The following is a 72089-nucleotide window of genomic DNA, read 5'->3' as shown; positions in this document are numbered from 1 at the left end:
GATTGAAGAGCGTTTAGTGATTGCAATGTGGATTTACAAATAACCACATACTGGATAAATAATTGCATAAATAATTACCAACATTCAGGTGTGTTTTCGAAAGGGCCACGGTCCAAGACAACATTAATGGTCTCGGAAGGGAAGACCTGTAAGACAGGAACCGTGTAGGATGGATCTCAGACTGGGAGACGATGGGGAATTTTGGAAACACGTAATGATGTTGAAAAATTAATAATGCGATCTCCAGTCAAGTCAACTCGTAAGCGTGCTACCGAATTGGATTTGTCCTTCGACCGTAAGAAATCACATGCAAAAGTATATGATAAGCCCCATCGTCCATGGCTAGTGAATGTGCTATCAGACGTTGTTTAACGGGGAGGAAGGAAGCAAGCATATAAATTGATTTATCTCTATTTTCTCCGCTTTTGTCATAGCCACTCGAAAACAAGATATCACCACGCAAGACAATTCTCTTTGAGGATTAATAAAGCAGGATGACCGCAACAGGCTCTGCGTTTCAAACTCTGAGTTCAAGACTGCAGTACGCATTGCCGTCACGATTGTGATGTCACAAGTGCTACAGAAATAGAGAAGATGGACTTGAAGTCGCATCCGTCTGTCCAGGGACCATGGAGGAGTCCATACGGATTAACATGAGTAGATAAAAATAAGTCCATACGGATGTTTTGTATTCATGTTAGTCAAGACAAATAATTTTAAACCTATCTTTTTTTTTTAGTTGGCTATTTGACGACGTTACATCAACTACTAGGTTATTTAGCGTCGATGAGATTGGTGATGGCGAATGATATTTGGCGAGATGAGGCCGAGGATTCGCCTGAGATTACTTTGTATTCACATTACGATTGGGGAAAACCTTCGAAAAAACTCAACCAGGTAATCAGCCCAAGCGGAGATCGAACCCGCGCCCGAACACAACTTCAGACCGGCAGGCAATCGCCTTAACCGACTGAGCCACGCCGGTGGCTTAAACCTAGCTTGATGACGGGTTTTAACAGTAATTAACCTCAACCTCAATGGTTCTCAAATATATGATTCTTCAAAATATGGCAGCAGGGATATACAATGGCATATTCTCCTTATACAAACCCATCGAAAAACATAGAACAGCCTTCGATGGAGAAATTGAGGATATTAGCACAGTATGAAATAAACTCCTATTGTAACTCGAAACGTTTTTCAAGGTTGCCATTCTAAATGATTCAAGTTCCGCTATAGAAGCTATTAGTTAAATATAAACCTCTACATCAAATTTATGACTTTCCAAAGAACTGAGCAAATGCAATGTCTAACAAGGAAGAAATATACGACTTTCCAAAAACCTGAGCAAATGCAATGTCTAACAAGGAAGAAATATACGACTTTCCAAAGACCTGAGCAAATTCAATGTCTAACAAGGAAGAAATATACGACTTTCCAAAGACCTGAGCAAATGCAATGTCTAACAAGGAAGAAATATACGACTACCAAAGATCTGAGCAAATGCAATGTCTAACAAGGAAGAAATATACGACTTTCCAAAGACCTGAGCAAATGCAAAATCTAACAAGGAAGAAATATACGACTTTCCAAAAACTTGAGCAAATGCAATGTCTAACAAGGAAGAAATATACGATTTTCCAAAGACTTGAGCAAATGCAATGTCTAACAAGGAAGAAATCTAGGCCTTCCAAAGACCTGAGCAAATGCAATATGTAACAAAGAAAGTCATAATCCAATGGATTCCTGGTCATTGCAAAATTTTGGGAAATGGGCAAGCCAATATATTAGCAAAGAAAGGTACAATGCTCACGAACTGTCATAGAACAGAAACCTATTATCATTCGTCAAAATTATACACTAAAATAGCAGAAGAAAGAATTATTTGGAGAGTTGGAATTCAAGAATATAGAGAAATCTTGGAAGATTTCCGTGCATAAAGTACCAGACAGGACGAGAAGAGAAGCTATTGTTTATATAAGTCACAATATTCTCGCCAAACATGAGTCTTTCTATCACTCTTCATATACCCACCAGTAAGCTCTGTGATCTCCATGCAGGCATGCATAGAGGCAGCATAGGCATAATACACTGTCCGGCTCTACGCACTATATTCGAGTCTAGCTAGAAGTCATGGACTAAAAGATGAATTGACTTCTTCATGTTAATGTTCTTCAGACATTGGAGAAATGAACAAAAATTATTGACAACGATATACAGAATTCTTGCCCACTCACCGACTTTTAGGCGTAATATATAAATTTTTGTTGAAAGCTAATATTGTTTACTTGTCGTTTGGTAAATTTTTTGTGCTGAAAGTGGAATGATGTTAGGGAGATATAACTATTGCACCTAAAATCACATTTCTCTTGCAGATATTTATGGACGAACACTCAGATGCACACCTACGTGGAATTATGTCCGTGCACATATTTGTAACCTATGTGGTGGGCGTTCTAATAATAACTGGAATAGGGACAGAGCTGGATTGGAGGGCTACTGCTGGTGTAGCTACAATCTTCCCCATCGTCGTGTTTCTCGCTACCTGGGTGGTGCCAGAGAGTCCAATATGGCTTGTCAAAAACGGAAAGACACACACGGCTAGGAGCGTGCTAGAAAAAGCATGGGGAAAGCACCAGAACGATCAGGTAAATGTGAACATTTTCATGAAATTCCTATCTCTGCAAGGTATCTATGACCATAGGTGAACGTTCGTACCAAAACAGTATATTTCAGTTGAGTACAGCGAGGAGAGGAGTATAGAGGTCGCCTGCGCCTCGCCCTGCTCCCGCTCGCTACAGACGACAACAGTATGTTCATATAAACAACGCATAGTACCATTCTGTAGAGCTGTGTAGCGTCGTGAATAGTTTGTAGAATATTGTTAATTTATATCAATAACAAAGTGAACTGTTCTGTTATTATTGTGTTATTTACAAAATCATAATAGGATTATGTATGATTAAAAAAAACTCATCTGTTATTAAATAATTATTAAAACAGAGAGTGGGTAACACGTTTATTTTTTCCCGGATTATTCTTCGTTAAATGTTGAAGTCTCATGCTGCTATGCATTCAGCTGGATCACAGTCCTAGTTCAACATCGAAATTACGATAAGAATTTCCTATAATACATTATATTTTAATTTTAGTAGGTTATTTTCTGACGCTTTATCAACATCTTAGGTTATTTAGCGTCCGAATGATATGAAGGTGATAATGCCGGTGAAATGAGTCTGGGGTGCAGTACCGATAGTCAGCCTACCTAACATCTGCTCATATTCGGTTGAGGGAAACCCCCGGATAAAAACCCTAACCAGGTAACCTTCCCCAACCGGGAATCGAACCCGGGCCATCTGGCTTTGCAGACGCACTAACTGTTACTCCACAGGTGTGGACCCTACAATACATGGTCATTACAATAAAAATAAAAAATTGACGTGAAAACAATTATTTATTTAATATTATGTGCCACATACGAGATACACTATCAGATTCAGAATGTTGTTGTTCACGTGATGATAGTAAAATATACTATATCATATTTAAAATTTCCTCCAGTAACTACTTGTGACGTAGAACGAATATTTTCAGAATACAAATATCGTTTCATTTTCTGAACATAAAAGGAGTATTTCTTTTGATATAATGAAAACGTTCATTGCTACTTGTTCTAATGAGGCTAAAATCATAATTATATACTTTGTATGATGTTTTTATATGTATGGATAAATTATTTTAGTTTTGAAGTTACGAAGTTTATAATTACAAATTATTGTTTTTTTATATTATTCGTTTATTATTTTCTTCTAAGGCTGTGAAAGATTGGAGAACAAGTTTGGTTACCAGCGGATTGTACATGTTGGTCGTTATGGTTCACTGACGCTGAGAGTTGCGCTACTACTTTTCATTTGGTGGAGATATATTCCAAGTTCACACAACTTAACAGTTTTGGTACCATCTTCCTAGCTCTGTAATGATAATCGCCTGACGAACTACGGAAAATATTTACTTCGTTGCCAAGTACCAGAAAAAAGTTCGTCCTCTAAACCGCCTAAGAACTCCTGTGTAGAAATAGATACTTTTTCTTTCTTCTTTCTGGATTACTTTTTAACTAACATTTTTATTTTGCAGGCAAGGCGAGAGCTTGGAATCATGGTAAATCGCTGCAAGAAGGATGGTGATGTGCTGTTAAAAATGTTCCTTCGACCTCACGTAATAAAATCGTTCGTCATTGCCTTCTTACTGATCACGATACAAGTCTTCACTGGCACACACATCTTCGTATTCTACACGGTTGATATCGTTTCCCGGGCCCGGGACGGTAGTCAAGACCTTTTAGATGAGTACTCTGTCACCAACATTGGAGGATTCCTTCGCCTTGCTGGAATTATTGTAATGGCCTGGGTTTCCCTTCGAGTTAAAAGACGTACGATCATCCTGAGTACTGCCATTGTCAGTGCCATCTGCTTATTATCACTAGGAACTGCGATTGCAATAAACTCAACAAGCAAAATTCTATCTGAACGTGCTCAAAGTTGGCTATTATTGTCATTAATATTCGTGTATATTTTTGTGAGCTCTAGCGGTATATTTACAATGCCATCTATCCTAGTTGGTGAGTTGCTACCGTCCAAAATACGAGGTCTGTCCAGTGGAGTTGTATTTTCTGTGAACGAGGTAATCTTGGGAGGCGTGATAAAGAGTTATCCCTTGATGTGGAAGACAATGGGAATTCACGGAATGTTCTGGTTATTTGGTTCCTTCTGCCTGTTATTTTCTCTCTTCGTGTTTCTCTTCGTACCAGAGACTCATAATCGCACGCTTATTGAAGTGGAAGAATATTTCCAAGGATATAACATCCTGTGGCAAAAGAGGCCGAAGGTATTCACAGAACAGGAGTCACTTCAACAGGAGATGAAAAGTCCAGATGTGTTAGACAGCAATAACATTTATACGAAGTTGAGAGAAACAGAAGTCTCTGAAAGTCAATGTTGATATTTCGCAATAAAAATAGTCCATTTTCAGTAATAAAATCCGTAGGATGTTGTGCATGACCTCTGCAAGTGTCGAAGTATTTCTATTTTATAATGCTAATTTTGAAGGGAAATTTAATGATAGGGAATGTAGTTATCACTGTTTCATTTATTTTTAAACATATATTTAAATTTCTAAGTACTATGAGTAGGCTTCGTAATTCAGCTACCTATAGGCTGGAAAGAAGTTGTTTGATTCGAAGTATATGTGACGTCACAGCGCAGGCACAGGTACGTTCGTATACGAAATAGTTTTGCACGCTCTGCTTCCCGCTTTAATAAGTCGAAGCCGGGACGCAGTCATAGTGAGTAGTCTCATCGATCACTGCTCTTATTAGTCGTATTATTTAAATAACTACATCTTTGTGGCTGATTGAAGGTTCATTGCAGTGGTAAAATGTCTTAGGTAAAACGCTCAAGCGTGTAATATTGCAGGGCGTAGTTGAAGATATTTGAACTAATATTTTCACTTCAAATATAGACAACATTACATATACATTGTTTAAAATAAACTTAAAAGTGACAAAAACAGTGCATTGAAGGACATTGTAATACCAAAAGGTCCAGAATGTGTGTTGAACTTAATCCAAAAGAACCAGTACCATCAAAATCTGAAAATTATGAAGATATTAACTCCACGTTTAGCATATACTTGTGTAGCCTACCATAATGTCCAGTGCCAACATCCCAATTAATAAATTTCATAGTCTATATTTCAGGGAAGTTTTAGAAAAGTACATAGAAAATTAGTGGGTTTTCAATAATGAGCGACATATGCAATATTCTAATGAAACGCAAAAAAATATCAGATAATAGGAATATCTTGTACTACATCAAGCACCAATAACTTCATGTGCTATTGAAAGAATTTCTTGCAATATAGGCCTAAAATTATTTTAAGTTACATCCGCATATGTTGAAGTTCCGTAACTTACAAATGCACGTTATTATGAACTCCAAAGATCACGACGAAAATGAACATCACGGCTCAAGCTTGTGTTTACTAGTACAGCTTCAGAATGTTGGGAACACGAACCGAAGACCTGTTTTCCTATATCCTTATCCGCCGAATTAGGCCTACCTGTGTTCGACGTCCTATATACCCAATGTGTCTTTAACTTCAGTCTTTTGGTAGCTGGAATACGAAGCCTAACTATGAGAATATAAAATTTCAAAATGACAGTGTTAATATTATGAATAATAATAACCCTAGAGCACAGATGAATACACAGAAAAAAGAAATACAGTGTTCACAGCAATTCCCTCACAAACATGGACTTAATGTTGAATAAGTATATCGGAATACAACAGCAATACATCCACAATTATTGCTCCAATATGGTTACGCATTTGATAAAAAGAATGACTGAATCCGTGTACTGTGTTGCAATTTTTGAGTGTACATTCAAAGAGGATTGTATGTTCGAAATTGTTTTAAAGTGTATAGAATTAGTTTTCCAATATATTTGAGTTCATTATTATACTAGTAGTTGAATTTATTAAGAAACAAATCATCTGAACCTATATCAGGATTCAGAAAGTCAATGTTCTATATACATTGTGAATATACGTATAATTGAATTGTGAACAATTTAAAATACAAAGGAAATGTTTACAACTTCAAATTAAATAAATTATTGAGACACGATATCAGGATGCGGTTTTCTCCATGTTAATCAGAAACTGTCAAAGTTTTTATGGGAATTTTGTTGGACTGCTGAATGAGTTTCTTAGGTTACAGGTGTGAATTTTGGTGAAATCTGAAATCTGACAGTGAAGGAAATGTAAACACCTCAGGAGATGCCACAATGTGTATCCTGGTTTAGAGACACGATCAAATACATAGATACAACATCACGTCCGGGCCCAATATGGAAGAGAACCGCCATCACGGCCAAAAATCCAGGAGTGTCATCGAAAATGAAGAGTCTGGGAGTGTGCTTCGGAAAACGGGCATTGGGCGGCAAAGCACAAGTGTGGAGGACATTGAACGTGTGCAAGGCGTACTTGTCCTAGCAGGAATCCTTCCTCAGCGTCAATACTAGCCAGCATGTGCTGTGCGGTGTGGATGATTATCTGACTCAAGGGATTGCACTAACTGAACTTTGTATGTGTGTAACCTCAGATTCTTGTGAAGGACTTTGTGGGCAGTCGAATGCGGCAAGTTCAATTCCCTGGCGGTACTGGGAATGGACTCACTAGGCTTACTGATAGTGTCTCGATAAACCAGGATACTCATTGTGTCACCTCCTGAGATGTCCACATCTCCTTCACTGATTTCACCAAAATTCACACCTGCATTCGAAAAACGCATTTCAGCAATCAACCAAATTCCCATAAAATTAGATAGTTTGTTATTTACATCTGAAGTTGTAAAGGTTTTGTGTGAACACCCTGTATAAATGGAATTCGAACTGAATCCTTTAATATTTTAATGACAATTTTATTTATGGTAGCAAACCTTAAGGGGACAAGGTAGTCTAGGTGTTTTCATAGTGTGCAATGCCGATTTTAAGTGGTTATTTCTCCCAAAGTATAAAAGGTATTATTTTCAAACTAGCCGTACCCGTGCGCTCCGCTGCACCCGTTAGAAATAAATATAAAGTAATTACTTAATTAAAATAGAACATTTGATCCAGGGAACATTCGTGTTTGATAGAAGAATAAATAGCTTAATATCTTACATAATTTAAGTTGTATTAAAAAATTAAGATGCGATCATTTTGATCCAGAGACCACTCATTTGGTGGAATGACAATTCCTTTAAAATGTTTCTTATTTGTTATTACATGCAACCATAGTTTAATGAAGATTGACATATCTTTTAGTTTTAATGTGTATGCTTCATATTACTTGCTATATATTTCCACTGAATTATGGTAATAACTTAATTTTAACCCTTGTTTTCTACGTCTTCAGTAAATGGCGCTTGGCCCACTATGGTTCTGAACCCTTCAAATAACTTAAATAGTGATACAGCATATATAGTGATATGTAATTATATTTCTTTCTTTCGAAAATGTAAGAATTCACGATCTCCTATGTACCATTGCCATGGAATGAATAAATGTGTTTTTTCTTCCTACTCAAAAATTTTATATTTTGCACATAGGAGTTACTGCAGGAACAACAACGCTATAATCTGAGGCGTCGGCAAAAATGTATTGTATTGTTATTTAATAGAATAAAACTTATCGGAAATCATTTTTAAAGAAAATTTTGTTATGTAAAATTTTTCACAAAAAGCAATAATAAGCGAGATATTTCGATTTATTTAATTCAGGCCCCCTTATAATCCCCTTTTAAATAACGTATTTTGAATGCGAGATAGCCTAAAATCTAAGTTACAACGAACTTAATTTCTATTCCAATTTTAATCGAAATCCGTTCAGCCATTATCGCGTGAAAACGTAACAAACATTCAGACAGGCAGACAGGCAGACAGACAGACAGACAGACAGACAGACAAACAAATATTTCAAAAAAGCGATTTTCGGTTTCAGGATGGTTAATTATACAATATGTTGACACCAATTATTTTTGGAAAATCGGAAATAACCAGAAAAATTTTGGCTACAGTTTTATTATTAGCATAGATTTTTACATGTTACCCTATATGCTTTCAGGATTATATTGGTGGTTAGTTTGTTATATTAAGTGCTATAATTGAGTTTAAAAAGATGTATTCAAATGAAAGGAAAAAAAAGTTAAATTCATGCATTTTTCTCTTTTAAACTGGTTAATGTACAGTAATGGCAAAAAAAAACCGGACCGACTGAATAATCGAAGTCTCCGAAATGAGCCACTGCGCATGCCAAGCCCGCATTCACAAGATAGCGAGAATTCTATTGAAATTGTTGTAGTTTCGACTGCTGACGTAGCCCATTCCGAAAGCCATTAGAAAATAAGCTGGTAAAATTCATGTTATGGGAATAATAAGTTAATTAAGTAGTAAAATATCACTGCAATCGATAAGTATTGGGAATAAATTTGAATAAGGAACAAAAAAAAAAAGTTTCCTTCCCAGGCAGGATTCGAACCACGAAAGTCTTAGTTACCAGTCTATCGTGGCTCTGGAGTGAACAAGGCTCTAAAATCAGCTACAAGGGTTGTTCCAGTTTTTTTGCCACTACTGTACATGGGTAAAATTTTTCACAGATATTTGCAATATACTTATCTACGTTCACTAGCAAAATTATAGAGCTACAAATTCAGGAGTTTATTAATACAAGCACGTTTGTTATCAATGAAAGCAAAGTACACTTTTGACTAAATTGCATGTACTGAAGTGTTTATAAAATTAAAAAAAAAATACAGCAGGCTTAAAATGAAGCAACAACACAGCATCCTACTTCGAATCACTACCAGTTTTGTGTGCATCATTTGTTTCTGGCAATTTTATAGAAGTTACGGCACTAAGAAGATTTCGCATTTGAAACCCAAACCTCTAACAGGTCATTTTTGTTTAGTAATGCTAATTTTTGCCTCTCAATCCATGCTTGTTGGAGATTTATGGAATTAATGTGTCTTGCGCGTTTAAGATAGTTGATATAAACTTCCCTCTACGTACATTGTATCATCATCATATACCATACCTGTCTTGCAGAAAAAAGTCCCACTTTCAACATTTTTATTTCAATCCACTTACCTTATCACCGTCTAAATTCACTGCAAAGTTTTTTTTTTTTTCAAGTCTCCATATCTATACTTTTTAAGATTTAAAATGTCGTCAACCTCTATTTTATTTAAATTGTAAGGTTTTCCTGTTTTCGTACTGAGTTTTACTACTGGCACCCACTAATTAGGTCTTACTTACTTACATACTTACTTACTTACTTACTTACTGGCTTTTAAGGAACCCGAAGGTTCATTGCCGCCCTCACATAAGCCCGCCATAGGTCCCTATCCTGAGCAAGATCAATCCAGTCTCTATCGTCATATCCCATCTCCCTCAAATCCATTATAATATTATCTTGCCATCTACGTCTCGACCTCCTCAAAGGTCTTTTTCCCTCCGGCCTCCCAACAAACACTCTATATGCATTTCTGGATTCGCCCATACGTGCTACATGTCGTGCCCATCTCAAACGTCTGGATTTAATGTTCCTAATTTTGTCAGGTGAATTAGGTCTATGCGCATGAAATATTGGCATACTTTTAAGAACATCCTATAAATAATTAAACAATAATCTCGTTCCTGTTTTGTGAATCGATCATAATACTTCTGCCGACGTCTGGCACAACACTACACTAACCGCCCTCTTAGGGATTACTTTTCTTCTCTTGGAAACTGAAGAGTGATCAGTTATTTCTTTGCATCTTCCTTTCCTTCCAGTCGTCTATCCTTCTTTGTCGCTACCTTGACCTACGAACTTCATACGATGTAAGAGTAATGGAACGGAGAAAAAATTCTCTCCGGCGCCGGGATTTGAACCCGGGTTTTCAGCTCTACGTGCTGATGCTTTATCCACTAAGCCACACCGGATACCACCCCGGCGTCGGACAGAATCGTCTCAGATTAAGCTCCGACTCTTGGGTTCCCTCTAGTGGCCGCCCTCTGCACTACGTCATAGATGTCTATGAACGTAGGACCGAAGTCCACAGTTGTGCTGAGGTGCACTCGTTATGAGTGACTAGTTGGCCGGGATCCGACGGAATAAGCGCCGTCTTAAATCACGAAGTGATTTACGCATATCATATATATTATTTAAATATACCGAAGTACATATGATATTTCCATGCAGATATTCTGCGTCATCACATGGTGTAAGATCGTATGATGACGCAGAATATCTGCATGGAAATATCATATGTACTTCGGTATATTAAAATTATATATATATATATATATATATATACAACTGAATATATATATATATATATATATATATATATATATATATATTCAGTTTAATTCAGTGTGACTAATGACGAATTCAGTGGTGGGACATTCGGTATTAATTCTCTGTCATTATAGTGAACAGACGCTGAGGCATCTACTTCAGACTTGCTTCGAAATGTAAATAAAATTACTTTTAATTTTTCATTAGTAAATCTTCGATTATTTGTCGAAAATCGGAAACGAATCGAAAAATTCGAAAGAGAATTGGGAGGATAAATTTAAAAGGTACGCAAAACGCGTCCTTGCAAGGGGTTGGGGGCTGTTCAAAACTAAATATGTGAGCTCCAAGCCTGTTGGCCACTAGTCTCACTCCGGGTTACGCTGCTCCTCTGAAGGAGCTCTAGAAAATTTTGAAGGGGAAGCCGAAATTGGACGTAACCTCTTAGGTACCACATACGCGAGGGGGACTGAGATTTGATCAAGTGATCACGGAACGGGGCGAGGAGGAGATGGCTGGTGTTTGCCGTTAGGATGGCGAGACGCTGTCATCATCATTATTTATCTTACTTTATTTTACAATATTTTTTTATGAATAGGAAGATATAATATAGTCTAATTTTCTACGAAAAAGCACATCAAAACTACTAATTTCAAAACAAGAAAGTAGTAAGATTGAAAACGGTAGTAAGTAAAACGAGTTCAGTGTTTCCCTATTGAGTATACAAACTCATGTCTGGGAGAATTAGAATGAAAATGTGAAATTCCAAAATGGAAGAAGATAGAAAATGATGAAGAACTGAAGTAGGTAGTAGTCAACACAAAAGTTGTTTCAACACTTACATTCTGGATGCTCACACTGATTTCCTCTTTGTTGTCAGCTTCATATTCATGTTCGTGTTGATCGCACCGCATCTGCTCCAATCTGATGTGAATAACCCACTCACACAGAGCGTGGACCGGTGTGACATGCCGTATAACCACCTCGACCCTGCGATCTTAATTGAACTAATTTATTTCCAATTAATTCAATTAATTTTAAATTACTCTTAATTTATTGCAATGTAATCTATTTAGATTAATTAATTTTATACAGAAAACCTGTAATATAACTGTTTTATAAATTAATTTTTCAGGTAAGTGTATAATCGTATAAGATAATATTAAAATGCATCCTAGACCTTTCAAGTTACAGGTGAAAAACCATAAAGTCACAAAACATCGTCAATTTGCAAGGCACGAATTTGTTAATTAAATGGAACTTAAGAATACTGCGTAGTAACTTATGTCTTTATTGCATTATTGATTTTATTATTTTCGGTGCGAAGAATATCTTTTTTATTTATTTATTTACCTTTTTACTATCAATAAAAACGTGTTTTATTGTAATTATTTTAAGTGGCAGTCTTTGTATGTAAGTAGCCTACTTACATCGTATTCTGAAGTATAGCTAATTGATTGCAGTGAAACATTATTTTCGAATCCGTAATAATTTACATTTCTACTCTGAATCTTGATCTCACCTTTGCGCATAAAGCAATATTGAAAAAATAAACGTTACGTACAACGAAAGCAATGAGCAAGCACAATTACATCAATATCACTTTAGAATCTCCAGCCTCCACTCAGCGTTGCCAAACCTACCCACATGCTCCGGCTTGTAACTAAAGAAGGCTCTGGCAGCGTTCGTTCTCTAACACAGTTTAAATACAAAAATTAAACGGTATATCGCACACTTAATAATGTTGTAACTACCAAAAGAGAGTTTAGAGTAAATGTAAGATAAACATTTTCAAAGTCTATGAAAAAACAGGATTAACATAATATATCAATATGAGTCCTGCAGACTTTGCCTTTGAATTTATTGTTCTACTGTTTGATAGGGGATTAAGCAAAGATTACAAAACCGCTTCTAACTTAAAATTCAATTTTTGAGAGTTACGAAGAGTATTATTCTAGGGGTGCGATACCTGTATTTTTTCTTACGACTTTAAACACGGTGTACAATGAGAGACATATTAGATGAGCGACTCGGGTTTCCTCTAAGTCAAAGAATCCCACACTGCGCACGCTGTGAGCCGTAAGTTTTCAGCCACATGTTGAGCAGGTATTCGCTTCGCTTTTCTGTTTAAATATTACATGCTGAAAAAAAAATTATTTAAAACTATAGGGCCATATCCATAGACAATCTTAGCTCGGGCTTCCGGTGGATGATCTGCGAACTAACGTTTTTCGTATTCATAAACCAGTGTTAGCGTTATGATATGATATGAATCCTGTACAAGTAATCCGTCGATAGCCGGGGCTAGTTTAGCACGCTCGTAGCGCGGGCTAGCGAACTGTCTATGCATAGCACCCATAGCGTCTTATGAATCGCGCTACAGATATTGAAACATTCTCGCCTCGCTGTACAGTAGCGTGCAAATTAATCCGAACAACGTAATTACCAGGGAAAGGATTTATATGTAAATACATATTTACTTATAAAGCTAATATAATTTATATTTTGCATTATCTTTATGTTTCACAATGTGTAGGGTTGAAAAATCCTACTTTTATTTTCCATATTTTTCCATATTTTAGAGTTTAGTACATATTTTCGTTAATTTCCATATATTTTCCATATTTCATATAAAACAGTCCATATTATATTAGGTTTAACAATAAAACAAAACAAAATTCCATTAACTTTTAAAAATACATTTCAACAATAGAGATTTAAACACATGTTCAGTAATCCCTTTAACATCAGAGTTATTTGAAAATTAGCAGTCCTATCAACAATGGGAAAGTAAGTTACAAAACTGTATTAATTTAATTTAAAATTTTTAACAGACTTCAGTTGTGCAGCTCAACAGTTAAATGCCAGTCAGAGTACACATAGGTTCAGTTTTGTAAATCATACTATAAAGACGGTAAATATGCCAAAAGTACGTCATTCAGTCAATTTAAAATCAAAACTAACAAGTTACATTTCAGAATTTAAAGAAGATGGTTTATCAACTGACAATAAAATATTATTTTGTAATTTGTGTCAGTGTGCAGTATCATCTACACAAAAGTTCCTGGTGCAACAACACATTACAACTAGTAAACATCAGGCCAACAAACAACTAAATTCCAAGCAGAGACAATTGTTTTTAACACAACCAACAACATCGAATGTAAGATCTGAGTTTAACATCGACCTGTGCCGTTCTCTCATCTCTGCTGATATTCCTCTCTACAAACTAAAGAATAAGGTCTTCAGGGAATTCCTTGAAAAATATACTCAACATACAATCCCGGATGAGTCAACACTTAGGAAGACGTATGCTCCATCCATCTACGATGAGACAATACAGAAGATAAGAGATGAAATTAAAGATAGTTCAATTTGGGTTTCCATTGATGAGACTCCCGACAAAGAAGGTAGACTTGTTGGTAATGTAGTTATCGGTTTGTTAAGTGAACAATATTCTGAACGAATTCTTTTACATTGTGATGTTCTAGAAAAGTGCAATAACAAAACTATAGTTAAACTGTTCAACGAAGCTATGGGTATCCTGTGGCCAAAGGGTATTATGTACGATAATGTGTTATTCTTTATTAGCGATGCTGCCCCTTATATGGTCAAAGCTGGACAAGCATTATCTGTTGTATATCCTAAATTGACTCATTTTACTTGTGTGGCGCATGCATTTCATCGTGTGGCAGAAGTGGTCAGAGACAATTTCCCTAAAGTAGATTTGTTGATTTCATCAGTGAAAAAAGTATTTCTCAAAGCTCCCAGTAGAGTTAACGTGTTGAAAGAAATGTACCCTGAAATTCCATTGCCACCAAAGCCAATTTTAACTAGATGGGGTACATGGCTAGAAGCAGTTGAATATTATGCCGAACATATAGACTCTATTAACAATGTTCTCCTTGCATTGGACTCTGAAGATGCAGTCTCAATTGATACTGCGAAAACAGTTACCTGTGACATAAGTGTGAAGAATGACTTAGCTCACATTCAGCATACATTTTCATGCATCATAAAAACGCTCAAAAGTCTCCAAAATAGGCACCTTTCACTATCTGAAAGTTTTGAAATTATAAATAGTACTGTGGAACAACTGAATCGTGGTAGAGGTAAAGTTGCAGATGCAGTAAGAGCTAAGGTGGACACTGTACTTTCAAAAAACCCTGGATATGAAGAACTACAAAAGGTTGTTGCTGTGATGAGTGGTGAATCAACAGTGAAGATTAACTTGGACTTATCCCCAGCAGACATTGTGAAATTGAATTATGTACCAGTTACTTCTTGTGACGTCGAACGCTCTTTTAGTCAGTATAAATCTATCCTCAGAGACAATAGAAGAAGATTCACTTTTCAGCACTTGAAAGAAATGTTTGTAACCTATTGTTATGGTAACAGACAATAAAAATTGTGTTTTGTTGAAACTACATTGGAAGATAAGGTACGTCCATTATATTTTTTGTTTAGTTTGATTAAAATGTACCAATATTTAACGTACATAGTCATTTTTTTATAATTTAAAGTCCATATTTAATTCCATATTTTGGTAAAAATCCATATTTAATTCCATATTTTGGTAAAAATAACTACATATATATTTACATATTTCATATATTTTTAGTCCATATAAATCCGTTCCCTGGTAATTACTTATGCAAAAACACTCAAACGGGATAAAACACTCAAATGGGACATACCTCAGTAATCTATGTGGCCTCCCTTGTTCCTAATAACAGCTCTGAGACGATTTGGCATGGATTCCACTAATTTACCACAAATATTCTTCATTTCTTCATCGCGAAACCATACACCAATGAGGGCAGAAATCATCTTCTCCTTTGTAGAACAATCCATTTTTTGCATTCTTCTTTTGCAAATTGACCATAAGTTCTCAATGAGGTTGATGTCTGGTGAGTTGCCTGGCCAGGGGAGTACCTGAATATTCTTCTTGCTGAAAAATTCTGTAGTTTTTCGAGACGTATTGCATGGTGCCAGGTCTTGTTGGAACACACCTCTGCCATCCGGAAATGATTTTTGCAGCTGGGGTACGATTCTGGTTTCCAATAAGTGAATATATTTGTCAGAATTTATCATTCCCTTGATAGGTATTAATGCTCCAGGCCCTTCATGTGTAAAACAACCCCAAAACATTACTTTAGGGGGGTATTTGGGTGCTTGTTGGAGATGAGCTGCTGTTACTTTCTCGGATCCTTTCCGTACGTAAGAAACACGGTGGCCGTGGACCTCGAAATGAGAATCATCGGAAAAACGTACATTCTTCATTGCCCTAACATTGAAATAGCTTTTTCAAGAACTGCCCACACTGTCCAGTGTTGATGTAATTTTGCCCACATTAAGCGTTTTTTGCACATAACAGGGGTTAGCAGTTGCTTCTTAATAGGCTTACGAGCGCTTCGTCCAGCTTCCAAAAGCCTACGCCGCACTGTTGTGAAGTGAATATTCGCCCCAGTGGTAGCCATTAACTCGCGGGTTAAGTCGACAGCAGTTAGTGTAGGATTTAATTTACTTTTGCTGACAATTAAACGATCATCTGCAGGTGAAGTCTTCCTTTTCCGGCCACAGTTTCCTTTTTTCTGGGGTGTGATGGATTCAGTCTCCCTGTATCGTTTTATGATCGAATTAACAGTAGCCAAACCGATGTGACATTCTGCAGCAATTTGCCTCTGTGTCATAGAAGAATGCCACTTCGGATTCTAGAATTAGTAATGCAATTTGGGTTGTAATTAATAATCTTAATATTATATAACTTAGAGATGGGCCTGTATTTCCTAATAAGGTTAATAGTAATAATTTTAGGCCGTTTTCGTGGAGTTGTATCCATTTGTGAAGACGACAGAATGTACACAGGATTGCAGTATTAAGTCTTCAACAAAACTGAAATGCTTATAAGTACAAAACGACAGGCAAAAGTCACATATTATAAAAAAATAATGACAGACCTTCAACAATGGAATTACACGTACTACAGATGTCAATTAAAGCGGTATGAGCAGCTGTGAGGCCAACAATGACAGAAAATGTAAAAATATGTCGTTTTCGGATTAATTTGCACGCTACTGTAGATGGCAATGACCTTCAAATTCCCTACTAAGAACAAGCCAGGTGAAGGGTTTGTGCAAAGCAACACAACCTGATGTGCACTCGTCACTAGCTACAGCGTTGCAAAATTTCATAATTTACAAATTTAAGTAAGTACTAAGTTTGATCTACGTCCTACGTTACTATAAAAACATATATTTGGATAGAATTCTCATCTCTAATTATTGTTGTTAATAATAATAATAATAATAATAATAATAATAATAATAATAATAATAATAATAATGGCTTTATTTAACCTGGCAGAGTTAAGGCCTTCTCTTACACTCAACCAGGATTAAAACTTGCTTACATAGTTGAACATAAAACTGGATCGGAATTAAGTAATTACATACTAATACAATTTAGGTACATACTGAGATTAAAAGAGGTAGTTACTTAAAAATTTACCTCATAAAATAAAAATAAACATAGTGGAATACATATTAATGTTGTTAGAATCAAATACGAATCACATAAAAACAGAAGCCGATAATTCAATAAAAAAATGTACACAGTAAAAATAAAAATAAACACATTAGTATACATATTAGTTAGAATTAGAATTAGCCACGAAATCCCATGAAGGGCAAGGGCCTCCTGACTATGCACGGTGGCTTGTCAAACAGTTCCCGGTTAGCCACTCCGGGAATGATAGTCACTTTTGTAATGTCATATCTGAAGGGTCCACTGTTCACTAGTCACTGTATACATATTAGTATTAGAGTACAATTAAGTAGGATTTACATAATTAAACCAGAAACTGACAATTGAATAAAATGTACACAAAGTAGATTAATAATAAAAAAAACAACACAGTGGGATACATATTGGCGTTAAGTGATAAATAAATACAATTTACATAATTACACAATAAAAATAAGAAATAAAAAAAAATAAAATAAAAAAATAAAAATAAATACAGTGAAACACATTCCATTAAATATTTGCAACGCGTTAGGCCTGGCAACTCATCATAAGATATTTTTATAATTTACATTTAAAGGAAATTGAAGTTCGGCAGCCCTTGACTTCAGGCGGCACAGAATTCCAGTGACGAGAAGTAGCAACAGTGAAAGATGAAGAATAAAGAGATGATGTGTGGAGTGGTATTTCTAGCGTGTTATCATATTGTGACCGAGTATTTAAGATATTATACTGAGAAAGTCTGTGGAATCGGACAGATAAGTAAGAGGGAGTAGAGGTGTGCAAAATTCGGTATAAGAGAGAAAAGGAATGTAACTTTCTCCTCTCATTTAACCTGAGCCACAATAATTTATCGAAAGAAGGCGAAATGTGATCGTAGTAGCGGACATTATAAATGAAACGAACACATGCATTATGAACACGTTGCAGTTTCTAGGATAAATCCACTCTGATATCACTGAATAAAGCGTCACAATAATCGAAATGAGGCATAGTAAGAGTCTGTACAAGCGTCTGCTTTAATTTAGCAGGATATTATTGTTATTGTTATTATTATTATTGTTATTATTATTATTATTATTATTATTATTATTATTATTATTATTACTTACTTACTGGCTTTTAAGGAACCCGGAGGTTCATTGCCGCCCTCACATAAGCCCGCCATTGGTCCCTATCCTGAGCAAGATTAATCCAGTCTCTACCATCATATCCCACCTCCCTCATATCCATTTTAATATTATCTTCCCATCTACGTCTCGGCCTCCCCAAAGGTCTTTTCCCCTCTGACCTCCCAACAAACACTCTATATGTATTTCTGGATTCGCCCATACGTGCTACATGCCCTGCCCATCTCAAACTTCTGGATTTAACGTTCCTAATTATGTCAGGTGAAGGATGCAATGCGTGCAGCTCTGCGTTGTGTAACTTATTATTATTATTATTGTTATTATTATTATTATTATTATTACTATTATTATTATTATTATTATTATTATTATTATTATTATCATTATTATGCTCAGTTGGAACTGATGAAACTTTTCTTTCTGCAAATAAATTTTACCATCCGATAAAATATATGCACATTTAAAGGACAACACTGAAATTCTTTCAATCGTTTATTATCATAGTTATTTCTTAAATTGACTGAGCATATTGGGAAATGAATAAATTAATTTTCCAAAATATGCTATGAAATATTTCACGTACACAATATTTATACCCAAAAGAAAGCAAAAACGAGGAAAGTTTTATTAAACTATTTTTTTAAGTATCTCAAATTATAATCTCCTTGAATTAATGACATTATTTACGGCTCACTCTGTAGAGGAAATGTAAGATACTTCATCAAATCAAGTTGAAAGGCTTACATAAAGCACGTGTTTTAGATGAATTTACAGCCAGTGCAGTAAACTAGGTCACTCTATCACAATATGTATAAATTTACTAGCTTTGCAGAAACGGAGATGTGTGAAACACAGTGATATATATAACAACCTCTATACTAATTTGAAGCTAGAAATATGACTTTTATCAGGCGCATTCATTACGCTGACGTCTTTGTCTAACAAGTGTTCGGTATGAAACTAATATTTTTTATGAGAGTATCACAACACTTCATCCTGAAGTTACGTCGCGTCATCACAGCGCGTCGCTGCAGTATTCTGAATGGCTACTCGTGTTCAATAGCACAGTTAATGTTCAACTGTTAGGTAAGTATCAACGTAGAATTATTATGGTACAATGAGTAGCCTACTAAACAGAAGCAGGATGTTTCATCATTTCACAGTAAATAGTAATTATTGTTATTATTATTATTATTATTATTATTATTATTATTATTTTTATTATTATTATTATTATTATTACTAGCCGTACCCGTGCGCTCCGCTGCACCCGTTAGAAATAAATATAAAGTAATTACATAATTAAAATAGGACATTTGATCCAGGGAACATTCGTGTTTGATGGAAGAATAAATCGTTTAGTATGTTAGGCCTACTTAATTTAAATTGTATTTAAAAAAATTAAAATGCGATCAGTTTGATCCAGAGACATAAACATTATTTTAGGAAATACAGGAAACGAATATACAGAATAACCTATAAAATTTTCTGTGCATAAGAAGCTATTTTAACTTTACCTGTCCTGGATTCACTCAGAAGTTACTGTAATAACATTATAGCATTATGTCCATCTAGAGAAACTACACTTTCCAGTGGTGAATTAATAATTAATTATACAAATCGGTTAATTTAGCTTCCGATATTACTTCATACAAACACAGAAATATTCTCTGTAGGCTATGTTTCATAGCTTTCGATTGTTGTTGTCCAGGGCCCCTTATAGTTGAAGTCATTTGTTTTTTATTTCATTACACAGCCTTAGATGGCGTTATTGTAATATTAAAACTCATTTATCTCATTAAATATCAGTCCTATCAAAATATTGCATGGAATAAAACTTATCGGAAATAAGTTTTAAAGAAACTATTGTTATGTACCATTTTTCATGAAAATTAATAAGAAGGGAGATATTTCGATTTATTTAATTCGAGCCCCCTTATAACTCCCCTTTTAAATAAAATATTTTGAATGCCATATAGCCTAAATTCTAAGTTACGACGAACTTAATTGAAATTCCAATTTTCATATAAATTGGTTCAGCCATTATCGCGTGAAAAGGTAACAAACATCCAGACAGACAGACAGACATACAAACAAAAATGTCAAAAAAGCGATTTTCGGTTTCAGGATGGTTAATTATATATCTTAGGGCCAATTATTTTTGGAAAATCGAAAATTACCAGAAAAATTTCGGCTACAGATTTATTATTAGCATAGATTATATGAATGCATATGTGGAAGTTCAGTAAATATTATAGTGAGACCAAGCCTTCAGTCGTATCGGCTAAATAGTGAACTAAATGTCTTAAGGTGCATCTACACAGTTCAATTTTTCTTTCAACTTTTATGCATTCGAACAATTCATGCAAGAGTGAGCGAAACGCATTCGAAATTGTGCATGCCTTTTTCACTAAAAATGAGAGCGCGTGCAGGCATTGAAAGCTACCCATCGCCGGTGGGTATCTTGTGCGGTATTTCGTTCTACAGCAGCATGTAGCGAGCAGCTGATTGGTTTAGGTGGCCGTCAATAACTGAAAACTGTTTTGTTTGGTTATGGACTTTTAAGCTGAAAATGGCGGGAAGTACGATTAGCTATATTGAAGACTGTCGCTAACACGAGTGCCTATGGAGTGTTCAACCACAATTTTTAGTATGTTATTTTACGACGCTTTATCAACAACTTAGGTTATTTAGCGTCCGAATGAGATGAAAGTTATAATGCCGGTGAAATGAGTCCGGAGTCCAGCACCGATAGTTACGCAGCATTTGCGTCCCGACTGGGAATCGAACCCGGTCCATCTGGTTTCGCGGCCAGATGCGCTGACCGTTACTCTACAGGTGTGGACTTCAACCAAAATTTTGAGAAGCAAGTAGGCTTAAGTATTGGATTGATATTTAATACTTATTAATAAATACTTTTCGAAGACATTCTGAGCAAAAAATTCATATAAACATGAGTCCTACTCTCAATATTTTCAGAGTTACATTAATTTGAAGTTGTTTGTAAAATACCATTATTCTTTAGATTTCTGGATAAAAGAATGTTACAGATAAAGAATAAACTATTCAGGTTTAGGCTATCATTTATTTAACTCACTAGTATCCTGAAGCTAAAAATGTGTTGTGAATTCCATAGTTTCTTCGTATAGATTTTTTTTTTTTTTTTTTTTTTTTAGATTTTTAAGTACAAAAGTCCCAAAGAGGTCATTAAGACGTGTAATCGTGGATTCCAACATTTGCAGGAATTTTTTACCCGCGATAGGCCCTTCAAAAGAAGTACGAAACAATTATACCTCTGGAAAACAGACCACACCATACTGTTACTCCTGGAAAATTGACGGCATTTTGTTGAAAGAAGCGTGATTATTCTTTAGCTCAGTACACACAATTGTGCCTGTTAATTATGCCATTAAGTTTAAATGTGGCTTCATCTGATCAAACAATTACGTCTTCAAAATCTTCCCTTCCATCACACATGTTCAAGAACCTTTCACAAAATTCCAGTCGCCTATCTGGGTCATCATTTAGTGCGTGGGCAACTCTCGGAATGTAAGGCTTCCATTTTTGAGCTCGCAAAATTCGATGAACACTGGATTTGCTGCTACCAATCTCACGGCAACATTGCCTCATTGACTTCTTTGGGGATTGTGCAAAAGCCTGCATGACTGCATCAACACTCTCGTTATCGGCGGAGCTTCTCTTTCTTCCGCACCGCCCTTTCAACGCATCTTGCACCGTTCCATCGACTTCAAGCTTGTCTGATTCTTGCGATAGTTAACCTTGTTGGTGGTTGTGTTCCAAATTCAACCCTCCAACGTCGTTGAACCTCAACAACATTCTCCACTTCCCAATAACATTTCAGTATCCACTTACATTCATCGAACGATAATTGCAGCGTCATGTTTGTTTATAAACAGATGAACATGTTTCCATGCTTTCCACTGCCTTCTGAATCATAAACCGCAACAATCATATTTCTATCTAATTTATTTGCCGTGAAATAGTATTTCAAAGAGTGTATACACCGATTTGGGGCACTACGTGTGCATATATATATATATATATATATATACATATATTGCTTCTTTTACGCAAGAAATATTATCCTGAATGACGTGCCTTCTCATCAATCATATCATAAACTTATATGCACTTTGTTATGTCTTACTATAGTATATCAAGTTTATGCCTATTGACGACATTATCTGTTGTATACCGACGTTTCAAATTAGTATGGAACTTAGTCCGAGTATTGTTATGTGTGCTGTGAACCTGTTGAATTATTCTAACACTTCCAGTAATTCCTACAGCAGACTCTTACATCTGGATTAAATTTGGTAAGTATTTGTAACGTAACAAACGTTTTTCATTATTAGGGAACGGAATTTGGAGCAGTAAAAGCTAATACATGGCATCTACACAGCCATTTGTTTACAACCCTTTATACCAACCCCCTCCATGACATACACGCAGATCTCTGCACGTCAACAACAGGTGAACGGGACAGTTGTCGCATAAGAACCTCAACATGCAGGTTTGCAGTTTAGAGTAGTGAAGTGCAGGTACAATGCCGAAAGTGAAACCAACTAACAATACAAAATTGAAAGACTAGCCTATATTTGTAAAAGCTCCAGATCGAATATCAAAATTCAGAAACAATTCCTTAAATTGTCGCTTCCCCCATGTCCAGTTCTTAAGAGCTGGGGGTCATGGTTAGAAGCTTGCAATTATTACGCACATCGCCTCCAATCTGTGAAAAAGCGGTCCAGTCTTTCGATCCCGATGACGCGGCTGCGATTCAAATACGCCAGGTACTGCTAAATGATAGAACAATCGAGAAAGAAGTCACGGCTATTAAGTCAATTTTTTTTATATTTACCGGATGCCATTATTCGATTAGGAAAGTTAGGAGTAGAAAGTAAATATTATGAGGACTATTGTAGAAGGTGAAGTAGGAAAACGTGTTGGTGAAAAAATGAACAGAGTTTTGATTAAAAATGATGGGTACAGTATTCTTAGTCGGATTTCAGATGTACTAACAAAGACGTGTCCCAATGACGTCATTCAACATGTGAATTTAATTGACATATCTTGTTTCAAGTACTTATTCTCCAGAATTGTCTTTGCAGACGTAGAGCGGAGTTTTTCCATTTTAAACAATTTCCTTCCTAGCAACAGAGCAAAGTTGTATTTTGAAAATTTGAAAATGATATTTACAGTTTATTATAACAAAGCACAGCAGGAATAATTATTTCGTCAACAAAACATAGCATTAATTGAAAATGCCATTTCGTTTGGTTCTACATATTCAGAGGCGAGTTCCATAAGAAGAGAACAACTGTCTATTAGCCATCAATATTTCTACGCGAGGATGCAGAGATTGATATTTAATTATGTATATTTGTAATTTTGTTTATTGGTATCTTGTGCGGTACCAAGAAAAACACATGTAGTTCAAAATGAAATGCAGATTATGTATGTAGGCCACTATATTATGTCATTAAATTATAACATTTGTTCATTCTGAAATACGTTTACAGCACGTTGCGTGTAAGTTTGTATGAAGTGGACTGTACTCGTCCATGCTCTGTGACGCAGTTCGCTTGATAGCCATTGAGCTACGAATATCTATACTACGTTTCACCAATCGTTATAATTAGGCCTGTGACATTGGAGCATGTTTACAGTGAAAGGAAGCCAATTGACTACAAGATATACACAGAGTACGCAAGTATATGTGTGTACGGAGACGACACAACCGCCGCGGTACAGTTCATTCAAGTGTAATACAACACTGTCGTGAAGTGTAGTGCGCTCCGCAGTATGGCTCAGAAGGAAAGAAACACTGTTTGGAAACTAGAATATTTGGTTTCACATTATGGTGCAGATGTATTTTGCATTCTAAATAACAATCTGTATTGTAAACATTGCAATATCAGAATTACGTCTGCTAAAAACAAGGAATATAATACGATGTAAGAATAATGGAACGGAGAAAAATTCTCTCCGGCGCCGGGATTTGAACCCGGGTTTTCAGCTCTACGTGCTGATGCTTTATCCACTAAGCCACACCGGATACCATCCCGACGTCGGACAGAATCGTCTCAGATTAAGCTCCCAAGGGAACCCAAGAGTTGGAGCCGGAGAGAATTTTTCTCCGTTCCATTACTCTTACATCGTATGATGACACAGAATATCTGCTTGGAAATATCATATGTACTTCGGTACATTAAAATAATATATAAGGAATATAATGTTCAAAGGCACGTAAGTACAATGAAACATAAACGGCTGGAACAAGGAAATGTGCAGAAGGACCCTATATCAAATTCAACATTTTATGAAGACATGTGTAAGGCATTTATACCTGCCGACATACCATTTAATACACTCGCAATGCGAGTTTTTACAGAAATATACTAGAAGAGAAATTCCACATCAGACTATGTTACGGAAGTACTATGTCGAGAAAAACCAACACACATGGGTGTCAATTGATGAGACGACAGATGCTGTTGGGCGGCATGTAGTTAATGCGATTGTTGGGGTTCTGGATGCGGAAGATTTTGCTGGATCATACCTACTGTCGTGTGATGTGATAAATGCTGTGAACAATTCTACAATATGTGGGGGGTTTTCAATATGCAATGCAATTATTATGGCCATCAGGTATGTATAGAGGATGACAAAGTACTTCTGATTGTTACCGTTGCAGCATCCTATATGTTAAAGGCAGTAACTACGTTGAAAACAACACACAGAAAGATGGTAAACGTCACAGTTTATCCTGTCAGGAGCAAATATTCTGCCGGATGACAAATACACTGCAGATGATTTAGATGTCCAATATTTCACATATGCAACTGTCGTTTCGCAGTTTTTCTGCATTCAAACCCATACTAGACAGAAGTAGACACTCATTCGCTTTCCAAACTTTGAGTATGCATCTTGTTGTTCACTGTAATTACAAACTAAACACGTAATAGACAATAAATCTAACCCAACATGTGTTGAATGAAATTTTCTAATAGTTTAAATGAAGTTCAATAAAGATAGAAGTAATTCATAGGAAAGTGTGTATTATTCTCTTCTGCAGACTGTACTGTACAAGACGGAGCGGTGCTGCGTACTCTGTGTATATCCTGGAGTGAGTTGACTTTATTCCACTGTACACATACTCCAAATCCCTTTCCCTGGTCATTATCGTTGCCCGAAACAGATAACAGTATGGTCTGATACAGACGTTCGGTCCACACCTGTGGAGTAACGGTCAGCGCGTCTGGCTGCGAAACCAGGTGGCCCGGGTTCGAATCCCGGTCGGGGCAAGTTACCTGGTTGAGGTTTTTTCCGGGGTTTTCCCTCAACCCAATACGAGCAAATGCTGGGTAACTTTCGGTGCTGGATCCCGGACTCATTTCACCGGCATTATCACCTTCATTTCATTCAGACGCTAAATAACCTAGATGTTGATACAGCGTCGTAAAATAACCCAAATAAATAAATACAGACGTTCGCACAGGACTGTAATCAGTTATTATTCTTAGTAGTCAGTGTTCGAATTGCATGCATTGTATTCTTTACCTGACATAATTAGGAACATTAAATCCAGAAGTTTGAGATGGGTAGGGCATGTAGCACGTATGGCCGAATCCAGAAATACATATAGAGTGTTAGTTGGGAGGCCGGAGGGAAAAAGACCTTTGGGGAGGCCGAGAAGTAGATGGGAAGATAATATTAAAATGGATTTGAGGGAGATGGGATATGATGATAGAGAATGGATTAATCTTGCTCAGGACAGGGACCAATGGCGGGCTTATGTGAGGGCGGCAATGAACCTCCGGGTTCCTTAAAAGCCAGTAAGTAAGTAAGTAAGTCAGTGTTCTTTCCAATTCTATTTATATTGGTTGATCTATTGTTTCAGTTATTACAGGAATGTTCAGGTATTTTCTTATTTGACCATGAGGTATTATATCCAGTCTTGTGCACCCTCTTATAAGTCGTAAAAAATATCATCTCTGTGGCTTGGAAGTGGTTTCCATCCTCTTCTTCTAACGCCCAGCATTCACTACCATACAGCCACCGGCGTGATTCAGTCGATTAAGGCGCTTGCCTGCCGGTCTGAAGTTGCGGGTTCGATTCCCGCTTGGGCTGATTACCTGGTTGGGTTGGGTTTTTTCCGAAGTTTTCCCCAACCGTAAGGTGAATGCCAGGTAATTTATGACGAATCCTCAGCCTCATCTCGCCAAATATAATCTCGCTATCACCAATCTCATCGACGCTAAATAACCCAGTAGTTGATACAGCGTCGTTAAATAACCAACTAAAATTTAAAAAAAAATCACAATAGTGTTTTTAAACACTAAATTATTTGTTAACCTCCTATTTATGCAGGCCTATAAATGTATTTCAATTATATAGAATATTTCATCAGTTTCGCATCTGAGCTCCTTTCAGTTTCTGTAAATTTAGTGTTAACACTTGAACATTCCAGGTTGTAATTCTAAAATTCTTATCACAATTCCTTCTACTGCCTGGTTGTCATCAGTAGAGTTTCTCTGGATGTCTTTCTCTAGTTTCATTCAAGTAATGAAAAGTCGCTTGGGTTGGTTACCAGCCATTCACAGGGTAAGACTAGTGGTAGGGTTGCTACCGTTTAGTCTCTAGTCAGATACGTAGATTTAAGTCCTTAATTTTGTACAGATTAAAAAATAGCACTTAAAATTGGAGGTTTTGAATACGACTAACCTAATTCTTCTTGGAGATTATTAATATTTAAGCAGAGATGAGTAGAACCTAAATTTCTCTATACGTGATACCGATTCCTATTTCAGAGAATCGATATTCGATACCTACAATTTGAAAGTTAGAAATAAAAACACAACAAAAATAAATTTAAATACATCAACGAGCACTAATATATTTTTACATTTCACTAACATATTCGAAACTCTTTCGTAACTTCTCATTTAAAAAGCAAATAAGAATTCGTTACAGAGCTAGATGGCTCAGTGGTAACTTACTAAAATCGCAAAAAATATGCTTAAAAATGTTTACTGTTTGTTAGTATTTACAAATTCAGAAATAAGGTATAAATATAAATTTTATTCTCCAGAGATATTATGTCAACAAAAATTCCCGTTCTTCTTCCTGTCTTCCCCTTGTTCTTCTCTCTTTCCGCTTCTCTTTTTTAACCTCTTCTCATGTATTGCTAGCTCTCCTTGTCTTCCCCTCTTTTCTTCTTCTATTCAACTTGTTCTCCTAGTCTTCTCTTTGTTCTGTTTCTTTTTCCCTTGTTATCCTTGTCTGCACTTTGTTCCCTATGTCTCTCCCTTCTTCTGCTTGTTTTCCACTTATTCTCTTCATATTCAGGTTTTTCCATATATTGTTGTTCTCTCTGTTTATCCTTCGTCCCCTAGCCTTATTCAATTTCTCCTTCTATTCAACTTGTTATGATTGTATTTTTGTATCCTAGTTGTTACCTTTGTCAACCTCTTGTTCTCCTTGTACTCCCGAAGTTTTACTTGTCTTCACTCATTCTCTTGCCGTTCTTCTCAATAATGTCTTCCCATTTTTCTCGTTGTTTTCCACTTTTTCTCCCCATGTTTCACTTTTTCTCCTTGTCTTCCGTCTTTTTACTTTGTCGTCCGCTTTTTCTCCTTGTCTTCCGCTTTTTTTCTCCTTGACTTCCATTTTTTTCTATGCATCAGTCAACAAGTGATCGCATCCACACGTAAAGATATACAGCATAGTAAACCTGTCGATTTGTTTCGTTTGATTTTCTCCCTTCGTCCGATATGCTAGACTTCCGGTACTTTATTGCTCTGAAATACGAAATACGGAGTGGAAGCAGATAGAAAGTAAAATTATTCCTGTAAAAGTAATAAAACCTTATAAGGATAGGAGAGATAATTCGCCATTCTTTTCTTATCTGAAGACTAGCAATAAGGTAATTTTTAAGCTATAAACGTCAGGTCTCATTGCTATCAAGAGAGGAAATTTGTGTTGCCCCCAGTTTCTCTTTCAAACCATGAGGAAAAGTCGAGATCGCACAATCATTGTTGCATCGATTAATCTCCTCCATGAAGGCTAAACGATATTCCTAGACACAATGCGAATGCAGAATTTAATGGAAGGAAATAAGGATTGATAATTTCTTCTTACAGATACAGAGCGTTCAGAAGTTTCTTAAAAGCATGGAACACGTCGATCGGTAAGTACTATTAATTAAGCTGCTAACGTAGTCATGGAGTAATCTATTTTAAAATAAGTACGATATAACAAGGTTGTCCAAATCCTTTCTTCGCAAGTTCGTCTCAGTCTCATAAACAAAAAATTAAGACAAAAATAAATTAACATAATCTTCATATTTCTTTCAATATTGTAAATGTAATGACATCATGTATTGTAAACCATCTTAAGGCTCTACAACATACAGAAAGCTACGCTACGCTTATCGATGCTAAGCTATGATGTGCTATGCCACGAAACGGTATTAAGTTAAGCTAGACAAATGTTTTAAAATGGCTGCATTACGAATACATCCACTTAATATTTGAATGGCAAGCAATTTTAGGTATTGGCTGCTATCGTGGAAGATGAAGAAAGAGAAAGAAACAGACTGCTTATGTTCATAGAGGCCGTAATAAAAAATTGACTGTTCAAAATGAGCTATCATTAAGTTAGCAATATAAACTTTTAATGTAACGTAATGTAATATGTTTATTTCATAAAATTAAAAAAGAATTACTGAATTAAAAAGCAGTACTCAAATTATAATATGTAGGGTATAATAATAATTACACAGAAGATTAATTAATGATATGTACAATCAGTTCCGAGAGCTTCATTTATTTCTTGTCAACAGTTGTTTTTCCTGAGCGCTTTACAGTGGAAAGGAAAGAGACAGACGAAAGACGTAGCATATGCCGCTTGGTCGAGCTGTATACAGAGATGGTTAGCATTGATTCCATAGATAAAGTGAAGAGAACTTATTAAAACTGTGTCCGTGTTAATTTTTAGATTTGTCTGAGAAGTATAAGTGCATTATAAGAATGTAAGTTTTAATTTTAATGCTCATTTTTCACAAGTTCTTTTTTATTCAAAAAGAATATTTTCTCAACTTTCTTTATAGAAAAATGAAATTTTCAGATATAGTCTATTTATTTAGTAATCTTACAGGTACTGAAACAATGTTTTCGTAAATCTAATTTATCGTAAATACGTATTACTGAAGATAAGTAGTGTATTACGACTTTTGAAAATATTCGCATGGAAAATGTTTGTAAGGACATGAATTAACAAAGCAACTACTGTTACATCACAAGCAAAAGATACATGCCTATGTGTTGTAAAAAGGTCAGCTCTATAGCTTTAGCAGGTTTCGAGAAAATAATTTAATATTCTAATGATCGGAAGTTGCTCACCAATATCACCTTAAAATCATAATGCGATAAGAGTTTTGTTATGGAATATTAGTTACACTTAAAACATAGGCAGTACCTAGGTAACTTTGCTTTGTATTCTAATATTGCTTTGATTAATTCGTTCATTGCTTTTATAAGGCTAAAGATACCAACAATATCAATTCCAACTTATCATGTCATACTCAAACTTTTTTTTTTCTTTTGAGATATCACTTTCTTTATGAATGATGTATTTCACCCACTTAGTACAGTATAATTGTACTAATATGGAATTTATGTGAATAATCCTTCTCAACTCTTTATTATGTTAATAACGTTTAAAACACAACTGCAATATTAAGAAATTGATGTTAGTACTTTAGTTTTACAGACAATATAGATAATATCAAACAGAAAGAAGCCATATAAAAATAACGACAGAAAATTTCACGTTTCGTTTGAAGTTTGTGCACCACTGTTTTTTTAATCCAACAGGCTGTGTATTCCTTCTTCCATATCAAGCTCTTGATGCCCGCGCACGACCTCAAGGTCAGAAAAATGCGCTTTATTTGACATCACTGAATTAAGTTACCTGTGCCACCGGGTATTTGTCACTTGCAGTGTAAATAAATACATTATATCTCATGACCATTCCTTTGACATATTGTGTATCAGTACCGGTAATAAAGTATATTGCGTCAGATCCTCGCAATGTAAGATGGCTAAAGATACGGAAATGCGTAGTGTTACCCGGATTTTGCGTCTGAATGGCACTTCACCAGAAGAAATTCATCATCAACTTGTTGACGTGTACGGTGCCAATGTATGTCACGGAAACAGGTGTGGGTTTGGTGTACCGAGTTCGATAACGGCAGGAGAGATGTACAAGATTAAAAAACTTAAAATTGTTTAACGATACATTAAAAGTGTTAACATTTTTAAAAAAGGTTATGTACCTTAGACAGACGACCCGTTTCGACGCCGGTTCTGCGACATCTTCAGTGTTCTATGAGCTACTGATGTTCCTGTTGATCTTGCATACTGCCATTTGCATTCGTCAGTTGTAGGGGTGGGGGTGTGTTGCTACTATGGTGGGGAGTGATTGTTTGTGTTCTATGTATCATGATGACGAATAATGTGTGGGTATTGAACTGTAATTGTGTATTAAGTATATGTTGTGGGTGTGTTATTGTATGTTTGTATATTTCGTATTGTTCTAAGATGTTTAACTGTGGAATTTTTTGGTGTGATGTGTAGAATTTTCATATCTGTTTCTACATTATTGTAGATAATATATTCTGCGTAATTTGATGTGATGTATGGTTCGGTTATAGCTTTAATGTGTTCTTTATATCAAGAATCAGTAAATATATAAAATGACCAACGATGCGTCCGGCCAAGCATATCAACCACAGATGATAATGTGTGCCGTATTGAAGGTCTGATTCAGGACGATCATCGCATTCGACTTAGCGACACTGCTGAGGAACTCAACATCTCAGTGGACAGTGTGCACATTATCGTTCATGAGCAGCTGGGATACCGAAAGACTTGTTCACGGTGGGTGTCCAGGCAACCCACAGAAGATCATGAAGTCACTCGGATGGAATTGACTCTCCTGCACTTGATACGGTTCCATGAGGAAGGAGTGCCGTCCGTGCACCGTATCTTTTACAGGGGACGAAACATGGGTGCATCATGCGGACACGAAGCGAGCATCCATTTCACCGGGAACACGCACTGTCACCACCTTCAAGAAATTCCGAGCAGCTCTATCCGTGAAGGAAGTTACGGCGACGGTCTTTTGGGACCATAGGTGCGTGCTTATTATTGATTTACTCATCAGAGTGAATACTGGGACGTTTGCGGAGGGCAATTCGCAGAAAAAGACCTGGACTTCTCTCAACAGTCATCATGTTGATACACTTTGGATTCTTGTTATTGTTGATTAGAGCTGAAGAGACAACGCAGAATTGCACACATTGTATCCTTCACCTGACATAATTAGGAACATTAAATCCAGACGTTTGAGATAGGCAGGGCATGTAGCACGTATGGGCAAATCCAGAAATGCATATAGAGTCTTAGTTTGGGAGGCCGGAGGGAAAAAGACCTTTGAGGAGGCCGAGACGTAGGTGGGAAGATAATATTAAAATGGATTTGAGGGAGGTGAGATACGATGGTAGAGACTGGATTAATCTTGCTCAGGATAGGGACGGATGCTGATGTGAGGGCGGCAATGAACCTCCGGGTTCCTTAAAAGCTAGTAAGTAAGAGCTGAAGAGAATAAAGCTATTGAGCATGTCACGTAAGCTGTGTTTGTGTAATAAATAATTTTAAAGTGGTGTATACTCTCCAAGAGAGAACATAAATCATCCTTATTGATTAAATTTAGGAAATTACACAAAATAAGCTGTGTTTTCATCCTACAATCAAGTGATAATAACAAAAATACAGGTTGCCAGGCGACGATAGAAAACAAAAGATGCAAAAACAAATGAATGAGGTGAAATAAACAAATGAATATTCTTTCATATTTAAGTAGGCCTACAATAGCACTGACGGGTTCTCAAATGCAATTGACGAATCTGAAATGCAAATGATGCTTTCTGAAAGTATAAAAAATATAGGGGTGCCATTTCAAATTTCAAAGGCTGGGGTGGGGGGGTAAAATCTAAAATGCAATTAAGCCTGGTTTCAGACTTTCCCCTCAATATCTAAATTGACGTGTTTTTTTTTTTTTGTTTAAATTGAATTCAATTTAAATAATTAGTTATTTGACTGGGAAGTTTTGAAATGAAAGCCCTGTATGAAACGAACACGTAAGTAAAGCTATAAAAATAGCATGTAATGTAATAATACTTCCCAATTTCGTAATAATTCTTAATACGAAATATAATTTTATCATTCCTAACCTAATAATCCACTATAATAAATATACCTTCATAATACACTATGAAATGAACACGTGGTAAGGAAAGGATTAGCAGTCACTAGTTCTAAACTCCCTTTCATATGTCCAGGAAAATTTCCTCAGATTCAACTAATTTGATTACGTTCTTATTGATAGTATTTGTCTACGAAATAAAATAGAATAAGCGTGGAGTCTTATCTTAAAGCACTAAGATATATTATTTTACTTGTGTATAAAATTTATCATAGCTGACAATTCACTTTTATCAGATCTTGCTTCCCCTAAAAGTTCTTTGCTCACAGAGTTGCTTATTTGATTTTCTTTGTACTCAAAGAAATATATATTTAAATCTCTAAGCATCTCAACTTACTTAAGAAAAGATAATTTCAACACGGAAATAAATTTGGAGGATGGTCTTCATGTCGGTATTATACATATACTAACTCCTGTCTAATAATAGTAGGCCTATCTAATACTAGATGAACACAATCATCATCATAAACATTTACATAAAACATTAATCCACATTTAAACTTTCTTTTATACCTCTCATTGATTTTGTTTACAACAATTGAACCTTCGCCGAGAAATCTTCCTTTTTGGTATAAATTAAATGAAGAAACGTATACTTTTTCAGTGAAACAGAAACTGAGTCAATGGCTGCGGAACAAGAAACCAAGACAAAGCTACGTCGTCTCTTATTGCCACAGGTTAGTCACCATCACTATTATTTACAAACGAGATTGAGGTCTTCTTAAATTTCCACTGTACTATTATAAATATGTTCACAACAGTTATTTTTCTTTCTTTTCTTTCTTTCTTTCTTTCTTTCTTTCTTTCTTTCTTTCTTTCTTTCTTTCTTTCTTTCTTTCTCTCTCTCTCTCTCTCTCTCTCTTTCTTTCTTTCTTTCTTTCTTTCTTTCTTTCTTTCTTTCATTCTTTCTTTCTTTCTTTCTGTTTATGACCGGTCCAAAAATTACCTGCAAGCCGACTGCACCAGAATATGTGGACTGTGAACCCTTCTGTTGAATTTTCGTCAGACATAGGACTGGAAAGCACTTTTAAATCTATGAGTAATTCGAAATTCTGGATAAGAATGAAAAACGAATAATCAAATTTATATGATATAACAATCAGATTTCTTCTTTGTTTTTCCACCACATATCTTTGTGAAACTGCATTTTCTAGTACAGGCATGACAATTGATGCCCACAGGAGCAAGCGCGCGCTTTAGAGCTCAGGAGAGCCTGAGCGCTTTACAGCGGAAAGGAAAGAGACAGACGAAAGAGGTGGTATATGCCGCTTGGGCGAGCTATATTCAGGGATGGCCAGCACTGATTCAATAGATAAAGGGAAGAGAACTTATTAAAACTGTATCCATGTTAATTTTTAGATTTACCTGAGAAGTATAAGTGCATTATAAGAATGTAAGTTTTAATTTTAATGCTCATTTTTCACAAGTTTGTTTTTTTTTTATTCAAAAGAAATATTTTCTCAACTTTCCGTATAGAAAAGTGAAATTTTCAGGTATAGGCCTATTTATTTAGTAGCCTTACAGAATGTTTTCGTAAATCTAATATACCGTATATACGTATTACTGAAGATAGTGTATTGAAAATTTTGAAAATATTCGCATGGAAATTGTTTGTAAGGAAATGAATTAACAAAGCAACTACTGTTACATCATAAGCAAAAGATACGTGCCCATGTGTTGTAAAACTGTCAGCTCTATAGCTTCAGTAGATTTCGAGAAAATAATTTAATATTCTGATGATAGGAAGTTGCTCACCAATATCACCTTAAAAGCATAATGCAATAAGAGTTTTGTTATGTAATATTAGTTACACTTAAAACAGATACAGTACCTAGGTAACTTTGCTTTGTACTGTAATATTGTTTTGATTAGTTTATTGCTTACGTTTGTAAGGCTAAAGATACCATCAATATAAATTCCAACTTATCATGTCATACTGAATCTCTTTCTTTGGAATATCACTTTCTTTTTTAATTATGTGTTTCATCCATTTAATATAGTATAATATTATACTATTATGGAATTTAAGTGAATATTCCTTCGTAACTCTGTATTATGCTATTAACATTTAAAACACAAGTGCAATATTAAGAAATCAGTGTTAGTACTTTTGTTTTACAGACAATATAGATAATATTAAACAGAAAGAAGCCATATAAAAATAACGACATAAAATTCCACTTTCCGTTTGAAGTTTGTGCACCACTGTTTTCTTAATCCAACAGGTTGCTTATTCATATAAACAACCCTTCCTCTTTCCATACTAGCGCTTGCTGCCCGCGCACGACGTCAAGGTCAGAAACATGCGCTTGCTTTGACATCACTGTTCTAGTGCCTCATTTCGTATTCCAACTGATTATGTCTTTATTTTCTATTCCAATATGAAGAAAATGCTCTTTCATGTCAATCAATTATATGTGAAAACATAAATTAGGCTTATAAACATTTTTGTTACAAATACCGTTCCCTGAAAGCCTTTGAAGTAAAGGCATTCGTTGCTCTTATGTTGTAATACTAACATGTCACTGCAGAGTAAATCAGTAAATATTTAGAGAAAAGAATTCAACTGCTAGTATTTTTATGTAGTATAGATAGATTCTGTGATTTCTAGTTGATCGTCACATGCGTGTGTGGAGCGGTGGCAATGACCTGCGGAATGAATATAGGTCACTCAGCGGTGCTAATACCCAGACTTCAGCAGAATGATAGCACCATTCCTATCGACGATGAAATTGGATCATGGATAGGTAAAGCGTCCAAAACGAAGTCTAGTGCGTGCAGGGCACACTTCTTTTAATATTTTGGAAATATCTGTGTATATTAGGGCAGTGTTTATCAAACTTTTTGAACATGTGGCACACTAAATAAATAATAAATAAATTTAGCCTGCTAGATCCCGAAAGGGCAAGGGCCTCCTGATTGACAGGGCTTGGCTCAGTTGACCTCACTCGTTAGGTGAGCTGGTCCTAAGGAGTGATATCAGCGAACTTGGCTGCACTACTTCGTCTCTATGTACACAAACACTATATGCACTTGTAAGATTCGCACCACACTACACACTGAGGACGGTGGCTTCTAGATTTCTCCATAGCTGTCTGTCTCTTGTACTGCTCGCCCAATGTGCTCCTGCCTTCTTGAAGAAGTCGGCCCATTTAGTCGTCTGGCGTCCCACTCTTCTTCTGCCAATCCTGGGATCCCACAATGTCAGTCTGTGCGTCCATCGTCTGTGGTCCATCCTTACCACGTGCCCTCCCCATTTTCACTTCAGCCTTTCTGCGGTGCTTAGGACGTCTTTCATGCCGGTACGGTTGCGTAGCTCCTCGTTCCTGACTTTGTTCCTCAGAGAAAGTTGCAGGATTTTTCTTTCCATACTGCATTGGCAGGTTTGAAGCATACGCCTCTGTTTTGATGTTAGGGACCAGGTTTGGCATCCATATAGTAGGACTGGTAATACATATTTTTCCAGGGTCTCAACCTTTAAGCTTAGCTTCTGGAATTTGTCTGTAAGTATGAACTTTAGAGACCAGAACTTCTTCCATGCCATACTGATTCGTCTCTTTATTTCTTTCTCTGAATTGCTGGAGAAGGACAGGTTCTGACCCAGGTAGCACACTAAAGGTGTAATTTAAATTTCCGCGGCACACTCATATTTTCTAAATCAGTATTCCTAACTAGAGGAAAATTCTTCATGAAAACTAGTAAAATACTATATGTTTAAAGGTTGGTCGGGCGGCCGGGTAGCTCAGTTGGTAGAGCAGCTGGCTACGGACTGGAAGGTCCGGGGTTCGATCCCAGGTGGTGACGGGATTTTTTCTCGTTGCCAAACTTTCAGAATGGCCCCAAGGTTCACTCAGCCTTCTATAAAATTGAGTACCGGGTCTTTCCCGGGGGTAAAAGGCGGTCAGAGCGTGGTGCTGACCACACCACCTCATTCTAGTGCCGAGGTCATGGAAAGCATGGGGCTTCTCCCTCCATGCCCCCCAAGTGCCTTCACGGCACGGGGATACCTTTTTTTTATCTTTTTTAAAGGTTGGTCATGGTGACATAGTGATATTTGGTGGATAAGGTTCCAGTTGGGTTTTTTATCGGGGTTCCCATATTGGGTTTCCCATATTAGGGTCCACCGTTGTGACTGAGGGGTTATCTAGTCTAACTCCGAACCCAGCGGTCCCGGGTCAAGACGAGTTGCCTGGGTGAGGTTTTTTCGGGGTTTTCCCCTCACTCCTATGGATGAATATCAGGTAACTTTATCAGGCGATTGGAACCCCACTCATTTTCGACACTTCCTTCCCTCCCCCATCATCTTTTCCTCATCATCCCGTTTCTGGTTTTTCAAATCACTCTACAGGCGGCCTCCCGGAACTACTGGCTCTCTCGACCGGCCTCCGTGCATTGTAGCTAAACTACGTTAGATGGCTTCTCCAACGAGCACCCGAGGCGGACCTACTCGGGGGAGGATTTTCGCCTCGGACCGACAGGAGGGCCTTGGGGGAAGTTGCCGAAGCAGGAATGGTATATGGATTTCTGTTGGCTGTACGGTCCGGTCGTTAGGGAGTCGTGTGGTTGGGTTGGTGCGCGTAGGGGATCTATGACACGCAACTCATTCCATATCGAGGGTTAGCTAAATAGATCTCAATAGGTCGCAGTGCTGGGCCATCCGTGCCCCCCCTCACTTCAATTCCATTCCATTCCCATATTAGGCATCTACATTATTCCGTCAACATTTCTCCATTTCGTCATCATTCTATAGCATTCACCGAACTCGAACTTCAGCTGGCGACGCTAGGATGGGGCTGACCTAGGGAGAAGGGGCGATGCCTGCTCGAAACCTGGGTACGCAGCGAACTTTAGTGTAGTCAGCCGGTGTGGGTTTCGGAATTCGCCTAGCTTGAGGGTCGGTGCAATATATCTATCAAGATCAGAGTTAAATTAAAAGTCAGTTAAATTCAAGGTTTGTACGATATTCTAACTTCACTGATCAGGCAACCCTACTGCGCGTTAGTCATTGTTTTCTCTGCCGATTGTTGTGTGAACTGTGTTTACTGAATGTTGTCTTCTGTCGCGCTGCTCTTGTGGACTCACTATTTTTACTACATTTTTTCACTTTCATTTTTTCAATTTCACTAAGATAACCTCTACTATAGCTCGTTATTATAACGTATTCTCCCATTGCATATTTTCTTGCACTGGTCCAAAAATTCTTCTGAGTATTTTGCGTTCAAATATACATAGTTTAGCTTCTGTCTCCTTAGATAATATCCAAGTTTCGCTTGCATAACAGAGATTACTTCTAATAATTGTTTTGTATATTTTAAGTTTTATTTCCTTGTGCACACAGTTAGATTTCAATATTGCGCTTAATGCAAAATAGGCCTTATTGGCTGCAGAACGAGCTATATAAATTATATAGAAGTTTCGATATTGTTACTTTCATCAAATTAAGGAGGCTTGAATGGGCCGGACATGTCTGTCGGATGGAAGGGAACAGAATACCAAAGAAGATCTTAGAAGGGAAAATACATGGTAAAAGACCAATTGGTATACCCAAAAATAGATGGATAGATGCGGTAACGATCGATTCTCAGGACTATCTTGGAACAACTGCCTGGAGAACAGGACAGTGAGAGTTGGAGGAAGAAAATTGAGGAGGCTAAGGACCGACTTTGGGCTGTGATGCCATCGTAGTAGTAGTAGTAGTAGTAGTAGTAGTAGTAGTAGTAGTAGTAGTAGTAGTAGTAGTAGTAGTAGTAGTAGTAGTAGTAGTAGTAGTAACCTCTACTAATTTCATTTTCTCGCGGCAGACCAGTGGATCATTCGCGATACAGCAGTGTGTCTCGGCACACAGGTTGAAAATAGCTGTAGTAGGGTAAAATTAGGTATATTTTTCAGAAGTAAGACTTAGAACATGTTGCATAACACTCGCAAAACTTATCACCCGACAATATATGATCGTGAACAAGAAATTATGTTCACGAAATCGGTACGAATTTGTACGGTTTGAAGTGTAGATTTCTACATATACAGGGTGGAAGTGACATAACCCTGAAGATTGAAAGAGACGATAGGGTACACTTAAATGAATAGAAAACCTTTATTACGTTTTGTGATTAAATGCACAGCTAATTAGAAAATTAAGTTGGAAGTTTCAGCAGTCTGCAACATCTCCGCTAACACTGCTCTTTTCTCTCGTAATATAAGACGTCAACGAACTAAGATCTGTCCCCCTAGGTCAGGCATTTCAAAATGAGACATAAATGGCATTTGCCATAGCCGTGGTTCGACCTTTCTACAGTGGCCAGATGATTGACAGTCAAATTTTAAATTCCTTTGTCAGACTCATATCTACAACCAAAGTATGTATGTATGTATGTATGTATGTATGTATGTATGTATGTGTGTGTATGTGAGTATGTATGTATGTACATATGTATGTATTTATTCACACTGCAATGGGTATATACCCGGTGGCAGTGGTAACTAATTACACTCAATAATGACAATAATAAACTTATTAATTAAAACTACATTTAATAATAATGCTAATAATTAATACTAACAATAATAATAATAATAATAATAACAACAACAACAGGGAATATCCTAAATTAAATGAAACTATCACTTAAAATAACATTTGAAATAAATCTAATTAGTATCTTAAACCTAAGTTCGAACTAAAACCCACGAGTATGATATGTTCATATCTGCACAAGTACCTTTCAACGTTACACTCATTTCGCTGTCAACTCACTCACTGCACTGGAACTACGACACATTTCACTGATTCTATCCTGATTTCACTAACACTTCAAAAACATTTCACTGCCACTATAAACTATGAAGCTTCACTGACAGGAACACGTTTCACTTACACTACACACTTCACTGACACAACACACTTCACTGACACAACGTAATTCTCCACTGATACAACACTTCAATAACAACAAATCATTTACACCCTTTAAATACTGTGTATAATTACCGTCTATTAGTAAAGTCCTTAAGCCTATTTTTAAATACATTTTGGTTGTTGGTAAAGCCTTTAGTAAGTCTGCAGGTAAAGCGTTCCAGTCCCTGATAAAAATTTCGCCAACGGCACGTGGTATTCCCAAGCGGTCACCCATCCAAGTACTGACCACGCCCAATGTTGCTTGACTTCGGTGATCGGACGAGAACCGATATTTTCAACCGGTATTTGAAAGGTATTGATATTATGTATCATTAAACCATTGATCACAATTGATACACTGAATTCATCTGTCGTCCTCGAAATTTCCTAAGCAAAATCCATCTAAAAATCATTAGGCTAATCATTCGTCTTTTCAATGAGCACAGATCTTCTTTGTTTGGCTCCTGAAGATGATGCTGTTTCATTGTCTACATCTTTTAACTCACTTGAAAGACTGGAAATGTCATTCTGCTTGATTGCTGCTTTGGTCCCTTCCTGGTCCTCTTTGAACATGCTAAGGAAAGAACAAGTTTTCTCTATGGCAGCTTTCCTTTGCTTTAGACAAAATCAATTGCCTCTTTCTTATCATTTACATTATATTTCTTTTCACATTTGACCCTGAGATTATCTGCTATCTGCAACATGCACGGCATGATGCTATGAATACACACACAAATACTTTACGTTTCATATATTAGATATTTCTTCCATGTTATATCATTTTTTTTAAATTTAAAGAGAAAAGAATGGCCACGTGGAATGAGAAAAACCCTAAGAAAATAACTTCCCAAGACAAGGCTCTGTTACATTATCAGTGGATTTATAAGTTCATATTTTTCACCAAGATACCTATACAATGTCAGTACTTAATATTGAAAACAATTTTGGCCACAAACACACACCAAAAAACTCTTCTTTTACATAGGAAATTGGACGGTGTATTCAAAAAGTGACTCACAAAGTCAAAGCTATAGGTAAATCTTATAACTCTTGAAGTAGTTTCCAAAACATCTGCAAACATCACTGCACGAGCGCAGTGAATTAAATCTATGTTATAATACATCTTCTGAAATTTACACTATACCATAAAATTACACTTGTCGCTGATATAACTTCGTGATAAATTTAAAATAATATATAACGGAATTAGCCGTGTCACGAAATTACGCGAGATTGCCTTATACATTTTTTAAACAAATTTTCTCTCATTTATAAAAAAATTTCATACTCAAGAAATCCATTTATTTACAATAAGTTATAGCATTTAATTAAACATTTTCATTACAGCTAGTGTCTTCAGCATTGGTAGTCCAGTGGGAAATATCATCGGGGGATGCCTAGCAGACAAACTGGGACGAAGAAAGATATTGCGTTTTGCACTGATTCTCTACATCTTGGGGTGGTCACTGTTGGCAACCGCACAGTCGTACCAATTGATCATAGCAACAAGATTGATATCAGGGATAGCCAGAGGCATGTCTGCGGACACCTTACTGGTAAGAAATACAGGTAGTAGTTGTTATGTTGTATAATCATCTTGAACTTCCAATATCCCATATTATTTACGAGGTCCAAAATATCAACTTTCATACAAGATCTCCACAGTTTTCTATTCAAGATTTATGAGAGTTCATATTCTGTAGCAGGGTTTACCATTCTCAAATATGACCTCGAAAGCTAGTGGGGGAGAAAATCACGTCATACATGTTGTCCTCAAATATAGCAGCCAGATTGGAAATAGGGATGGGAGATAGTATGGGAACAATATTAGTAAGAAAAATTAAATTTTTGGATTATATTGTAGAGAAAAAATAAAATAACATCATGAAATAGTACATTATGCAACGAGCCTATAATGGTAGTAATTAAGACGCGAGTATGTTTATGAAACTCGCTTGCGTTCGTTTCATAATTATTTTCATAAGAGCGTCTTAATGACCATTATAGGCAAGTTTCATACCACTTTTTATGCTCGACCATATTTCTAACTTGACATTATTCATAAGTATTCATATTATTCCTATCTGACTGGGGATCGGAAGTGACCTTGTGCAATATCTAGTAAATTGTGAGATGTGCGCAGACGCGAAAGTATTGATTTTTTCCGAGTAACAAATGTCATTGACCTTTATATAATCTAGAGAGTAAAATGAACATTAATCTTGATATAACCTGGAAACTGATGTAGACATTGAAAAGCGAGATGACAAATTGAATTTATTTGAATATTATTTAAAATTAACGCTAATTATTATAGTAACAGAACATAACCTTCTGCGACAGTATTGGATTTCCAGCCTCCTTGACGGTTCGCTAGTTGTCTTTCGATTGCATATCCGAGAATAATCGATACTTGCGCTATCATATTGCTACAGTGGTGTTTTCTGATTGGTGGAAAACCTGAATTTAATGAATAGGTATACGTTAATGAGGTCCATTAAAGGGCTGCCACTAGGTGTATAATTACTACATTTCGACATGGTCGAGCATATAGATTTTTAAGATTTCTATAAACGACGAAACTAAGTCTAATTGGATAAAAGAGTTAGAAAATAACAAGTATTCCTGTCAGAAGCCTAGTTGAACGCTCTATGTATGGATCAGTGACTTATCATGTCTATAAAAGTTAAGTTTAACTTCAGTAATAATATTTCTTACTAGGCTAGTCCAAATGCCACGTGGAAGACAACATTACTTCAAACTGAAACCTTGTAAAGTTTGACCCAAGTAACTGTTTTTAATGGTTAGAATCTTTACTAAATAAAATATTTTCAGCTTCGTATTTAGAAATCCCTGAGTAATAATATTTGTTGGCACGGTGCAGCACAATACCAAATATGAATAGGCCTAAAAGAATATTTCCCAATAAATGTTATACAGCCATTCTTCCGTAAAGAAGAGAACAGTAGGGGAGACTGTTGTACCTATAGCATAGTGTACCTTTGAACATTTTTTTTTTTTAATTTTTGCTGCTAGCTAGAAGACTCAAGCTGAAGTAGATTGTAGAGAATGCCGTTAAGTAGTTCTGGTCGTAATTTCAGTTTGATTTACTGCAAAGTGTGAGTTCCGTGAACAAAAGAAGTTTCTTTATTACCAAAAGTAAACATTTCGTTCATTGATTTATGTTTTATAACCCAAAACCAGATTGTGTTTGTTACTATTTATCAAGTGCAGTCTGTTCCCTATCATCTGGTGAGCAATAACATATTTTAATTTCCATGATTTATTCGAATCTCTAGTTTTGGGAGCCATATTTGTTTAAATGTGCACCCTCTTGTACCTTTGAACACAAAACATCTTGTAGGCCTACTATGAAACATGATCCAAAGTGCACAATGCCATCGGTTTTTGTTTTTCTTTTATTTTAATATGTCACGAAGTAAGTCTGGAGTTAAAAGGCCCCAACTGATCCGGATGCCTTGAAGAAATCTGTTGAAGCAATTATTGCTCCTCCAGGAAATCAAATCTTAATCACAGAAGCCTGCTCTGGTTTATGACGGCAAACGCATTTTAAATATGATCATCAGATTTTACAGCTATATTCCCACCTATATTCCACGTGTTCCGAGGTACCAGAGAGTATGTTCCAAGGTACATGAACCTGTTGTACCTTTGAACACATTACATATCCCTTCATTTTATCTTTTCCATCCTTAATAGATCTGTAAAACAGGAAAATACATACAGGAAGTTGTGAAGGAATCTTCAATAATTATTTCAAGCATTTTTTCTTTTAAAAAATTTCATTTCCCAAAATAAAAAAAAATAAATAAAATGTGAAAAATGTTTAGAGATACAACAGTCTCCCCTAATGTATACATATATATATATATATATATATATATATATATATATATATATATATATATATACAGGCTGTCCCATTTCTCTTGTGCACCTATTATAACTTTTTTGTTTGGATGGGTATTGGAATTTATGTTTTTGGGCGTTATGTTAGAACAAGGGGCTAACATTAGTGTGGAGATTTGGTTTATGTAACTACATTATGGTACAGCATACACGTGACGTCATCAATTTTTCAAATAGCACTACATACATTAATCATGTTACATATATTACACACATTAAGACGAGTTCAAAATGTATCATAATGTCACCTTCCTAATCAATAATGAATATTATGATAGTACTTTTTGAGAATTTTTCACAAATTTATTAAGCGAGAAAAGGACCGATTTTGTGCGGAAACTTGTCCACGAACATTCCCTTAATACTTTGACACAAAAAACCGATCTTCTTCTCGCTCAGTAAAATTGTAAACAATTATAAAGAAGAACTATTATAACATTACTAGTATCAAAATATTACCAACCTTTATTCTATACATATGTTTATGCCTTAACTTTCCCTTCTCAATTTTTCCTTATTATATACAAAAATTTTCCAAGTTCCCTTAATTTTCTTCCGTTTATAAAATTTCCTATAGGCTACGCTATTTCCACATTTACTTTTAGTATTGGCTCCTCAATGAATATTGTAAATTTTTATACTAGACAACAATGTAATTTTATTATCTCAACAATAACTCTTCACTTTCTACAATTTAATTTCACTCCCGTCAACAATGGGATTTGCTCTCCGCACAGCAACACAGCGTTCGTTATTGCACTCCACAAACGACAATGACAATTTACTTGGAATATTAGGAACAACAATCAACTCTTAATCTTAACTAATATTCACAAAGCACTATTTACAACACAGAACTGTCAGTTCTCAGTTCACAGCTCGTTTGTCTTGGCTAGTTCTTCTAGCTTAGTCACTCGCGTTCACAGAATCTCGAACCCCAGACCTTCAGAGACGATCCGCTGAACTTCGAACTCAGGTCCCCCAACTGCGGTCCACTTCACTCGAACTCCGGGCTTCAGGCTCCACAGTTACGGACACAACTCAAGTCGCGCTCTGGTCTCGAAGCTGGCTTCACTGCTACACAAGACTAACTCGGTTACTGTCCAAATCTGCTTGTAACAACACTGGCTTACTGACGGGCTGACTGACTTTCACTTGCGTCTTCTCTTTTATATATAACCAAACCATAGTTACGAGAAAGTTCGCGGTCAGAATGAATAATCTGGATATTTCCACTTCGACGGACTTCTGGACGATTCAGGAGGGTCCGTCCCCCCCTTCACTCTGCACGTAGCAGTTTGTTTCCTCCCCACTCGGCAAGTAGCAGATGCGCGCGCAACCTCCCCTCGCCGCGTCGCCGTAATACACCCCCTCTGCCCTCTCAGCATGCAGATGCTCCCCGTACCAGCGTTTCGTCTGCCGCGCGCCCTGTCGGACACGCGTTCGAACCCCGGTGCAGCTGTCACAATATTTTTCCTGTTCTATCATTTTCTGAGCAAGATAGTAGAATGTGTAACGCGTCTTCTTTTTGATTACATAAAGGACATGTACATTCTCCTATGTCTCCGCTTCTATTTTTTAACCTCCAAATTCCCAATCTTCACCACGCTAGTCCCATCCTTTCTTCCCTGTTGTTAACTCTTCTATATTCTTCCTTTCCCTAAATGATTTTCATTTTCTTATAATAATCTATTAATGATTTTAAACTATTTAAACTAATAAACATTTCCTGTATCGCTATCTCATTACTCCTCTCCATTATAATTTTACTTATCAAATTATATTAACTGCACCAATTTCTTGCCATAACCAATTTATTTCTAAACTGCTTACGTTATTTTCTAACTCCTTTATCCAATTAGACTTAGTTCTCGTCATTTATAGAAGTGTTAAACATGTTTTCAAGATTTTATTTTCTTCTTTCTCTATAAAATAACCCAAAAATTTAATTTTCGTAACTGATATTTTTCCTCTACTACCCTCCATTCTCATTTCCAATCTGGCTGCTATATTTGAAAAGAAGAGTTATAAATTTTACCATAGCACTGTTTTAAGTCCACAAAATTATTTATAAGACTATTACACTTTTACTACGTCATACTACTTTTGACAAATAAAACGGTAGGAAAGGACGTCTTTCAACCAATCATGGCTGATTATCACACAATTTTATCGCGTCCCTAGCATTTATTTAATTTATCGCTTCCCTAGCATTTATTTGTTTTTTATCACTATCCTAGCATTTGTTTCTTTGTTTGACAACATTTCAAACTGCACTGGTCTGGATGTCAAAATGCAGAAAATTATAAACTACTCCAGTCGATGCACAGCAGTTTCAAATATGACACGCATTGGCATTCAAGAACAAGAATTAGTAAAGATCACTGGTCATAGCAATGCATCTTCCCTGAATCCCTATTTACAAATAAATGAAGAGCACCATTCGGAAATCCTGAATAAGTTGAGGAATACACCATGTACATCAACGAGTTCCACTTCTTTTACGCACATGTCCAATATAACATCAACTGAACCACCAAGCACTAAAACATTCAAATTTGAAAATTGTACTTCCAATAATTGTTCCTTTTAAAACTATTCACGTTCATTTTTTTATTTCATAATAGTTAATTAAAATTTTTCTAACACTTGTTTATATTATTCAGGTTATGTTATAGCTTCTGCTATGATATTATGGATAGTCACGTATCAGAGATTGTTTAATTCTAAGATTTACTGAAAATCATCTGTCAAATGACGTTGATTACTGGGATCCGGATAAGTGAAGTGGAATGCGACTATTTTAATAAAAATGAAACTGAATCAACAAAGCCTTCTTGACTAGTAACCGTCCACATAGTTCAATGAAGATTCCATAGTTTGCACAACCAATACCAAGAAAACAGCTAATCATAACACACTACTGCCATCTAGTGTAATATTTGTAATGTTGAGGTGGTACAATAATACATTTGAAGGCAGTTGTATTTTCGTAAGTCAACTAATATTTTATTGTATTGGTGTACTTCGTAACTTCTAATCTTTATATTCTTTCTTATAATCGTGTAATAGTCAATTAAATCCCACTTGAGTTTTGATATTCTCTAGATAAATCAAAACCTCTAGTGAGATTACTATTGATAAAAACCAGTAGGGGAGCGTGAATATAGAAAACGTGTTAGCATCCTCATTATCCCTGGCTGTTATCAATATCACATGTAAGTCATTTTTCTCGAATAGGTACTACTAGATGAACACTCAGATGCTCACCTACGAGGAATAAACTACATGCACGTAACTGCCTCATATGTGGTGGGCATGCTAATTATATCTGGAATAGGCACAGTGCTGAATTGGCGGGCTGCTACCGGTGTAGCCATCATCTTCCTCATCACTGTGTTCATCGCAACGTGGGCGTTACCAGAGAGTCCGATATGGCTCGTTAGAAATGGAAAGACACACGAAGCAAGTCGCATACTAGAAAAAGCGTGGGGCAAGCACCAAAAGGATCAGGTAAATATGAATATTTCAGTAGGTAAGTTTTCTTGTTTTTCTTATTTGCAGTTAATATAGTATAAAGTATACAGAGGCATCAATCTTTTAAATTCAGGATACAAAATATAGGCAAAAATAATTACAAACAGATTAAATACAATCACAGAGACATTAATTAGGGAAGAAAAAAATGGATTTAGACAAAATCGATCCTGCATAGACGGCGTCTTCACACTAGCACAAATTACTGAGAAACATAATAATAATAATAATAATAATAATAATAATAATAATAATGTTTTATTTTCGCTGGCAGAGTTAAGGCCATAAGGCCTTCTCTTCCACTCAACCAGCCTTAATCAATACAATACATAAATTTAAATTACAAATATTTACACTTCACTTAAAATGTTCTCCAGCAATATTCTTCACTAAACATTTATTTAAATTTAGATATATCTATAAGGTAAAGTAGTAACTTAATTTATGAGCTGATTTAATTCAATGAATTATAATTAATTTAATATTTGAGATAGCTAGTAAGATGATGAAAATTAATTTAATATAAGCTTACTAGGACTAAGTTACAGGGAGAATATATATATTTCTATTTCTATAATGAGAATATTAATTTAATTGCCATTAGAGGTTTTGTAAATCTATTTAGAGAAATTAATGATATTAATAATAATAATAATAATAATAATAATAATAATAATAATAATAATAATAATAATAATAAGAATGGACAGATGTTAGTTTCATTATAAGTAACAAATATTAATCAGCATTCATCTGTTAAGTAAGAATTTATGTAATTTTGACCTAAATGAAGTTATTGTCCAACAACCCCTTATATCACTCGGAAACGAGTTCCAATTTCTAGCAACTGAAACTGTATAGGATGAAGAATATAAAGATGTCTTGTGGTAGGGTATAATGAGTAAATTGTTATGATGAGATCTTGTACTTAGCTGATGATATGCGGATAAATTTTATTCGATACAGTTGACAGAACAAAACGTTGGGACGTTTTAGTTGAAATGGGAATACCCAAACATTTAATTTACACAATCAAGAATATGTATAAAAACACAAAAATCAAATTAAAAGTAAATAACACTTGAAGCAAGGAAGGTAGAACAATAAATCAAGGAGTAAAGCAAGGCTACCCAATGTCACCCACCTTATTTAATATTTATATAAATTACATTACCAAAAATTGGGAAGACGAATTTTTAGTAGGTTATTTTACGACGCTTTATCAACAGCTTAGGTTATTTAGCGTCTGAATGAGATGAAGGTGACAATGCCGGTGAAATGAGTCCAGGGTCCAGCACCGAAAGTTACCCAGCATTTGCTCATATTGGGTTGAGGGAAAACCCCGGAAAAAACCTCAACCAGGTAACTTGCCCCAACCGGGAATCGAACCCGGGCCACCTGGTTTCGCGGCCAGACGCGCTAACCGTTACTCCACAGGTGTGGACGGGAAGACGAATTGCTCACATATTTTATGATTGACAACTTCCCACTTAACACATTACTTTTCGCAGATAATCAGATAATGTTAGCAAATTCTGAAGACAACTTACAAAGAGCAATACACACACTATAGGCTACAAGATAGCAAAAAAATTATAATTTGGAAATCTCTATAAATAAAACCAGAATCATGGCCTTCCAAGGAAAGAATCATGTAAGATCCAAAATTGCAATCAATAATAATTGTATAGAACAAGTCAACACATTCAACTATCTTGCCTGCAATCTTTCTTATATAAACTCCAGGGACGTACATATTAAACTTGCCAAATTACAGCAACTGTTAAGGACAATCTAATCAACTCTATTAAAGAAAGTTCGACCAGAAACAATCCCGGTCCCGGTATTATTATATGGATCAGAGACATGGTAATTAACGAAAGGACAACTTCGAAGAATAGAAGCTGCTGAAATGCGATTGCTAAGACCTCTTGCAGGATATACTCTTTATGATCATAAAAGGAACGCTGACATCTGAACAGAATTTAATATCACCGCCATTGCGGATACTATAGAATCTTACCGCAACAACTGGTATGAACATGTATCAAGAATGTCCAACAATAGGTTACCCAAGACACTATTGGACTATACACCTCATGGAAAACGAGACATCGGAAGACCAAGGAAGAGATGGAAAGATCAACTTTCTTCTGGAAGCGGAACAGGCCAGGAGGCCTAATCCAAGACTGTTATTGATGATGATAGTATAAAGTAAAACAAACGTCACTTCAAACTTTAAATAGTTTTATATAGGGATGGAAGTTCAAACAAAGAATCTATGAAGTTAACTACGTCGCATATTATACATGTCTTGTTGTTTACATCAACTCAGGATAATGCAGAGACTTCTACAGAGAACTGCTATGCTTTAATCAAACTACTACTCGTTATAATCAGGTGATTAAAACAAATAAAGTACCAGCATAACACACACTTACGAAAGCGACTTCCTGCATTCTCTTCTTTGTCCAAATGGTGTGCCATTTTAAATACAAATGGTGTAGGCCTACTTTAAGTGTTACTGCATACCAACCTGAAGGTGCATCAGTAAAGTAAATAAGTTCCATAAACCTGTAGCCGCCTCTAGGCAATGTTTTGGTGTCCAGACTTCTTTTCCTTGTTATAAATACTATCATATTTCAGATTAAATGAAAACAAATACATATTCGGAATATATATGTTAAGACTTTGTGTTAAATTCTAACGTACCTTGTTTACATGTTTCGACCTTTTATGGGTCATCCTCAGAACTGGTCGGTGTTGGTCTTGGCGCCTCTTGTTTTGTTTCCTGTGAGAGTGTGTTCGTGTGGTGTAATATAGAGTCAAAGAGTGTGTGTGTTCTGAAATTGAGTTAAGTCTTATCATACATATTCCGAAGTGATACAGTGTTAAAAGTTGTGTAAACAAGATGTACAAATACATATTTGTGTTGGGCAAGCAATAGCGTTTGGCTTTTATTAAATATCTCAATATGTCCACAGGTCCTGTGTTTAACATACACCATTCCTTCTGTGACACATTGCACAGCATTTTAGAGAAAATGCCTCGCAATATTCTGTATTTATTGCTTGATAGAGAATTTTAGTTGCTGTAGGATTATAGGATGCGCCAAAAAATGTCGTTCTTTAAGATAATCACATATCGAAAAGGCGGCCGGATTGAAATCTGGATATCGTAGAGGACATATTGTTAGAAAGTGTTTACTGGTGACACAACCGCCAACTATTCGTGTAATTAATTGTTTTGCAGGGATACATATTTGGGGTGGTGAGCCATCTTGCATGAAGATTATGTTTTTCAGGACGTGATTCTTCTTTTTGTAGGGAAACCTTCCTTCCTGTCCTTCCCAATATCACCGTCAAAATATTATTTCCTCTCGTAATAGGCTTTCTTTCGTTTCTTGAGCAACGTATGTTACAGAAAAATCCCTATTTCTTATTCTTATAAAAAAAGTCATAAACGTAACGAATTAACTATCAATTTTAAAAAGTAGAAGATACAGGTGAACGAAGACTGGGATGTCCTGTCGTATAGCGATATTGTAAGTGAAGTTATTAATTATAAATTATTACGTTGAGGCATAAATTTGTAGCGTTTTCTATTAATTCAAAATTATTATTTTACATACTTAACCTTAGTTAACAACAACTTTTCTGCTTTATGTATACCAAGGGCTGGGAAACAGCCGCTGTCAGAGATCTTAGCCTCTCTCCTTACATCAGTTGCTTGTTATGCACACTGTTCTATTTACAATACGAGTTTCCAACCCCTGTGTATGACTAACTCCCTTCAAAGTCGTACGCTTATAAACTTCTTCATTAGTGTAATAAGAAAGAAATTTTGTAAACATAAACTTATTGTTTTTAGAGTATAATCCATTATCCGAAGGTGCGACAAATGTTTGGAAATAGGGAGGGACACTTTGAGCAATACGTAAGCAGGCCTAATATCGTGTTTCATTGGTTTATTATATATTCATTTCGTATACTCATTTCTTGTTATATTACTACTTACGACTTTTAAGAAACCCGGAAGTTCATTGCCGTCCTCACATAAATCCGCCATCGGTCCCTATCCTAAACAAGATTAATCCCGTCTCTACAACCATATCCCACCTCCCTCAAATCCATTTTAATATTATCTTCCCATCTATGTCTCGGCATCCCAAAGATCTTTTTCCTTGCGGTCTCCCAACTAACACTCGTTATGCATTTCTGGATTCGCCCATACATGCTACATGCCCTGCCTAACTGAAACGTTTGGATTGGTTAGCGGATATTTCATCCAACGTTTTTCGTCTAATACTACATTTTGTTCAGACTTAATATGTTCACACTATTTCGGTCAAGAATTTTTGTCCAATTGTACATTTCGTCCCGACAATTTCAGCTAAAAAATTTTCGTTCACACTTTATCATATTGGCCAATATTTTACATAATATAATATAATAAATAAATAATGTAATATAATAAAAATGTTCACAAAATAAAACTAATGTTCATCTTCTGATTCAAAGTCATGTTCAGCTGAAATTACAACTATTCTGTAACCAAGTTCTCTCAGATAGTCCTCCACACGACCGTGTTTTTTGTAATCTTGGTAATTGCGTCGAACTCTGGTGACATATTATTTAAAATCAACAAACCAAAGCACGTTTTGATGTGGTGTTGATATTTTATATTCAATTAGAGTGATCAATGTTGATTGTTAGCAATTCGTGACATAAATCACAATGATAAATCGTATCTATCTTGTTTTCTTCAATTTTCTTCCTTTGTTGTATTCATTTTTAGCATTGCTGTTATAAAAATAAAAATAAAATCTCGGAGACTTTCTGCATCCTGTGCCAAACATATAGACTAATAATAAGATATTCTTCCTTTCATAAATGGTAAACAATTATTTCTTGATACCTCTAGCCAGAACGCGGTGTATTTCAAAACTTGTCAATTTGTTATATCCTTTAAACATTCTCTTAAACGATCAGAAAATCCTAGATCAGATACACTTGAGCGCCGGTGTACACCTCACTGCTTACTCTCGAACAAATTACAATGTGCTCAGAATATGTATATAAGATACGTGTGCAATGTCCGACGATACGATCATATTTCACCATTTTTCGAATCCTTATCTTGGATCCGGCTCAACGATCACAGAACTTTATACTGTCTTTCTTTTCTATTTCAAATTCTGCGCACCTCAGCCCCAAGTTCTCTGTCATCTCGCTCCAACCATAACCTAAATACTCGATCTCAGATCACCGTTACATTGAGCATACCTCATCATGACACTTCACGATACTCTTCATCATTCACCGTTGCAATTTCTCCTCATTTTTACTCTGTACCTCATACCTGTCAGACATTTACTAATTTCAGAACCCGGTTGTCAAATAGACTACTTAGACTGTGAGCTTTCCTAAAATATAATATAATTTTTTCCAATAAATAATTTTTATTTTTTAACAGATAAATGTCACCGGGGCTTGCTTGTCAATCTGGAGTTGCGTTCGGGTGCGGGTTCGATTCCCGCTTTGGTTGATTACCTGGTTGGCTTTTTTCCGAGGTTTGCCCCAACCATAAGGCAAATGTAAGGAAATCTATAGCGAATCCTCGGCCTCATATCGCCAAATATCATCTCGCTATCACAAATCCCATCGACGCTAAATAACCTCGTAGTTCATACAGCGTCGTTGAATAACCAAGTAAAAAAAACACAAGTTTTCTTTATTATTTTAACAATTCGATTCACATTACTATAATTTGATTTTTAGAATTACATGTAACTAAACTTGCTTTCATTTTGTTGTTATTATTATCATTATCATTATCATTATCATTATTATTATTATTATTAATATTAATTCTGTGGCCGGGAGGAAAAAGATCCTGAATAAATTTTTTGTGAAAATGAGATTTGTATATATTCTGAAAGCAAAACAATTCTCTACAATCTGGTAAAACGGTTAAAGTCAAATAAGATTCCTGACTGGATTTATAGAGCCTTACCAAATGTCCTAAGTACTTTTTGAACCGAGCATGCACAGACTACTTTAATACTTTATTCCTTACAAATCATCACATGTTTACTTTCCATGCTTCCCTATTAAAAATGTCTAACTTGTATTTTAGCCATTTTATCACATACTGATGCCCTTTCCTTTTAAAACTTTAAGCACCAGGGTAAACAGTCCTATAATTTTTAAGACTCATTTTGCATTCCTAATAATTTACATTTCTCATTTATTTTGACATGAAAAAGTTCTTATGTTTAAAATACTGTAGTCCCTTCTACTCAGTTTGGGTTCTAGTCTTGAAAGGACTTAAGAGCGGCTATTTTTGGAAGTAATCAAGAAAATTGTTAAATAAGCAACATTACCTATTTTAGAAGAACTATAAAAATAATATCCAGGAAGAACCTCTTAATTAAAAAAACCTCTATAATTTCAATGTTTCTACTGCTCTCCTGAAAAAGTATAAAATTTCTCCTTAATACATTTTTCCTCCCGGCCACAGAATTGTATATTGTTCCTGTATTTCTGCTATTGTATTGCTATTGTTCTAATACTGGTTGAGTGGAACAGAAGGCTTATGGCTTTAACTCTGACAGAAATCTTCTGCTACTGATGCTACTGCATATATTTTTTTCTCTTTTACAGGCAAGACAAGAGCTTGGAATCATGGTATCTCGCTGTCATAAAGAAAACACCATGCTGTTAAGCACGTTGCTTCAACCCCACGTTATAAAATCATTCGTCATCGCCTTCTTACTGATCATATTACAAATCTGCTCTGGTGTTCACGTGTTCATAACATACTCGGTGGATGTTGTTTCTCGTGCCCGGCATGGAAGTCAAGATCTTCTGGATGAGTATGCTGTCACAAACATCGCTGGTTTTCTCCGATTTGCTGTAATAATTATGATGGCTTGGTTTTCCCTAGAGTTTAAAAGACGTACCATCGTGTTAAGTTCCGCAATTGCCAGTGGCATCTGCCTGTTGATTCTAGGAACTGTAATCACAGTAAACTCAACAAACAATCTTATGTCAGAACGTTCGATGTCTTGGATAGTAATATTACTCATATTTTTATACATTACTATTAGTACGGGTGGAGTATTCGCATTTCCAGTCGCTTTCGTTGGTGAGTTGGTACCGTCAAAAATACGCGGCATGGCCAGTGGAGTCATATTTGCTGTCACTGAAGTAATCCTCGGAGGTGTGTTAAAGTGCTCTCCTTTCATGTGGAGCACAATGGGAATTCACGGAATGTTCTGGTTGTTTGGATTCTTCTGCTTCTTGTTTGCTCTCTATGTGTTCCTCTTTGTACCAGAGACACATAATCGCACACTTGTTGAAGTGGAAGAATACTTCCAAGGACATAACATCTTATGGCAAAACAGACCAAAGAAATTCAGAAAAGAAAAGTCAGTACAAGAGTCGATAATTCGTCAAAATATTCCAAACGTGTTAGAAGGAAATAACACAGTTTATGTCAAGTTGAGAGAAACAGAACACTCTGAAACTCAATGTTCAAATAACGGATTATGAAATTTTATAGTTTATTTTCCTGCATGTTCTCACTATTAACTTTCCCAAGTTACAGGATATTACATTTATAAAATCAAATTTTGGAGGGAAATGCATTATATTTTATTCAAATGACAAACATCAGCAGGTGACCACAAGGATCCACATTATAATAAGACACTTTATAAGTTACTGGAAATTCGAACATACAAGGTTGATCCAAGGAGTAATGAACAAACTTACTTCATTGACACGCATTTTATTTTTTTTCAATCCACTTACATCAAGATCGTTCAAAATAGCCCCTTGGAGCGTTATCACCAGGCAGCGCATTTTCGTTCTCAAACAAGTGAGAAAAATAATCGGTTGGTACATCCTGGAGTTTTAGAGTTCAATCTCTGACCCTAAATGCTTAGGCTACGCCATAAAGTTACGAAAGGTATAACCTAGCCTCGGTACATACATTAATAATAACGGAGTATGAAAATTGTAAGTGGGATTGCTACTAAATTGAAATGGTCTGTCCAGCTACTTTTTGACCATATAAACGCACTAACACTGCGAAACTAGCTCTGTACAAAATATTAGTGCTACATATGACAGAAAATATAATTAGATCGATAATAGTACTGAACTAATTGGCCTATATACAATATAGAGGGTGATTCACGAGGAAAGGTAAAAAATTTTGGATGTGAATTCTGAAGCCATTCTGAGTCAAAAAGTCCATATGAATATAAGACCTTTTTCGAATGGTTACGGAGACGTGGCTCTTTGATTTCACAAAAACTTCTGGGATTCCACTGTACTAACTCGCATTTAGAGACAGATAATGGACGAATTTAAAGTTTATATTCACGTATGCATACATACCTAATATTCTAGATGTCGGGGTCGATATTTTCGCGCATTTTAAAAGGTACCTCCTTCTGCTTCAATGCATTGTTGCGCTCGGGCGTGAATCGCGCTCATCGCTCGGGAGAGTTGCACGTGGCTGTTATTTATGCGGCGTGCAGCATCCAAAATACGGTCGATTAGCGCCTCTCTCGTTTTAACGTTCCTTTGGTATACAAAGTCTTTCATCAAACCCCATAGACAATAAATATTCTTAGATATGGTACTCTTCTGTTCGGAAAGCGTCGTTCATATTCAGCGACGGCACGCAAGGAACTTCCATCGCACAAACCATAAACATACACAATATCGGCGTATTCTGCAGTCGAAAATGTATAAGGTATTTTGAAAAACACAACTTAACACTTCAGATAACTGTACCTGTATAACTACTGTACTGTAGGTAGCTGACTGAACTGCTGTGAACTGATGAGCGTTAGTGTATTTGTGTTAAGGTGCGTACACACTTAGCGAACGAACAACGAAAGAACGACAAACGATTGCATTCGTTGATTGAAATCGGTACGTGTGTACGTCGCAGCAAAGGCAAACCGATCGTTTGGTTTGCCTTCGGAAGTGATCCGTCGCTTGTCGGTACATCAAAGGAAGTTGGTATTCGTTGTGGACGGGATTTGCCACTAGCTTGTAGTTCGTAGCAGAACGCAGCGCTTAGTTCAATTTCACTAACAGGATGTCGAAACTGGAGTGGACGAAAGGCGCTGTTATAAATCTTATTAATGCATATAGGGAGCAGGAAACTTCAGGGAATCCCAAGTATCCTACTTACCACAATAAAGTAAGAAAACATGATGTTTGGGAACCTATTGGAAAGATGTTCAGCTGCAAGATAGGCGAGTCAAACACGTGCAAAGTTTGAAAATTATTTTTGTTTATTTATTTTCAGTGGATATATGATTTTGTTTATTGTAGGGAGCAGAAGTCAAAAAGAAAATTGAAAATTGAATCCCTACTGACATCATTCCGGAGGGAAAGACAGAAGTCCACAAAAAGATCTGGAATGGGGAGTGATGAAGTGTACGAGTCAACTTGGTTCGCGTATAAACATATGTCATTCCTTTTGGACAAATTCACGCCCAGAAAAAACAAAGTTCCAACCTTGTGCACACAAAATAAATTATTGGCACTGAAAAGTGTCTTTTCGTAAGCGTGATGCGCATACGACAAACACAGACAAATCTCTCTTTTTTAGTATTTTAAGATAATTATTGTCAGTGAGGTATCCGTGTACTGAAACTTTCCCCTGGGGCCTATTTCCTAAAAGCAATAATTTAATACCATTACTGAAAAGGTAATAACATTAAGTACTGTAATATTATTACTGTTCTGTTTCATAAAAGTAATAGTTAATATTATTTATTACTGTAAACGCTCATATTATTACTAAAATAAATAACAATATTACTAAAGTGTTTCATAAACCAGCAAAGATAATTAAATTTATTAATAATATTAACGTTAGTTCCAGGACTGTATTTTAAGTAATAGTTTAATAATTTGTAAAAAGTAAATGCCAATGTAGGGTTAGATTTTGAAGATAAAACCGTGAAAACATTTGAAATGGATAATTGTGACTCAAATAGTGATGAAGAGGGAGTGTTTGTCCGACGTCCAAGAAATTTTAGACAACGAATATCCTACAACCATATGCAAGAAAGTTACAAATATAATGAAATAGTTGACCTTTCAATTCAAGAACTTTTCGCAAAAAACTCTGTTTCTTCAAGTTATTTTCACGTCTTTTCCCCATTTTAAAAAGCATCAGAAACAAAGTGAATGACTAACAAAGTCCCTCTCCATACTTACAAACTGTCATAGGCGCCAATGTAGATGGACCAGGCTGAAAATGAAAACTATCTTATCTAATTGTAAAAGAGGAACAATTGGAAAGGGTGAAACCTAAATTAAATTCAATTACAGTATAGAACTGTTAGAAAGTAATTACTGTATATATTACATTATTTTATCTTATTTGAATGATTGAACTTGACGTTTTTTCCCTCCTTTCTCATCATTTTTAAAATTATAATTGTTCAGAAATATATGCTTATGGGACATTTACATCACAAAATACAGTAATATTAATATTTTCTGTACCTATTGAAATGTTTTTTCAATGTATACTTGTGACAACCTGAATCTATATACCTACTTTTCACTGATTAACATTGTGAAGATCTTGGTGAGCCAAAATCTTTTGCAGACATATATCAACAAGTAGATCTATTACAAAATATATGGGCTACTTTAAACCATCCTTATAGAGGGCATAAACTAAAATTAACTTACGAGATTTATAGGTACCGTATCTACAATTCCACATCACAATCTCTAATTAGAACATATTTGCATTTTGTATAGTCAGGTAACTTCTTGAACATACTACTTACAACATAATCAGCAATAAAAACCCATTAAGACAATTTCAGTATTTTTATTAATTTCGTCATGACATTAATCTTCTACAACATCCACACCTTCAAACTCAAACACGATATTTTCTAGGAACGACTTCACCGCGTAAGTACTTATGTCGTTATTGCATTACTTATTTATTTTTGGTAAAAGAGTAATTTTTATGTGTATTTATTTACGCTTGCACCAATAATTTTTAAGCCTTTTTATATAAGTACTTGCGCAGTATTCCGAATTATAACGGAACTTGAAAATATCTTACATAAGACGCTTTGCAGGGTCCACTAACCCTGTCGTTAACCCTGTCCTTAAGGCTGGTACAATATTGTCATCAAAAGTTTTCACTGCTTAACATTTTCATGTGGTACTTCTTTAGATAACGAGGTGCAAGTTTTATACACTCGCGCGCACACACACGCTTCTGTCACTGATACACTGTTTTTGTAATTGCAAACGTCACAACAGCAGAGATGTGAACAATTAGGAATGATAAATATCTGTTCACAATATTTTAGATTTATCATATTGTTTCTTTTACTCGTAAATCAACTGACTCAAATAACAGAAACAATAACTTCGAGTTGCAGTGATTTACAATCTTATCTGAAATAAATTGTCTCCCAAACCTTCACACATATTACGACTTACTCTGTTGTTGTTATTAAAGATAGTACTTCAAAACTTATTTCATTCAACAACTGTTAACAGTGAGAATAATATAAATAGCTGTACAGTGCAGACCAACTTGGTTATGTTAGTCAGCCTTAACCTCAAATCATCTGGCTACTGTACGTATTTTATGACTCGTGCAAAACGTTTATGAAACAGAATTTAGTCGGTTAATAAAATTGTTTTCATGACTGTAATACTATTACTTAATATTATTACTGTGTTTATGAAACAGGCCTGCACTTGCTATAATTATATTTTCGTCTGCCTTTATAGCGGACAATCAGCGAATGTGAAGTTTTCTGACAATTTGCTGTTGATTTGTACGTCGCTTCAAACAGCGAACGAACAACGAAGTTTTGCTTCATCATTCGTTCGTTGTTCGTTCGCTAAGTGTGTACGCACCTTTATGCGCGGGACCTGTGCCATTACATCAGATAAGGGCAGGCGACTGGACATTTGTAATGCGGTTTGTGAGGTGAATGAACCTATCCACGTCGCTCACAATGCAGATTCCAATGTTACGTTATTCATTGTGATCTATAACCTTGTCTCACAGCTCACGTCAGCAACATATGGTAACATCTGATTCACATTGGGGCGAGACGTTTTACCAAAAAAAAAAAAAAAATGCATCTAGCTCCGCCATTGTTCGAAAACGGACCTATGTTCATATGTACTTTTTCACTCAGAATGGCCTAAGATATCGTATACTAAATTTTTTACCTTTCCTCGTATATATATATATATATATATATATATATATATATATATATATATATATATATATATACACAATTAATTCATTTAACGAAATCAACTCAGTTACGGTGAACAAAAACATATATTCTGAGATTATGAAATTCTATCTTTTACTACAACTACCAGTAGAAATTTGTTTAAACTGAGAAAATGTTATTTCTACTTCACATAACGTTACGGGTACAAAATAATAATAACAAAAGTCAATATACAAATTATCAATATTTACATTTTACACAGTAGCGTATATAAAAATAATTTGTTTATAAAAACCTATCCCGTTGCAGTTAACGAAAACATACATATTCTGAGGTTATAAAATTCAGATCTTTTACGAACATGACATAAAATTTGTTTCAACTAAAAGAATGTTCTTTATACGTCATATGACGTTACAGATGTAAAATTATTTATAATACATTACATCATTGTCATTTAATGACCCCATGCGTACCTGCTTGCAAATTCTACCTTGCTTATGAATCCACGTGACGTAATAGATGTACCAAAAGCTTCTCGATCCGCTGCACGTTTGGGAACGAACATGCGCTACCTGGTTATCACTGCTTCACCAAAGTCGCAGTACCTTATGGATGCCGCTTAATTCTTCTTTGAGGTTTAGGTCTCAGATGCGTTATGTTACAGCTGTATGCAAGTCATTTAACATTGAAAAAGTTGACCTCTAAGTGGATTTTTTCATTTTCGAGTAAAGGTCATAGTCAGGTGGATTCATGTCCGGACTGTTGGCTGGCTGAGGGAGTATTTCCCACTTGTAATCGGTCATACAGCATTCACTGGCTCGGCGATTTGCGGTCTTGCATTATCGTAGACAAGCAGCACATCCAGACTCCAATAGTAGTAATCGGTTCTGGTGAATTTTTGAGCACAGGTTCCTATCGACTAAGTCTGCATATGTTATTCGTTTGTCTTCTTTCAAAACATTGGCAACAATTACATCCGTAGTGAAGTATGGTGATGATTTCAGTCTTCCAATGCGTTGGTTGTCTTCTGTAGCAATGTGGCGTTCACAGACACGTCGAGACCATAGGAAAATGGTACTACGGTCTACCATAGGGTTAACACAGACTTCTCTTCAAGCAATTCATAAACGTCCGGCGGCGTACGGCCACATAAAGTTTCTATTTCAATGAATGATCTTTGGCGTCAGACAGTGTCGTGACATGACTGATTTTCATCGCTCATTTCAATCGCTTAAACAAAAATAATTCTCAAGCAATTTAATTGAACTCGAACAGAATCGTTTAGAAAAAGTCTATTAACGCAATAAATAACAACCACGCACATCTATGGATACGGCAGGGCATGCGTAGTGTGCATTACTTCTGGGATCACCCGCTTATTTTGTTTAGCAGAATAATCGGAATTCACATAAAATGAATACATACTATTTAACAATAATATAAATAGAATGGTATAAATGAATGTCACAATGTATTATAACAAATTAGGAATAGTAAAGATGAGTATGTAAAATAAACAATAAGTCCTTAACAATAGTGATGATCATTATTTGTTCTACCAAGTTCCTTTAAAATATTCCCGGTATACTTAGTTACACCTCCTTGACTATCAAAAATAATAATCCTTTCACTGACCAACTCTCTGGATTAACGCTGTATTTCTCACTGATATTATATATATATATATATATATATATATATATATATATATATATATATATATATTATATATATAATATACAGTAGAACCCCGATTATCCGTCACCCTATTAACCGTCTGCCTTTCTCTCTTTTTTTACTGCAGAAACATATTAAGTGGTGCAATTTGCATTAGCACGTTATTTTTGTTTTAGAGAGTGTTATTACAAGCCTTTTTCTTTACACAGTAGGCCCTATGGTCTACTGTTCGAATTGTCGTACTGTATAACTTCTATATGAAAATTTCACTTAATTTAATGTTTTGTACAGGTGTTGAAAGAAATCTCGTTGTGCTAAGAATGGAAAGAAAGTGTAAATAATTGAGTGGTTTGAGGAAAGATAAACCGTGGCTCATCTCACATTAGAATACGAGACTGGAGCCTATAAAGTACATAAATCTACCACACGAGGCCTCCACTGCTCATATCTTTCCACAGACAGCCATTGCAAGGAGTTTACTTGCCCCTTAAAAATCCGTCGTTGATAACCAGTCTTACATTAGTTAACTTCTGATCCACTATAGAAATGCAACACCAAGAAGGGAATTACGAAAATGTAAAAATCTTATTCACTAAATTTACGGAAATCTTTTATGGTACGGATTATCCAATTTTTTCGATTAAACGTTCAGCCCACCCCCTTCATTACCACGGATAATAGAGGTTCTACTGTATATTTTTTTCTCCAGGTCTATCTCAGAAGCCTAAATAATATTTTGCTCAGTCCTGATGGTAGGATCGGGAATCAAGATTATCTTTAACTCACAGAACAACAAAATAATTGAAGTGCACTACGCATATTACGACAGGAAAACAGCCAACTTATGCGCTCCTTGTGGACTAGCTGTGAAGCTTAATATTTGAACATCAGAGCGCGAAATTATTGATTTTGTTGATTAAATTATATTGTTAGATATGAATATTATTTTTTTTGTGTGTTTAAGTTATTAATGAGAAGTTTGGGAGTAAAATATGACAAGTGACATTTTAGTGTTTCGAAGTTATTAGGTAGGTAAACATTTACACATGCAACTTTTTTTTTTTTTTGTAATGCATAATTGATAGAGAAGTAGTGTCAAAACCACTAGGTTTTTTGCCTACACATATAAACTGAACAACATGAGAGGAAAACAAGTGGGAGAAAACCACTAAATCAAGATTCAGTGGTGATACCATCAGAATGAGAATAAAGAAAAACTAGTCAAAACTATAAGCCTAAGGATTAATGATAGATTTTGGCGTCCTGAATGTTGTGAACTACCGAGGATCATAATTGCCTAATGATGAGATGAATGGGTTATTACTGGAGTGAAGTTTCTGATAGAAGTGTGTATAGTTACCAGGAAAGTAAAATCTGTATACTTCTGCAATCTGTTGAGATGTTGGAAAACTAACTACTGCATTAGATGCAAAATGTAAGATACCATATTATATGCTATATATCTCATTTTTTGATCAAAATTTCAGTTACCATGCTTTACGTCCGAGCATCTCATAATTAAGATAAGTAAAATTTTCATCATAACATGTAGGTCTATATATTTTAAAACATTAGTTGTTCTGAAGAAATGTTCACTTATTTCCTTAATTAAATAACATACACACACAAACGACTCATCATATCGTCATCATAATCTCATCTCAAAATAGGTATGGTGGCTATTTCGTCGATCCGTGTGGCTTTTCACAACTGAGAGAGATGTATCTCGTAAACATTGGACTTTCCCACTGGCATCTAATCAGAAAATTCCATTGACACGTTTAGTGCTGCTTGTGGCCGGGCAACAAACCAATGGCCTGCCGAGTTGTGCTACCAGAAAGACCTATCTCAATTTTACCCCTCTGCTTTTTCCTTTCAATTGGACAATTCCATGTCTCACACTAGTCTAGGCATCCAACAAGGAAAATTCTGTGCGCAGAAACCAGCAGGCGTGACTATCTCGCGCAGATGACGTATGCTCCCGTTCCCAGCATGCTCTCATTTGTGTTGCAGGAGGGCCAAGATCATATCACAGTCTAGTATATACAGTCGCAAAGCTCAATATGTAGTAAATATGCAAACATTAGATAGTTGCTCACCACTACCGTCACAGTCTATTGTTTCTAGCATCCTAGCATCTTCGTGACTGTATATAGCAGACTGTGATCACATATACCTAGATAGGTCGGCCTTATAGGCTTTGAGGTTAACAACTTTTGTCAGGTTTACTACGCTGCCATCTAGTTGTTACATAAGGAGTGACTCATAATTCCCATTTGAATTGCATTAGCGAGTGTACTGCCATCTCGTGTTCGTTTCCAGCGGATGGGTGGCGATCCTGGCGGTTGTTCTCTTCAAAGTGCTGCCGATTTTAACATAGCGATGAGTTATCTGTTACATATATGATCTAGGAGGAGGGTAAGAGGGGTCCGAGCTGAGTATTGCTTGTAGGATACCTATATTTCTTAAACCGAGACAGACTGTAAAGAAATCAAGTAACGCAATGTTATATTTTATTAAACTAATTCATTTATTTAATCAAACAATACAACAAACTTAACACGTAACGTTAATAACAACATCTCTCTCTTGTGGTCTGTTTTGTTTTCACTCTGTGTGTTAGTTACGTTTTGTCCAATAGGCAGTCCCGTTATTGGGAAAGCTGAAAGAGGGCATTTCATATTATTATTAACAACAATACCAAGAACAACAATAAGAACGTCCTTCCAGAATGGACCGAGAAAATTATTTTAAGAAATATTGCGATTTCAATAATGGAGTAATTCGAAACACTAATCCACTTCCATAAAATACAGTGAATCTTCGTTAATTCGGACTAAAGCGGGGATAAGTTGACCGGTTTAACGAAAGTCCGGATTAATTGAAATACCTAAACGAACAGTAGAAAGTACAATAAAACCCCGTTTTTAGCAATAAAACACGTTTATTATTATGTATATATTTAAAGGGTATAGGCCTAAATACACTATACAGTACAGCAGAATGTAAAGCAATACATACAATGCAGTACATAATGTGATACCAATAATTATGATGATGTGACTAACGGACCTGGGTCTGCATCACTCGAAAGCCTTTCTGCGGAAGTGGATTTGACATACATGTGACTCTTAAAACAAGGTTCTTTAATTTTTCTAACCCATCTTTTTTTGCCTGTCCGGATTAAGCGAAGTCCGGCTTATCGAGGCCCGGATTAACGAGGTTTTACTGTAAATGTTTTATTACAGATTCATATTTCATGGACATTAAGATGCTGCTGTAGGCATGTGTTCAGAAATCTTGTATTCAAGCCTGGTGTATTTCACTTTTGATTATCGATTGGTGTTTTTAAGAATATGTGAAAAAATAATCCTTACCTTGTAGGTAACAATCGCAAAAACCACTAATGTAATATAGTATTATTCATTGATGCCAGAGGAACAATTCTACGCTTCCTAGTAAAATTTAAGAGATCTCTTTTCCTGTCGACATCTATTTTAAAAGAAATAACTATTGCCACTATCAGGGGCTCCCTACAAATTAAAAAAAAAACATTGCTATTATCTACATTAATTATTGAACTTTTCAGGATAATTCATTGTCGTAAACTTGAATTTTCTTTAACTAAACATTATATTTAATGGATTATATAAATTGATTATTGTCTGGTATGCTTTGTCTACGGGCAACCTCAAAATTTGAGGAAGCAATAAAATAAAATATATATCACTAATTTTCTTTGTGAAAAATTAAAATGTTGTGTCTAGCAGGGTTACACTGTTTTATATCCTTCCTGAAGACCTTAAAATAAACTTGATAACTTATATTAAATAAAAAATAACAAGCTAATTTCATTTTTCCCCCTTGGAGTTAAGAAACGTTTATTTAATATTTTACTTTCACAAACGCGTTGTTTTCGAAATAAACAGATGGAGACTTTGGGAAAAACACAATGTAAAGTATCAGAGTAGCTGTGTTGGTTTAGGTTCGAGACAAACACATAGACATCATCATTTACTGACAGAGATACGTAGACGACATACTAAGATTATGCAAAGGAAACAAAAGACAGATTGAAAACCTATACAAACACATAAACAAAATAGGCATCCAACACAAATACATAAACAAAATGGACATCAAAAACTACACTAGATTTACTGGCACAGATACGTAGACGACATACAAAGATTATGCAAAGGAAACACAAGACAGATTGAAAACCTACACAAACACATAAACAAAATAGAAATCCAAAATTACATTACACGTTAGAAACAGAAAGCAACAAATCCATAAATTTCTTAGATATCACAATAAGAGAAACAGACAACGAATATATGTTCAAAATATACAGGATACCCACTACCACGGTATCACACACACATAAAATCTTCAATCACCTACACAACACAAACACGCGGCATTCCGATCCATGATACACAGAATCATCACATTTGTATGAGCCAACAAAACTATAAGGAAGAAATACACACTATCAAATACATAGCACAGGAAAATGGATACAATCCCAACATAGTAGACAACATCATAAGAAATTCTAAAAGCAAACAAGAAAACGCAACACAAACAAAAAAGGAAAAAAAAAATACATCATACTAATATAAGAAAATAAGAACACATACAAGATTGCATCGTCATTTCAAAAAACTAAAATACAATATTCAACATAAAAAACACTACAAAAACATCTTAACACATAGACAAGACACAAATAAATACAACTCAATATGAGTATACAAACTATCATGCAACACCTGCAATGACTTTTACATTGGACAAACTGAAAGATCATTTCAAACACATTACAAGGAACATATCACAGCTATAATGAAACTACACAACAATTCAATCTACGTAGAACACATTACAAGGAACATATCACAGCTATAATGAAACTACACAACAATTCAACCTACGTAAATTACAACGAACATATCACAGCTATAAGGAAACTACACAACAATTCAACCTACGTAGAACACATTACAAGGAACATATCACAGGCATAATGAAACTACACAACAATTCAACCTACGTAGAACACATTACAAAGAACATACCACAGCTACAGAGTGATTTATATAGAACTGACACATTTCTTTCTTTAATTATTCCGTTGGAAATTCATTCAATGACCCAATTTTAGCACCAAATTAAGCAGAATGTCCTGAAGTTTCGATTCCTTGTCACTAGATGCGCAGATGTTTATGTTTTATTCCTATTGTTGGCAGCCTAAAGCCATATAGGGTTACGGTTGTTCATCAGCTACAGGAACCAGATAAGGATAAAAGATTGAATTATTGTCGTTGGTTTCAGATGTTCATTGTGCAAAATCCTGCCATATTGTTCATCACATGGTTCACAGATGAAGCATGGTTCCATTTATCCGGTGATGTGAACTCACAGAACTCACGCCATTGGGCCATCGAAAATCCACATGTCATCTATGAAGCACCTATGCACCCGGTTAAAATCGGAGTTTGGTGCGCAATATCCGCACAGAGAATAGTGGGGCCAATTTTTTTTAACCAGACTGTGAACACTGCAGAGTACCGACTGACTTTCATGGAGTTTGTTGAGCAACTGGACGATGTAGAGCTGAGTCAAGGATATTTTCAGCAAGATGGCGCTACATGCCATACATCAAATGAATCCATGCAACTAATTGCAAGTTTCTTTGACGACCGAATAATTTCCAGGAATCTGTGGCCACCGAGATCTCCGGATTTGACAACGCCGGACTTCTTTCTATGGGGTTACTTAAAAGACAGGGTTTACGCCACACGTCCCCAGACATTGGACGATCTGAAGCACAACATCACACAGGAGATCCAAGCTATTGACAAGAGTCCTCCAACGAGTGGCCAGTAACATGGAACGACGTGTTGAATTGTGCCTTATACAGGATGGAGGACATTTTCAACATTTGCTATAGAGGTAAATAATCTCCCAAAATTCCTCTACATTTTAGGTATAATAAGTTGTCGCTAGCACAATTCGTTTTGAAACAATTAATGAAAGAAATGTGTCAGTTCTATATAAATCACTCTGTATAATAAAAGTACACAACAATTCAACCTACACAGAACACGTTGCAAGGAACATATCATAGCTTTAAAGAAACTACACAATTAAACCTATTCAGAACACGTTACAAGGAACATATGGCAGCTATAACGAAACTACACAATTCAAACTACGCAGAACACATCACAAACTCCAACCGCAACTACAGTAAACATACAGTAGACACTGACATGAAAATTTTTCAATTCAAAAAGACACTTTTTTCACGAATTAACATTTCAACTTGTTTACTTTGTTAATTTTTAGGTAATTACCTGGCTGACAAGTTTCGAAATATTCTTTATTGTCCAAAGCGTAATGAAGATCCCTCGCTATATTCTGTTTCCTGTTGTGGTGGGTTGTGTTCATGATTGTGTCGAATAGGGTGTGTGTTTTGACATTGAGTTGAGTGTACAGAATGTGCTGGAGGTATGTTTTTATAATGTCTGTAATCTTCATATTGTTCTAGACTAGAGTGTCAAGTTTCTGGCTTCTTGGCTAGATGTATAGAACGGATATTTTCAAAGTGTTCTGAAATAAAATGATATTATTGTATGTGATAGATTTAGCAAAACATATAAATTAATTAAAATATACTTTTTCAGATAATATATTCAAGATAGGTAATAGTTCATTGAAGGCATATTATGTTAAAAACACAGTCAAACTAAAAATGTGTTACTCAAAAATCTTCGGTGTTCCTAATTTTTTGCTTCCCTATCCCTCTCTCTCACCTTCGTTGTTGGTCACTCTAATACAGTAATGTCAATTGATACTCATAGGAGCAAGCGCGCGCTTTAGAGCTCAGGAGAGCCTGAGCGTTTTACAGCGGAAGGGAAAAAGACAGAGCTAATATATGCCGCTTGGTCGAGCTATATTCAGGGATGGCCAGCACTGATTCAATAGATAAGGGGAAGAAAACGTATTAAAACTGTATCCATGTTAATTCTTAGATTTATCTGAGAACTATAAGCGCATTATAAGAATGTAAGTTTTGACTTTAATGCTCATTTTTCATAAGTTTGATTATTTATTCAAAAGAAATATTTTCTCAACTTTTTTTTTCTAGAAAAGTGAAATTTTCAGTTATAGGCCTATTTATTTTGTAGCCTTACAGGTACCGAAACAATGTTTTCTTAAATCGAATATACCGTAAATAGGTATTAATGAAGATAGTGATTTGAAATTTTTGAAAATATTCGCATGGAAATTGTTTGTAAGGAAATGAATTAAGAAAGCAATTACTATTACATAAATAAAAGATACGTGCTCATATGTTGTAAAAATGTCAGCTCTGTAGTTTCAGAAGGTTTCCTGAAATTAATTTAATATTCTGATGATAGGAAGTTGCTCACCAATATCACCTTAAAAGCATAATGCGATAAGAGTTTTGTTATGGAATATTAGTTACAGATAAAACATACACAGCACCTAGGTAACTTTGCTTTGTACTATAATATTGTTTTGATTAGCTTATTGATTACTTTTATAAGGCAAAAGATATCATCAATATAAATTCCAACTTATCATGCCATACTCAATCTTTTTTTGGGGGATATCACTTTCTTTATGAAAAATGTGTTTCATCTACATAGTACAGTATAGATGTACTGCTATGGAATTTATGTGCATATTTCTTCTTAACTCTTAATTATGGTAGTAACGTTTAAAACACAACTGCACTATTAAGAAATTGGTATTAGTAATTTTGTTTTACAGACAATATAGATAATATCAAACAGAAAGAAGCCATATAAAAATAACGACATAAAATTTTACGTCCCGTTTGAATTTGTGGACCACTGTTGTCTTAATCCAACAGGCTGCTTATTCAAATACACAACCCTTCCTCTTTCCATACTTAGCGCTTGACGCCCGCGCACGACGTCAATGTCAGAAAATGCGCTTGCTTTGACATCACTGCTTTAATATGTATGCACTCGTCTATTTTCGCTTATCATAGACCTCGAATGTCATCCTGAGTGACGTTATCAATTACATCATAAATTTTTCTATGTCTAGATTGAAGAGTTGCATGAAAATGGAAATGCATTGATAGTGTTATCTTCAGTATGTACGTACAATATTTCCAGAGCATGCAGCTCTAGAGCTGGAAAACTATTTTTTTAGACACAACTCTTGTAATTTATACAGTAGATAAGTCACTCTTAATTCGATTGTCTATGGTAAGTATCTATGCTTTATAACGTAAAGCAGGCGACAGATTTGTAGTTTTATAACATTCAGTGATGTCGGACTTGCAAATAGGTGGTGATGCATTTAATACAATGTATCATATCTTTAGAAGCAAAATAGCTCGTCCGTGCCGAGTGGTAGATACCTCTTCCTTCATTCAGGGCGACCCAGATTCGATCCCCATCTAAGTAACGAAGATAATTGTAGTGTACCACACGGGCACGAGGGGTTTTTCTAGTGGTTCTCCCGTTTTCCCAAACCATTATCATAATCATTCGACCAATATTCCACACTCATCCCTTATTCTGCGAAGTCCTGGGCCAGGCCTACAGAACAAATTAAAACAACTTATGGCTTCAAATTATATATACATTTGTGATTAAAAACATGGCGCTGGAAAACTCAGCTGTATGAAAGTAAAAACAAATACGGTGGTGTACATTTAATGACCGTGTTAAAAAACCAAGAAATAAGCGGAAAAAAATTGTTCGAAACATATAAAGAGAATTTGAATATTTGATTAACTTAGTGGGACACAAATTTTTGCAGAGAGTACAACATTTAGGCCAAGGTGTAGGAGAAAGATTTGCTGTTACAATGATGTTTTTAGCAACCAGTGATTCGTTTATAAACGTGCAATATATATTCAAAATACCCAGACAGTCAATAAGACACGTTGTTCCGAAAATATGTGGAGCAATGAGTGGAAGATTAATAGAAAATATTAAAGTTCAATTATGACATTTTTAATACTTTTCTACATTTCAGCGGTTACATTTTAAGGAAGCGATTTAAGCACTAAATACTTTTCGTCGCTGGCATAATTTTCAAGCTTATTGTAAATTATGTTTTATTTAACGACGCTCGAAACTGCAGAGGTTATGTATGCATATATTTATTAACACTACAATTTGGTGTAAGCCTACACCCGGTAGCAGTGACATATAATATACAATAATAACATTACAATACATACAGCAATAAGAATAAAATAAACATAAATTCAATTCTAACAATAAAGAAATAAATGAAACAAACCTAGGACTATAAATAAAAACTACGCTATAATAACGCCCACATTATGCAAAGTAAACCTATAAGTGCGTCTATTAAACCCAACTATTAGCAACTTAAGTAATTACGAGTCACCTTAATTAATTACATATCAACTTCATTAATTACATATGAACTTAATTAATTACATAACAATTTAATTAATTACATAACACAACTAAGATAATTACACTGGGCCAACAATTAAATTTTCAGTCTAATCTTCTCAATATTTCCTTTAGTATATTGATTTTGAGAGGATCATCCTGAAAGATTGGCGCAGGTAAGCTGTTCCAGTCTACTATTGTGCGGTTAACAAAGGAAAATTTTGCCACGTCTGTTCTTTGTTTTCTGCATTTAAACTTCCTAATATGGTCAACCCTGCCTAAGTATGATGGTGTCACTAATCTAGCACTGATATCTGTCCATGTTTTGTGTCCCATTTGTGCCTTAAACAATGCACTCAGTCTGGTTTTTCTTCGCCTTGATTGAGAAATTCCCACCCTAAGTCCTTTACTTCCTCTTCGCCATGTCCCTTCCCCATTTTTGACATATTTTGCAGCCCTGCTTTGGACCTTTTCTATTGAATCGATTTGGTTTTGTCTATACGGAACCCAATCTACTGCTCCATATACCATAATTGGGCGAACAAGGGTTTTGTACACTAATTCTTTTGACCTTCGGTTAGCTTTCTTAAGAATACGCATATAGAAATGTAGTGCTTTCCAGGCTTTCCTTGTAGTATTAGTGACTTGTTGCTCCCAACCCTGTTTGTTACTATTCTGGCAACGGTGTACCATTCAGCTGATATTTGAGACAAATTTCTTTATTCGTTCTACAGTAGGATAGTAACTTACTTTTACTCACATTGATTTTGATCACGGCGTGATTCAGAAGGAATAGTAAATATTTTAGGGAATGATAGTATGTACTATTCCGAGTAAAGACGTTCACATAAACATGTGTCCAATTTTCAATGGGTTCGGAGATACAGCTGTATGAATTTTACGCATAACAGTTGTTACAAGCCCCAGAACAATTCAGCTGTCCGGTGACACGCCCGAGTCAGCAGTGATCGTAAGCCAGTGCTCTGCCAACTGGAGTACGAAGGCGGCTAAAACTAGTTAAAACCGAAGCTACAATAAACTTAATAAGTAAAAATCAAAGTATCACTTGTAATTAACACAAGCAATATGGGAAATAAGATGAATATCCCGCGATGGTCACTGCTTTGGCCATCAAGGTCCCCAGACATTGCTGAAGTCGGTTTTTGTTTGTGAGGATGGATGAAAAGCGAAGAGCATAAAAACAAAGAAAACTAAAGAAAAGAATCAGTCGCTTACATTTTGAATAGTGCTGCCCTTATAAAAGAATGACAGAACCCAGAAAAGCAAAACGTAATATTGTGAACAGAGTGAAAAAGTGCATTGAATTTCTGAAATGTATTTACATCATATAAATAAGCAATAATTGTAATCATGAAGTCCTTTGTATTTCCTTTTTGCTACTTGTAACGTTTGTTATGCGTAAGTTTGAAATAGTTGTATCTTCGACTTAAAA

At 35.7% G+C, this 72089-nt stretch overlaps 1 protein-coding gene across 1 annotated transcript; it reads left to right on the top strand.

Moving 5' to 3' along the window:
* The first annotated feature begins 28494 nt into the window (after positions 1-28494).
* On the top strand, positions 28495-56421 carry LOC138712303 (facilitated trehalose transporter Tret1-like). The gene is made up of 6 exons (XM_069843927.1): positions 28495-28741; positions 33485-33557; positions 35492-35627; positions 41120-41328; positions 46943-47215; positions 53905-56421. The coding sequence occupies exons 1-6, from the start codon at positions 28725-28727 to the stop codon at positions 54793-54795; spliced, it is 1599 nt and encodes a 532-aa protein (XP_069700028.1). The 5' UTR covers positions 28495-28724; the 3' UTR covers positions 54796-56421.
* Positions 56422-72089: the final 15668 nt, after the last annotated feature.

The sequence above is a fragment of the Periplaneta americana genome, chromosome 13 (genome assembly GCF_040183065.1).
Source record: "Periplaneta americana isolate PAMFEO1 chromosome 13, P.americana_PAMFEO1_priV1, whole genome shotgun sequence".
Taxonomy (NCBI): Eukaryota; Metazoa; Arthropoda; class Insecta; order Blattodea; family Blattidae; genus Periplaneta; species Periplaneta americana.
Note: the sequence above shows the minus strand (reverse complement) of the source record. Positions and strands in the feature narration are given on the sequence as shown.

Bases quoted from the DNA above. Each gene is read 5' to 3' on its own strand.
- LOC138712303 (XM_069843927.1), top strand. The intron at 33,558-35,491 runs GTTAGTCACCAT...TGTGATTTCTAG, and splicing joins GTCGTCTCTTATTGCCACAG to TTGATCGTCACATGCGTGTG. The intron at 35,628-41,119 runs GTAAAGCGTCCA...TTTTCATTACAG, and splicing joins TGAAATTGGATCATGGATAG to CTAGTGTCTTCAGCATTGGT.